A 60,051-nucleotide genomic window follows, 5' to 3' on the forward strand; every position below is an offset into this window, starting at 1 on the left:
AACTTCTGTTTTGAGGTAAAGTCCAGTAGGCCTACACACTGAAAAGAAGCAATTACAGCTTTTAGGCCTACGTGCAGAAAACTGATCCAATTTGTTGAAGTCCTCAGATTGAACTCATTCACACATAAACAATAAGACCTCAGATTAACAATCAGACACATGAACTTGTACAAACAATGCCTATACGGTAAACTAGAGTTGAAGAGAGAGAGAGATGCCACAAAACAATCAGACCTTTGATATTGTTATGACGCAAAGGTGGGGAAGAGTCTTCCTCGAACTACTTTCCAAGTCTGTTATTTACAACCAAGCGATTCATAGAAACATTTTTCTTGATATCTTAACTAAACCATCAGTACAGATACCGCGCTTTACTGTGCACACACAGCTCGTATACCGCGTCAAAACGTTATGACCTATCTCGCCCGGAGGGTGTGCGCCTTTTCCGTGAATTTCCAATCTATATCTATTTCATGGTTTATCAAACATTTGAACTTGCTGAGGGGCGAGAGGAAGTTGACGGGTCCAGTTCCATTTTAAAACCACTGTTTGATCACGAACAGTTGTGGAGTATGCACATCCATGCAACCAATTCACCTATATACAGCTTTTACGGTAACGCATGTAAGCCAACTGAATACAAACAAAATCCAGTGAACATGTCCTCTCTTTTTTTAGTTTTTATGGGTCGCCCTTATCTTTGCCTGTTTGTTGTGGTTAACTTAGTTGTTTGACTTTTCCTTTATTTTATTGGGTAATGAATTGATTTTTCATAGTATTTTTGTATTTTTCTCTGCTGTTTACAAATTTGTATTTACAAAATGGTTTTGGCTGTGTAACTCAATGTCAGTTGGAGAATGAGGATAAGTAGTAAACTGAGCTGTTTTTACGACTTTATTATATAAATGACAATGACAGAAAAGCAACCAAAATATGATAATTATATGTTTGCACAATGTAATTTTATTGCTCTTGCAAAAGATGTAATTACACATATTTATAAAAAATAAACTTGATAAGATATTTTATTGTGTATATGCACATAACATTGTTCATAATAATTATGGCCATTGACCAACAGAGTACTATAAATTGTATACAATATATAATATCAATATAATTTCAGAAAGGTTAATCCAAAAGTAAATTGGTGAAATCATCAGCAGACCTTTGGTTCTCAAAGAGCATAATTATACACAAGACAGATTCAGTTGGCGTGACTGTTGTCTTTCCTTCTTATAACCTGTTTAATTTGTATGGTCAAAGCCATGACCTGGTTATATTTTGGACACTGGACACTATTGGTAATTACTCCAAATAATTGTTGACTTAAAACCTGACCTGATATCGAGCAATAGAGAGCTATTCATAAACAATGAGAGAAACATATTGTGCAACAGGGATGTTTTGTCTTTAATTTGTATTTGCAACTACGATGACCAATCAAGTCCAAAGCTTGCTATTTTATGCATATATTACGATATTCTAAGATAGAATACTGGTCTTTGACAAATTCCGAATATGTCCAGTGCCTTTAAGATTTTCAAACTTTGAGTGAGAGTTACCAAAACAGCGCACCGAACGGATAAGACTGAATTACCTTGATTACTCACCGAAGCCTTTGAGTTATCAAAACAATAACCATGGCTTTGATCATTACCCCCAGGTTATCCAAAGTCATTACAAATCATTCCTTGAGAAAACAAATCTCAGCTTAACCCAGGGAATTAAGTTCAACCTCTACTATAATTTGATTGCCCCAATGGTGTTCAATCACACTACAAACAGCATTGCCGAACATTCAGGAAAACCTAGTTAACTGCAATTACAGAGGTCTGATTCAGAATAGTTGTAGACTTGATTCAAGTTCCTTTCTTGTGCGGGGAGAGGTCCCTAAGCATATCACACCAACAATCAAACAAGCCGCTCCAGGCTCCTGCCAAATTAAGACCCTCCATTCCTGGGCCATATATTATTGCAGGGTTTGTTAGTAACCAAGATAATAGATTCTATAATGACCAACCCTGGCTTGGCCCTTTATTGCTTGCTTTTAATAAAACACTGTTTATGAGATATCACCTAGCATCACAGAAGGCCACTTGGAGGTGAAGGCTACACTAAACTGATTTGGGATGTCCACCCAAACTGCCACCATGGGCATGTTGTTACCTACTCCTGGGGAGCAAGGATAGGCATGGGTACCATCCACTTGAGCCTGCCGTGTACATGTGGAGCAGAATGCAATACCTTCATAACTTTTCACAAGTGTTATGACCCGGATTCGAACCCACACTCTGCTGCTGACAACACCAGGGGCGGATTGAACCAAGCGGTCTTAAACCAGTCTATGCGCTATAGCCGGCTAACTTTAGATGCGCTTAGACAGTCTTTAATTATAGACCGATTGCAATAGCGCGGTCTATAATTATAGCCAGTCTTAAATTTTAAGCCTGCTCTGAGCTGGCTATAATCGGTCTTTGTTTTGGTTTTTAAAGATGGCGCTGCATTTGTTAGTTGTAGATAATTTGATACAAAGAGCTCTAGGATGAGATTGTATTTTAGAAATAGATTACACCCATGGGAGGCATTATGATGATGATCAAGGTGACTGTATCGTAAATGTATGTTCCCAAAAGTAAAAATGATACAACTCACAGATTTGATATCCGATGATTTAAACCAAAGCAATAAGAACAATGCCGTACCGCCAGTGCCTGCAGAGTGCTAAGTATTATGGGACATTTGTTTGTATTTCATTACTTTTCACCGACTTATCTGAGACTGGCTTATTGCAACAGGCTTAATGACTGACTAAGCTAAGACCGTCTAAGGCAGATAGCCTACTACAACTGACTGGTCTTAGACTGCTGACAAAGACGGTTTTATTGCAATCCGCACCAGAGCTTGGGTCCGGGGAACTAAACTACTCCGCCACGACACACCACAAATCACCAGCTATGCAGGTTTTCAGTGCCATAAAGTAAATAACTCTGTTGGAACCGATTCTAGTTTTACAACAAGGGAATCAAAGAGCTGCTAAGTAAAAAGTAATTACACAAGTTTGGATGCCCAACTAGTGGAATGTGGTGGCCGGGTGGTTTAGTGCATGTGATTTAAGCTCTGGCAGTTAAGTCATCAGGGTGTGGGTTCAAATCTCGGTCTTGACACTTGTGTCCTTGAGCAAGACACTTAACTATAATTGCCTATCTTCACCAAGGGGTAAATGGGTACCTGTGAAGGCAGAGATGGTTCTTGTGATTGACTTAGCTTGGTGCACTACATCTTTAGCACCACAAACTGTATAATCCCCAGGGAGCTGAGATGGTTTAAGGGATGAAATAAATGGCTAAGTGACCAGGACAGAAGTTGTTCAAGCGCCATGAGCATCTAAATTAGCGGATGTTGGCGCTTTAAATACCCACAATGATTTTAATGCAGTGGGTCATGAGTTATCATACAGCCACCTGCCTCAAGGCTCTGGCTTATCCCCCCCCCCCCACCCCCCGGCTTAAACTCATCAAATGGAAGTGTGAAATATTCATGTTTTCTTGGAAAGACCTCAGGGTCGTTCACCATGGGAACAAGGTTGAAAATCTTACATCCTCCTTCTCATGGCCGAGTATCACCTGCTCATTAGTGCATCTTGAGCTAGTGGACTATTTTCACACGCTTGTTTGCTATTGGTCTGGCAGAGGCAGCCACAGCCAGTCGGGCAGACGGTCTCCGTCTTGAACCATTGTAACATGTGAGTGGTATGGCCGCCATGGCCACACGATAGACAGAAACTGGAAGAACCTGTAGGATAAAAGCGAGATATATAAAAAAATTAAATACCCCAGACAGCTAGAATTGTTTTAACATAGGCATGGCACGCAAGCTTGTAGCTGGCTGCGCGCAATGCACTACATATACCAGTAATCAATGTACAACCATAAGTGCGAGAGTGTGTTTTACAGCAGTTCAGTGTCGTGTGCATAAGATCATGACAAGAACTTAAAAGTTACAACAAATGTAAGATAGTTTTTCCAAAATGTTTATGCTTTTTAACAAAGGGTAATTATGAATGGGAATAAAAGAGTGGTGACCTGGTCTTGAGCATTTGTTTAAAACATTGCAGGGTCGTAGCCATGCGATAAAGGACCTAGCTTCTGCCCCGTCCTTTATTGCATGGCTACGACCGAGCAAGGTTTTAAACGAAAGGTCAAGACAGAGTGACCACTCTTCAATTCCCAGAGTAAACCTTTGTTTTGTGACTTTACCTCATCCCAACTAACTGCTTAAATGGAGTGTGACATTCCTTTAACCCCTAAAGGTAGAGCCATTCTTTAGAAAACTAAATTGATATCAGAAATATTATTATTTTGAGTACTGCTTGGTCTAGTAAATAAATAGCAAAATACTAAACTGTCTACCTTTCACTGCCGTATGGCATAAAGCGCACTGGAAGCTGTAACTCCTACAGTGTTCACACTGCACCTTGTACGATCGCCTTTGACATTTCTGGCAGACCACTCCAAAATCAGAAAACGCTGGAAAAAAAAACAAAAAAACAAACAAACATCAAGATTAACCCATTAACTGATAATTTGGGTAGACAGGATTAGAATCAATACACTTCAGATCAACGTCCCTGTCGTCTACAAACTGGGCTATCAAGGGGTCTTTATATTTTGAGAAAGAGGTAACTTCTCAGTCATCATTTGAATCTAAGAAAAGACTTCAGGCCTGCAGCCTTTCTCAGGTGTTGTACACAAATTTGTGACACAAGGGTGTTTTTCTTTCAGTATTTTATTGCAACTTCGATGACCCATTGGGGCCAAATTTTCACAGAGTTGTTACTTAATGCATAGGTTGGGATACACCAAGTGAGAAAACTGGTCTTTGACAATTTAACAAAGGTGTCCAGTGAATTCTCTACTTACACAGATCATTGTTGGTGAATGAAGGGCAAGAAATGTAACTGACAACTTGTGCTCTTTCTTGGAGCAATCTCCATCGATACAAGATGTCTGCATAGCTCTTCTTGAAGGCATCAAACTGCACAGACAGCAAGGGCTCAAGCAATCTGTAAGATGCCAAAGCATTGTCAATGGTAGATTTGCATCAGGATACTTTATTTATTTTATTTTAAAACAGAGCAAAACTGTGCAAACCACACAAATGACTCATAGCAAGTGAGTAAAGCTTAAACTGGACAAACAAACCACTACTCACTGAGTGCTGAGTGTGTGTTGCTCCTTCTCAATCTGTTCTGGATCTCGGTTCTCACCAAAGCGATAATCATCCGGTGAATCGGAGAAACTCAACTGTTGATGAGAAGTACCTGCTCCATCGGACCATTTACTGGTGAAGATCGGATCGTTCGGGTCCGTCACGAGATACTAGCGGATCAAGTAAAAAAAAAAAACTTGAGAAATCAATTCAATAAGTGTACTTATAATTTAAATAATAATAAAAAGTTCTTATATAGCATATTTCACAATAACATTAGTGCCCTGCCTGGTCATTGTGTCAATAATAACAATAATATTATCAAAGTCTTATATAGCGCATGTATCTACCAACAATGTACTCAAGGCGCTTAGTATAAACAAACTTTCAAAAAGATAGGTGATTGCAGTGATGGATTCTGAGACCCAGTTATGTAGCACTTATAAGGGGTTACAAGGTGCTACGGCCCATTAAGCAGCCACAACCAGGAACACTGAGGGAAACCCTTTCTACTTTCAATAAGTGCACTGGGTTCTTTTACATGCGTTACACAACACATGGGACCATCGGCTTTACATCCCATCCAAAGGACGAAGCAATGGTAAAGTGCTTAAGGACACAAGTGTCACGACTGGGGATTCGAACCCACACTCTGCTGATCAGAAACACCAGAGTTTGAATTCGGTGCTATTAACCGCTCGGCCACAACACTTCCACAATAACATTCATTCAATCATTCTCACAGCATGGGCAACCGTAGCGCTCTTAAAGCTTTTTCATGAACAATATCAACCACTACCCTCGCAATTACCCATTTATACCCCTGGGTGAACATGGTGAAGAGAAGCAACTATAGTAAAGTATCTTGCTCAAGGACATGTCATTACAGCTACATGTAGTAGACATCTATTTGTTTATTAGTTGCCAAAAATAGTTAATGACCTGATGTTTCGATCGAAGGCTAAATGACATCAACACATACACAAACAGGTATACAACTGTAACACTTGTAACACGGTATAACATTCCTTGGTAGACAAATAGGGTTCTCTTCACGCACGAGCTAGATTATCTGCCCAATACAAACAAAAATTTCAGCTATACAAAGAAAAAGTTTGTATAAATAAAATGTTTATAATTTCACAAAAAAAGAAACCATACAGAATGATCCAGGGGTCGATTTACACAAAGAGTTTAGACTAGTCCTAACTTAGGGCTAGTCCTATGAGATAAAAACAAAAAGTATAGCTTATCCTACATTAGGTTAGGACGAAATAAGACTACATGTAGTCTTAACACTTTGTGAAATACCTAAATAACAAACATTCTAAATACCTTGTATCATTTCATCATGCTTTGGCCAAGCATCAACAAAATTTAATCAAGAAAGCCCCAGTGTTCAGAAAACCTGGGCAGAACCATGATAATCCTGGAAATGTTTTTCCCCAAAATCCCTACAATAAAAAAATCATTAGTTCACCTCCTTTGCCACAATTGCTGTCAACAAGTCAATATAATCTTTGACAATACCCAATTTGGAAAAAAATATTAACAATCAACGCATGACAGGCGAAAGTCATGGCTGGGGGAACTTATGAACTGCCTAATTGCTTCATTAACTTGTTCCCAAGGGCAACCATTAAATGTAATCACCAACTGTGTTAATAATGCTCGCTTGTAATTTGTCACACTTCAGTCGTTGTTATGCGACACATGGCCTGATTTGTTGCCAAGGTAACTAGGATAACACCTAGCGACAGTGACGTAAGAAATGCAACATTAAAGTATTTATTGGTTTTTATTTCATTTATCATTCTTGTTGTGAAGTCCAGGATTCTCAGAAAAGCGAACTTAGTCAGTGAACTTAGTAACTTAGTCACTGTTACTGCATTACTGTTCCAAGAGCCAAATGAAAAAAAAGACAAGGAAAGAAGTGTCATTATAATATGTGGGTGAAAAACTCTAGAGAATCGTTCAGGGCCCAATTTCATGGCTCGAGCTCTGCTTACCGCCAAATTCTGCTTTAAAGCCATTGGACACTTTCGGTAAACAGTACTGTCCAAAGGCCCACACGTTGTGTATCACAACTTATATATAAAACAACAAACCTGTGAAAGTTTAGGCTCAATCGGTCATTGGAGTCAAGAGAAAATAACGAGAAAAACCCACCCTTGTTTCCGCACGTTTCGCCATGTCACGACATGTGTTTAAAATAAATACAGAATTTTCGATATCGAGAATTGGAAATTGTTTTAGTGTTTTCTCAAAAAGTAAAGCATTTCATGGAATGATATTTGAAGAGAAGTCTTTCACCATTACCTTCTGTAAACCCTGTAAGTTGTTTGTAAAAGTGTCCAATGGCTTTACTGATCGCCATTCTCCATTCGCACAGCAAGCGCCAAATTTCTGCGCTAGCTGTGTATAAAACAAAGATCGCCTCGTAACGTGGAGTGCGCATGCGCACAAACAAAAATTCCCACGTTACCCCCGAAAACAAATTCCAAAGTGTCGCCTATGGGATTCGAACTGGGGTCCTAGTGGAAGGCGACGATTGATACCACTGCTTGAAATCTTTAAAGGAACACATTGCCTTGGATCGGACGAGTTGGTCAAAACAAAAGCGTTTGTAACCGTTTTTTATACAATGCATATGGTTGGAAAGATGTTTTAAAAGTAGAATACAATGATCCACACAAGTTTGCCTCGAAATTGCGTGGTTTTCCTTCTACTGTGCGAACTAACATGGTTGGCCATTTATGGGAGTCAAAATTTTGACCCCCATAAATGGCCGACGTGTTAGTCGACGAGGTAAAAGGAAAACCACGCAATTTCGAGGCATGTTTGTGTGGATCATTGTATTCTACTTTTACAACATCTTTCTACCCATATGCATTTTATAAAAAACGGTTACAAACGCTTTTCAAAGACCAACTCGACAGATCCAAGGCAACGTGTTCCTTTAAAATAGGGTCATACTTTGGCAATAGCCCGACCATACTTGAGTAATTGATATCCAGAATCCTAACTGTTATAAAGATGGTAATGGTAGTAAGCGTCCTGTGAAATTATTTCCCTCTAAAATGCCCTCATTTATTAGAAGTCAAGAAAAACATTTGAAATTTGAGAATCCATTTATGTATGAATCATTTCTCAGATTTCCGAGGGTTGGTGTCCGTTGGCGTATGCTGCTGCCAGAGATGATGTGGCTGGTACCCGCTGCCAACATTGCTAAACTTGTGATTCTACATTCTTGTGAAAATACTGTGACAATTTTGTTGCCGTTTTCTCAGCAAGTATGCACTGTATTCTGCTGAAACTTCCACAAATTACTTTTATTTTATCAGTCTTTATAACTGTGCCTAAAAATCAGATTTATGGTGACAAAAAACAATCCACTTTTAAAGATTTTCTAGTTTTTTTTACCAGTTTCCTCAACGCTAGATAAGTAGATCAAAGACCAATATTTCTTTAAATAATGATACTACTGTACAACATCTTTATTTAACAACCACCTCCCAACCAGGTAGTAGTTAAAAAGCAGTGACAGTTCTTTTTAGAACTGAGAAGTGTCCCGTTTCTGAAATTCTTCTCCGGGGTAGTAGAGTATAAAGCTAGACAGTTCTCTAAAGAACATAATCTACCTGACGAGTAGATACACACATGGTGTTACTGCAAACCAAATATATATTGACCATGCATTGCCTCAAATCCTAGATAAAATAACAGCTACTAAAGTTTTGATGGGCACAAACAAAAAATGGCTGAACTCAGAGGGAAGATTTTTGAGGTAAACTTACGCTTTTGAAAGATTTGATATTCTTATCCACTCCATTCATGAGCTGGTTTGATCTCCTTGAGATGGATCCAAACGTACAGCATAACATGGCTAGAGTCTGTATGTCATGTATACTACTGTAATGATCCAACCTAGAGAGACAAACAGAAAATACATCATATTGATTCATTAGTCTTGATCTACACACATCGGTGTCAATGGGTAAAACCAATAGGCCTTTATCAAGGCGTGGTCATCTTGATCTTACTCCATTCCAACTCAACATGGCTAGAGACTGTATGTCATGTATACTACTGTAATGATCCAACCTACAGAGACAATCAAAAATACATCACATTGATTCATTAGTCTTGATCTACACACATCCATGTCAATGGGTAAAACCAATAGACATTCATCACGGCGTGGTCATCTTGATCTTACTCCATTCCAACTCATTGTAACCAAACTGAGGCTGGGCGAAATAATAGTCTGGTGACATGCTCGATGCATGTTAGCACCCATTACATTACTGTTATGGAAACAGAGAACTGACCATGATGGTGACAGCGTGATAAAGGTCTATACGAAAATCTTAACTCTGATGCAAATTTAACATCTACGAAATTGTTGCAGTACCCACTGCTAAAACAGGATTCGAACTGCCTCTATGTAGCTACCGGGCAATCTCAGTTGGAAAGACACCGCTCTAGAATTGCAAAGGTTGTGGGTTTGAATCCCACCCAAGTAATATGCTTCTGACTTTTTTTCAAAGAGCTTGGCACAGTACTAAGTATACAGTTCTAAGACACATCGGTGTACTTGTATATGGGTAAAACCAATATGAATAGTCAGTGACATAGTTGTTGTAAGTCATCGTGTCAGTGTTAGGGTGAGGTTACAATGTGGGTGGAGGGCAAAGGTAAGGGAGGGCTTCCTGGTGAGTTAAGGTTAGGGTAAGGACAATGGTGTTTCTTTAAAGACACTGGACACTATTGGTTGTTGTCAAAGACCAGTCTTCTCCCTTGGTGTATCTCAACTATGAATAAAATAACAAACCTGTGCAAATTTGAGCTCAATTGGTCGAGATAAAAATGAAAGCAAAAGTACTCTTGTCACACAAAGTTGTGTGCTTTCAGATGCTTTATTTCGCGACCTCAAAATCTAATTCTGAGGTCTCAAATTAAATTTTTGGAAAACTACTTCTTTCTCTAAAACTATGTCACTTCAGAGGGAGCCATTACTCACAATGTTTTATACTATCAACAGCTATCCATGATAGTTACCAAGTAGGTTTTTATGCTAACAATTATTTTGAGTAAATACCAATAATGTCCTCTGCCTTTAATGTACCCCAAGAGTCATTTTTCTCCTTACAATGTCTGTAGTAACTGTCTTCCAAACGGATGTTGAGCCCATGGTATTTCATCATCAGGAACAGACGACGGTTTCAATTCATTGCTCGTGGATAACGCTACCAATGACCAAACCTATACATCGAATAAATACAAGAAAACATCGAGTAAGCTTCTTAAAAACCTACACTCAGAACATCTTAGTTTTATGCCTAGTTCTCCTACTCCTTGAAAAGAAAATTGCTAAAAGATTAAAACTGTTCCACACAAAGTTCTACTGTCAATATTCCTTCTAATATACTTCTCCTAAACTATGAAACTCCCTTCCCAACAATGTCAAAGACTGTACCATGCTAGAATAATTTAAATCTGAACTTTAAACCAATCTCTGTAGTATATTGATAATTGGATAGAGAATTTACAACTTCATTCTTGCCTACATGTATATATAAATGGTAGGCTACATGAAAAGGTAACTGTCTAATAGTCAAAGTTTCTCTTCATAATGTTTAGCACTCATCATTCACTGTAAAGCTGACATGAAATATTATTACTATTATTAATTATTTTACAAAAACAGCACAAAATTTTGCAATAAATAGATAAATGCAACAAAATAAGAAACATGATATAAGAGTAAGAAATCAAAACATACTTCAAACAAAACAATAATACAAAATGAATTTATACACAACATTAATAACGTACATCTTTAAAATGGCTAATACAACAATAAATACAGAGAATGAACAACAATCATATTTAATGCAGGTTTTAACAGTGAATTAAACTGAGCTTCACCATTTTTATCATCAGTTTGGGTCACAGTTGAAGTATTTTCTTTATATACAGCTATATTTTGTAGTTGGAACATCAAACACAAGCATTTTACAGGCAACATGTGTACAAATGTACCAGCTAAAATAAATTATGATCACATTAATCTAGCAGCACATTCAATGCATGTTTCACGTCCGTGTTTTTCAAAAAAGGAGGAAGAGGGGCTTTTTATTTTTTATTTTTTATTTCAAGATGGCCGCCATTCTTTGTTAAAATGTCAAATATTCATTGTTTTTTCTACTGCTGAAATACACAAAACATAAATGAAACAATTTAGTCGACAGTCAAGGAATTCAGACAAGACATTCAGATTGTTTTTGCTGAGATCATTTAAAATAACCCTATTTAAAATAAAATAAAAATAAAAAATAAAAAAATTTGCATAAAAACATAAAATAAAAAATTAAATAAAAAAGGAGGCGGCCTGTAAAAAGGAAGCGGGCGGGGTATTGGTACTGTATATTTAATAGGAATTAAACTACCAGTGAACTTGCGGTTTAATTTTTGTTCTACATGTGTTTTTGTTCGAAGTGTTCATAGCATTTTTCTGTGGAAGAGCAGCCTGTACTCTTTGTAACCACAAAACCACAATTGGTCCAAGCTGATTCACTTCTCCCAACAGAGATATTGACCCATTTCACCTGACCTCATCATCAGAAAAATCTTGAATGCGCCATACTGGTGGGCAATTTCACTGTGCGTTTTCATATTAAACTCTATGCATAGAGTATGCTGTGCGTTATGCTGTGTGAGTGCGCATTTTAGGCGATGCGGCGTTAAAAGACGTAAACCTAACTTGCCCACTAACATGGTGAGCGTGGCACCAGTTGCCGCGTGTGACGCGAGTGCAAGGGGTCAATACAGGGGATTGAATAATTTCATGGTAAAGCAAAATATTGAGCAGCAACCAGGAAATTATGGTTTGCATGACACATCACTTACAGGTAAACCTACAGGTATTAACAGAACTAGATTTTTTATTGGTGAGGGAGAGAAAATCTGGAATAAAGATTGCTATTGCTTGACTAGACGTAGGTACTTACCTGTACTAGATCAGATCGACCAACCTTAGCAGCAGCCTTGGCATTCAAGCTGCACATCAGAGGAATGTTGTTTGGGATAAACCTGAGAAAAACAATTTGAGATATTTCTAAGATTGATTTACATAAAATGCTTACATTGCCAGCAACTGTTTTCTGAGCCAAAAATCAAGTCTGTAATGTTCCTTTAAAATTGTTTGACGTCTAACAGTAACTGTTTTCTTTTTCTTTTTTAACTGGTACTCACTGATATGTCTCTGCTAGTTGCTGATGGACAGGGGTTAAACCCACAGCGCTGTAGAGAACCACCACACTGCTGGCAGAGTTGCTCGTATTTGAGGTTTTAGACGACAGGGCAGCATCAGAGCCTCTCTTGCGATGTTTACCTACACGGCGCAGTTTCTGTTATCAAAGAAAGAAACTAGTAAAAATTTGACAACATAGAATTGTTATGCAAGTTAATTGTTACTGTAAGCTTTAACAAGACCTCTTATCAGCTTTCTAATTTGGGGCCTAGCCAAACACCCAACCATCAGAACACTCTCATCTGCTCACAACCGGACTTTCTCGTTTATTGCTCCGCGTATATGGAAAAACCTCCCAGTCTGCATCAGAAATTGTAACTCTTTGCGATTGTTCAAAAAATCTCTCAAAACTCACTTGTATCAGATGTAATTTGTTGTATTTATAGTTCCATTGGTTTTGCTCTTTCCAGCGCTTTGATCTTGATGTAAAGGCGCTTTATAAATATATAGTTGTATGTACGTATGTACGTTTCTTGTATTGGTGCAATAGTAACCAGTTAGCACAGAATACACTAGTAAGAATGTATTGAAGAAGAACTCTCTAGTAAGCGCATAGTGGCATGTCGTGGCTAAGCGGATATAAGAACACCTGACCCAAGCTCTAGTGTTCATAGTCATTCTCTGGAAACCAACTCCTTGACACAGGAGACAAGGAAAATCAAAAATGTCTTGCACCAGGGTGCTGCAAAATGACACTGGTGTAGAATCAACAGACGAATTGGCCACGCTCATGCAAGACCAAATTACTTGAAAAGGCCAAACTGTGAGCCACAGAGTGTGTGAGCGAGAGTGTGGGTTCGAGTCCCAATTGTGACACTTATGTCCTTAAGCAATACACTTATTTTTGCTGTTCCTTTAGATGGAACGTAAAAGTGGAAGTCGTGTGTGTTGTGCACGTAAAAGAACCCAGTGCACGTATCGTAAAGAGAAGGGATTTGCCCTGGTGTTCCTGGTTTTATTGGCAGCATATTTTGCACCACCACCTTGTAAACCATTACATGGTGCTATGTGAAGGAATAAGGGCTCATAGCTCCACATCTTACTGCAGGACAAATATCTTGAGCGTTTTATTGATATTACTATTTATTTGGCATAAAAACACATACAAAATACAAACATAATCAAAACAAAGCAAAAGCCAGAGACATGCCTGAAAGTTTACCAAAAAACTGAAGACATTAAGAACATTAGACAACAACAGAGAGATGCTAAAAGGCAATGATGCTGAGTGAGTTAAAATGCACCCCCCCCCCCACCAGGCAAATAATTAACTTCCATCAAAAATTTGACAAAAAATAAATATTTATTAAAAAAATTAAATTGGCAAGAGACGCAACGGTTTAAAAGGTTCCCCTAAAAGTTTTAAAAGAATTACATCGGGTGTGACAAAGCACCCAGTATTATTATTACTAGTAAGCAGTGCTATGAAAGTGGACCAAGCGGCGTCAAGAGTGGCTGTGGCTAGATCAGAAAACTACCACAGCCGTAGCCAAAGTCAGTCGATTCAGAAAAGACCTTACCTTTTCTCTTTCTTTGTAGAAGCTGCTTAAAGACAAGACCTCTGTGGATTGGCTACTAGGGCCCTGGCCCATGGGTAATGGTCTAAACAAGTTGATTGTGCTGAGTATTGACAGGGCCCTGGAACATGTTCAAACAAATTCACAATTCAATATGGAGGAATATCACTTTAAATCTCACTGTGATATTTACATCACAAACTGACATACCTGACAAAAATCTCATAATTATTTTTCTTATTTTTTTTAAACCAAAATTCTTGATATGCTTTAACCATTACATTTTCAGCAAGTTTCAGTAATTAATACATTATAGTTTTGTATTTAAAGGATTTGGGTACTTTTTCAAAATGTCCATAGATTTCCATTAAACTTACAGGGTTTGAAGATAATGATAGTGGAAAGCTTCCCTTCATATATTTCTTACTGAGGTGCTGTAGTTTTTTAGAAATGAGTAAAACAATGCCATGAAAATACGTTTGTAAATGCTTAAAATAATTTTCGTCTCATGAGACGAAAATTATTTTCATGACATTGTTTTTATCATCTCCCAAAAACTACAGCACCTCAGCACGTAGGATTTTCAGTGAAGCTTTCTACTATCGTTATCTTTGAACTGTGTAAGTTTAGTGTAAATCTGTGGACATTGTGTTTTTTGTCCTACAAAGAGTACATAGACCCTTTATACTAATTTAATTTCACAAAGTGAACTATCTAGATATGCCAGTTTGGGTGCATGTACATGTACATGTACATTGACAGTTCTGTATGAATCACATAGGCAGCCAAAAATTAAACAAAATAGTAAGTTTTTTTCATGAAGTACATGTATGGAAATAACTGTGAGTTTTAATTGAGAAAGGTCAATTTGAAGTATGAGCGACGACCTCATACCAGACATCATTAGAACTTTTGTTACTCCTCACCTTGGTGTAGTGTGATGCCCACCGCTTTTTCTGATCGTGCCAGGTCGTAGAAAAACAACCAACTTATCTACAAAAAAAAACACAAGACTTAGCCAATAAATTTACACAAAAAAATAAGAATACACAAGATTTAGCCGATACATTTTGAAATACAAGAGCTCAAAATTGGTTAACAAACATGCACGCAAAGAAGTCACCGTTGAGAACAAATCAGCATTTTTTTTTTTAATGCAACTTTATCAGTGGTTGGTTACGAGAGGTAATGATATGGCGCACTGCCCGTGTTCTTCACTAGATTGCTCGCTCAAGACAAGATCAACAGTAAATATTACTCACCGACTCCAGAGAATCGAGCCCCCGATGTCCGAGGGAATGGAATGTTACTGTCCATGGGGCCGCCATATTTACTTAGAATGGATGGGGTCCTCCTCAGGCCGGGGGACATCTTCGTCTTTGATGAGTGTGCTGGGATGTCCGAACCCAACTAGTAGAAACAACAAAAACCATTGAGATTGTGACTGGTCATTTCAATAACAAGGTGAGATCAACGGTCGTGTTAATTTGTCATGTCTGTGCCGACAAGTGTCATATATACAGGAAAACAACTCCAGGTGCTTTTGTTTCATTCATGTTACAATAGACGGGTACCTTCATTCCATCAAGACTGGCTGACAGTTGTTGTAGACAGGCTTCAAGACACAGTTGGTTATTCTCTACCTGTCGTATACAGGTGTCTTCAAGAATCTGGGACAAAGAAGAAAACAACTTTTAGAACCCCCAAAAATAGTACCTTACCATGCAAAACTTTAGGGTCACACGCCTACTAGTTTGGAGTGGTTATGTGGGAGGGATGAAGGTGATGGGGTTGATGAGAGAACTATTGTTGCACATTCTTATTTGACAATCACTCAGGCCTTGAGTGAGTCAGATAACCTGCGTCAAAGCTCACCTTGTGTAGTTTATGTTTCAGGGTGCTGTCTAGAGTTGTGGCTGGTAGGAAGATCACCTTGGGCGGGGCTTTCTCGGGATATGAAGGGAAATTAATCTTCAGGATCATGATATGACGACGTGAAAGAGCTGAGACTGTACAAAACCTTGCCTCGACATCCATCTGTGAGAAAGAGAGGTACAGAAGATACAGAAGTCAGGTCAATACAAGAGAAAAAGACTATTGACCCAATTCACCCCACGTCAAATAGAATAATCTTGGATGCACCATATTGGTGGGCAATGTCTCTGTGCGTTATTCAGTGAAGTGCACATTTTTAGACGACGAGGCATTAACACCGTTTAAACATAATTGCCAACCAAGATTGTGAGCGTATGACAGTCGACGCATGTGACGTGCTTGTACACATGTATGGGGTCAATATGTAAGAATTCATGACTTTGGCAGTGGCTAGAGCTACGTGTAGGCCTATCAAAACTAGGCCTATCAAATGCCACTGTTTTAGCAGTGTTTTTGGCAGAATTCCTCAGGCTTGTGAGCTACTGTTATGAACATATTATTAATTATAATAATAGTACACAATTTTTAAAGCAACATTAATTTATGTCATATTCTGAGGTACTGGAAAAAATTAAAGTTTCAGCAAAAGCAAACCTTACAAGTAATAATAACAGGCTTTAATAGAGCACTGTTACACTGGGCAGCACAGTGCTGTACAAAAAACAGGACAATAAGTGAATAACTTAAGACACTAATAATGGGAATGAATGACATGCTGGTTCTTTGCAATCAACCATTGAACAGGATGTTTCAAGAAACTTAGATAATCAAAGTATATGTAGACAGGAATGTAATTAAAAGCACATTAAAGACACTGGACACTATTGGTAATTGTCAAAGACCAGTCTTCTCACTTGGCGTATCTCAACATATATATGCATAAAATAGCAAACCTGTGAAAATTTGAGCTCATTTGGTCATCGAAGTTGCGAGATAAAAATTAAAGAAAAAACACCATTGTCACACGAAGTGTGCATTCAGATGCTTGATTTCGAGACCTCAAGTTCTAAATCTGAGGTCTTGAAATAAAATTCGTGAAAAATGACTTCTTTCTAGAAAACTACATCACTTCAGAGGGAGTCGTTTCTCACAATGTTTTATCCACAGCTCTCCATTACTCGTTACCAAGTAAGGTTTTATGCTAATCATTATTTTGAGTAATTACCAATAGTGTCCACTGCCTTTAAAGAGAAAGGTAAGCAGCTATATTCAGATATGAACAACAGCTAGAACGACAAGCCAACAGCTTTCTGCACTAACCTTCTGCACCGTCACATTAGGCAAGCTAACTTTCATAGCAGACGCAAACTCTAGCTCAATGTTTGACAGCTTCGGCGTCACCACCAAACCGGCCGACCCCGGGGGTTCCAACCCACCCATATCACCCCCTGAACCGTTCTGATCATGGAGCTCGTTCATCCCCTGGCTGGAGGAGGGGGTTCCGGCAGATGACCCCCCATTGGGAATCTGCTCATTCTCCTTGGGAGAGCCGACAAACTCGAAGCTGCCAATGAGGGAGTCGGCTGAGTTCAATGGCTCGGGGACGTCTACTCCACAGAGCTGGGATTCAAATAAACAACAGTCAACGATGCCAAAAGTTATGGGTTCGTAACTAACCCAGAGTGTCTGTATGTGTATGCACCTCAGGCCAATTACTATACAAATGTAAAAAGCTTAAAGGGACACGCTGCCTTGGGGGGTGTTGGTCGGTGAAAAGCATTTGGAACCGTTTGTCTTTAAATGCATATTGCTAGAAAGACACTTAAAAGTAGAATATTATGATCCTCACAAGTATGTCTGAAATTGCGAGGTTTTCCTTTTACTTTGTGTACTAACACGCTCGACCAATTTGTGGAGTCCAAAATATTGGAGTGTCGTCTCATTTCGCGACATCTAGGAAAACTGTGCAATTTTGAGGCATATTTTCAAGATCATTATTTTATTACTTTTATAACATCTTTATAACCATACATGAAGGCATTTTATAACAAAAGTTTTCAAAAGCTTTTCATAGACCCACTCACAAGATCCAAGACAAGATGTCCCTAAAGTCACTGCAATTGTATCCATTGAAATCTAAGTATCCACTGACATCATTGGAATGGTGCCTAGTTTTTTCGGTGCCTTTCAGATAAAGACACTCTTAATGTAAAAGAGTGAACATTTCACTCTCTTGTCTGAGTGGTGTTAGTTTTGCTCTATTGACCGTGAAAGTCAATCTGTATCACTCTTTTTGAGTGAAATTGGAACGAACTTCACTCTTAATCGAGTTGAAAATATCCGTATTTTACTCTAAAAAGAAAGAGTGGTATGGCGGACAAAACGAGTAGTTTTTCACTCTTTTACTATGGGTGCGTTCTATTAGCTTCCCTGGGTCGACCCCAGTCTGCCACGGTATGTTCGAATAGCTGTGACGGCGGCTCACCCAGGTCAGCCCCCAGTGCCCTGCTTGTGGAGTGGATCACTTGGGGGTGACCCGAGGTGCATTACGTCACCACGAGAGGGTGAGTGATCGTTCGATTAGCTCTTGTCAGGGGCTCACCGGAGTGATCACCGTGGGATCCACACAGGGAAGCCAATCGAGCATGGGACCAGTCAATCCTGTCTACAATATCCCCAAAAAGGCTATTGCATTTCTATTACAAGGTGAGTTTACCTTCTGAAGTTGTGGGTCCACACGCCACATTCTCAGACTGTGATCTTTCGACCATGTGATCAGAAAATGATCCGTTGAAGCTGAAAAAATAAAACCAAAAGTAAATTACAAGGTTTGGGCAAAATTGAGATAATAATTATGTCTTTGCACTGACACAGCAATATCAAAACCAGATGTAAATTTTGCATCAGGTATAAAGAGTTTAACTTATTTGTACCGTTACACTGATTTATAAGGACTTTATACTCGGTACTTTCCTAAGCTACATTCATGTACGTATTTCTGGCTAGCTTAGTGGTCTAATGGTAAGACATCTGGGGCGGATTGCAATAAAACGGTCTTAGTCAGCAGTCTAAGACCAGTCAGTTATAGCAGGCCATCTGCCTTAGCAACGAAAAGTAATGCAATACGAACAAATGTCCCATAATACTTAGCACATCTGCAGCACTGGCGGTATGGCATTGTTCTTATTGCTCTAGTTAAAATCATGTGATATCAAATCTGTGAGTTGTATCATTTTTACTCTCGGAAACATATATTTACGATACACTGTATCATCATCATAATGCCTCTCATGGGTGTAATCTATTTAGAAAATACGGTCTCGTCGTAGAGCTCTTTGCATCAAATCATCTACAACTAACAAATGCAGCGCCATGTTAAAAAACCAAGAAAAGACCGATTATAACCAGCTCATAGCAGACTTAAGATTTAAGACTGGCTATAATTATAGACCACGCCATTGCAATCGGTCTATAATTAAAGACTGTCTAAGCGCGTTTCAAGTTAGCCGGCTATAGCACATAGACTGGTTTAAGACCGCTTGGTGCAATCCGCCCCTGCTCTAGCAATGCAAAGGTCCAGGGATTGAATCTAACCCGAGTGATTTTGCTATGGTTTTTTACAGAACTCAGGAAATAATATAATAATACCAATTAGGTAAGAGAGCCTTTAAATAAATCATACACCAACTTGAATCTGCATGACCGACAAACATACAGGCCTGTAATTTCATCTTTGAAAGAGCAAGGCCATTTCCATTTTGCCAAGGGCACTTCAAGAGTAAAACCTTAAAGCCAATGGGAAACTTTTGAAGGGGGCACCAAGGCGTAGACCAGGGTAAACAGAGGCCATGGCAATGTCCCACAAACATCATCGAAACTGAATGTCAGGCCTAATACTTCACGGAGGCAATGAAGGCGATTGCCTCCATGCCCCTGGTCATTTTCTCTTAGGGTGCCCTTTACTATAAGGAGAAAATACCTTGGTGCCCTTGCCCTTTCAAAAATGACGCATACTGGCCTGGATTGTACCTTCTTTTTGTTTTCTCCAGTGAAAATCCAGCACATCATCCGTGTGTCCAGTAAAGGAGTAAATAGGCGCACTGGGATTAGACTGGCTCCAAAGCAATAAGCTCTTCTCACCCCGTCGCAACTGTGGCACGGTGGTTGTTACGATTCCATCACCAAATGGCTACCAACAACATTGAAGAAGAAGAAATTGAAAGAAAGTGAAGATGGAAACAAACTTAAGAACAAACTTTACAAAAGAATACAAACAACAAAACTATCAAAGAAAATGTACAAACAACAAAGCTAATGAAGAGAATGGAAACAAACTTGCAACAAGAGAAAAAACTGAAACAAACTAAGATCAAGAACACAAACAACAAAACTATCTACATGTACTAATGAAGAAAATTTAAACTAACTGAATTAAGAAAAAACACAAACAAAAAATCTAGGATCAAAATACTGGAACAAACTAACATAATAAATTTAATATATGGAAATTTGCATCGGGCTAAGGAATATTAAAGATGCTATGTCAGATTTTTGGCCGATTTGAACCAAAAATTTTGATTTAAAATTCAATAGGTATTTTGATGGGGGTCGAGAGAGTTAAAAGCTTTCATTTGAGCCATTGCACGAAAAAGTTCGCCAATTATTAGTAGCAGTGAAATAAAGTGCTCAAAATTAGTTTTTGTCAATTTTTTTTCATGGTTCCTGACCATCAAAAGTAAAAATAAACTTTTTTTCGTTAGTGCGGGTGATACTCTTTGAAATACCATTCACTAAAAAAAAAAATCACTTTTTTAATGTTTGGGGCCAAAAATCTGACATAGCATCTTTAATTTTGGTTTACCTAAACATGTACATGTAAACCATCACCCATAACACATAAAGAACATACAACAAACCAACAAGAAAAATCTAATGAAGAAAATGGAAAGAAACTACAAATATGAACTATTTTCAAAAGTTCAGCGTTTCTGTGATGGATGGAGTCGGGGATTACTCACCGTGTATCTAGCTCTCCACAGTGGTGTAGTGGTTCGTAACTCCATCACCATGGTCCGCGGATCCCTAACATCCCAAAACTACAACAAAGAAAATAATCAGTCATCTCGTGAGAAGAACAAAATATTCCTTACACACAAAACAACAGAGGAAAAATTGTCTTTCAACATTTGAGCACGTCTTACTCACATTGCATATTACTATAACTCATACATATTCAATGTCAAGAGTGAAAATCTCCAGACTATGCTTATTTGCTATTTATCTTCAAGTAGACTTGAATCCTTGATTCTGATTGGTCGATCCATCGCAACAAGGGGTGTGATATACACCTATATTGCACAGCCCATATCACACCCTGCATCTTGCGTGTTATTACTGACGCCAAATTTGTTTCCAGATAAAAACATTATCAAACGCTTGCTTGAAGGCCTTTGACAAAGACTCTGCTAGGGTCGAAACATCAGGCCATTAACTACAATACAAATCTGAAACATCTTGGTTTTCTTACAACAAAGCTGTCTGCCTACCTTTGCTGTACAGTCTTGACTTGCTGTAACTAGGAAGAATTCACTGCCTGGGTCCCAGTCCAGACCATGGATCTTACTCAGACTAGCTGAGATGTACTGCGCTGCTTGGCTAGTTTTCTGTTTCACACACAAAGACAAGATTGAATGGTTTAAAGACACTGGACACTATAATAATTGTTAGCATAAAAACTTACTTGATACCAAGCAATAGAGAGCTGTTGATAGTGAAAAACATTGTGAGAAACGTCTCCCTCTGAAGTGACGTAGTTTTCGAGAAAGAAGTAATTTTCCACGAATTTGATTTTGAGACCTCAGAACTAGATTTTGAGGTCCCGAAATCAAGCATCTGAAAGCACACAGCTTTGTGTGCTAAGAGTGTTTTTTCTTCCAATACGATCTCGCAACTTCGACGACCAATTGAGTTAAAATTTTCAAAGGTTTGATATTTTATGCACATGTTGAGATATGTACATAGTACACCAAGTGAGAAGACTGGTCTTTGACAATTACCAAACGTGTCCAGTGTCTTTAAATGTATGAAAGTCAAGGAGCACATGGTGAGGTATCAATGTAGACAAGTACGCGCTAATCCTCCAATCAGATTAGCAGAATGGAGTAGTCATAAAAACCTATATTGCACGGCTAATATCACTACCATGCGTCTTGTGTGTTCTATGTCACGCGCCAAGTTTGCTTGAAGATAAATACGTTATCACACGCGCCCTCATGGAAATACGGAAAATATAGCACTTCTTCGTCCCATATCCAACTCAGCCTTCAGCCTCGTTGGATATGGGACGCAGAAGCGCTATATTTTTCCGTATTCCACTCGCGCTTGTGTGATAACTTATATTTAGTTTGCAGTAACATCTGAACATCATGTGTACATTATATATCAAAACTGTGATAGGCTGTTTAAAAAAAAATATGAGTGTAAAGAGTGCGAAGCATGGTCACATACATTTATCATTGGTTGTGAAAGCCCTACTCAGCAATCTTGGGTGTTCTATATGATTTAATGCGCATTTTCTTATGAATCTGATCTTAATTAGTAAGTAAAAAAAATTAGTTATGAAAAAATAGGGGATTTCAGGTTAAAAACAGACAACAGCTTCAAAATTCCCGACATTATAGCTTTACGCTGAATCAAAGGAGAGATCAATCATGTTAGTAGGAGTTACTGCAACAATGGAAATGGGCACTTTTCACCTGTAAGCACATACCGCGACAACAATACTCGACCGATTGTAACAAACGAGGTGTCAAAATCACTGTAATAAAATTTTCCTTTTCCTGGTATTTTCATTTTAACAATATGAAGAACAAGTTTAAAATTATAGGTGCTTTTACTACAGCCGCATTCCTTTTTTTGCTGTCTTTATCTTTGTTCTATAGAGAACTTATCCTGCTACTTATTCATTTCGGGTTCTTCAAAATCTTAAGTAAAGATACATGAATGGAAGAAAAACAATACCCTTTTGTCCCACAGTCTGATGTCTCCTTCATGCACAGTTGCCAGGTAGTTGCTGTTCTTTTTATTCCATTTCACCTGCGCAGCTCCGGCTGTTAATAACAAAATAAATATTCAAAAGAATTAGTATTTCATTATTGAGAAATAGTTTTCTTTATTTTCATGTTTGGTTCATATATTTTATTAAAGTATCTGTATTCCTGACAGTGAAACACTTTCATCCAAACATTGTCATTTAATGTTTCCAGCACGTGTGAATGTGGCATTCTAATATTTGACTACCTGCCAAGTGTCATTCACATACAAAAACCGCACATTAACGACATCAGGTTTGGCGTCTAATGTTTCAAGGGTGTGTGAGTGCGGCATTTGGTTTGACTGCCTGTCCATTCTATGATCCGTCTCTTGGTCAGAAGGAATATGCAAACACTTCAGATCAAACCCTACTACAACCTGTCAATAACACACTGTACCCTTTTAGCACAACACACATCAAGGCCTGACGGGAAATATAGAGAGTTGGTGGCAGCAGATAACGGCTAGACGTATTATAGGCAAGTAAACATTTCAAGAATGGATTTCACCCTTTTTTTATATTTTTTAATTCATTAATAGTTTGTTCTTAAAAAACAAATTTACTTTGGCGGCAAGGCGTTTGAATTACAGGAAAATATCCAGAAAATACACAAGTTAAATAGAAGACAAAATTACACCCCATAAAATATTGATTTAGGAGAGAAAATACTTACAGTAATAAAAACAAAACTGTTTGTAAATTTTACACTGACACGCATCAACATTCTTCATTCTTTCAAAAACTTGTCAACCACAAACAAATTGGGTTGAATGAAAAAAAGAAAAAAAAACACCAAAATAGATGTTTGGTTAGATGTTTGGTTTATCGATTACCTATTTTCTGAAGCAGAACTTCAATTCATAGGTCGTATCTAATTTTACGGCTGCATCTAGTACTTCATTTAACGCATGATAAAGCGGAACAATCTAGCCATCTATAGCTGTTAACACTAGTTCAGACACAGCCATATAATTCACTCACCGAATGTGGAGAAAGACACAGATGGTTTCTTGGGTTCTCTCGTATCCCAGAGGTAGATGTAAGTATCCACGGAACACGTCGCTAAGACGTTGGGTTCAAAGACGGACCAGTTCAAATCACTACAGGAGGAAGGGGAGATGAGAAAGGTATGTTAGGTGCTAGAATAATTAATAATAACAAATTCTTATATAATAGCGCATTTCACAATTAACCGTATTAATGCGCTTTACATTGGTGCCCTGGTCATTGAGCCAATAACATCCCTTTAATCTTTCTCAGCTCCCCGAGAAGTATACAGCCTGGAGCTGCTGTGGAGCTCCAAAGGCTTTTCCATTCACAGTATCAACCTCTATCCTCGCATGTACCCATTTATACCCCTGGGTGAAGAGAAGCAGTTACATGTATAGAAACTCACACAATCCTCAGTCCTAATTTGTCTTTCTCTCCTCAAGCGCCATGAGGGCCTTCCTGAGGCGGATACCGGCGCTCTATTAAGTGTTCTTTATTATTATTATTATTAGGGACACAAGTGTCCTGACCGGGATTTGAACCCACACTCAGATGACCTAACCACCAGAAATTGAATTTGATGCTCTTAACCACTCAGCCGTGCCACTCTAATTAAGGCTATGGTTATGCAGCCTTGCTACCATGGGCAATGCGCCAAATAGATACCTCCAGTCAATAACCACTGGTAGGGATGTACTGAGAACTAACACAAATTGGCTCCCAAGAACACAACTACTTTGCGTGCAGGCTTTTCAAAAAATGTTGTTTGTTTCAGAGGGTTTGTACTATTTTGTCAGAAACTAAACAAGAGAACATTGGGTGCATTTGATTAGCTTCCCTGGGTCGACCCCGGTCTGCCCCCGGAACATGTACATTCGAATAGCTTTGACGTCAGTCCAGGGGCTCACCCGAGTCAGACCAAAGTGCCCTGCTATGGAGTGGGTCACTTGGGGGCTGGCCCCAGGTGCATGACATCACCAAGAAAGGGTGAGTGATCGTTCGATTAGCTCTTGTCAGGGACTCACCTGAGTGAGTGGATACAATGAATCAAGCAAACCCAAGGATGGAATTTGGGAGATTCAGTGTCATTAATAGTTATCATGAAGTTTAGGCCTACATGTACTGTACAGGTTTTGTAAACAGGTTTGCCCTTACATGTAGCACAAAAAGGATTCCAGTTTCTGATACCTACAGAGGAGTACAGGCTTTGAAATGCTTTGATATGCCCCTTGGGCTGTGATAAAGCGCTATATAAAAATCTATCTTCATTGCAGGGATCCATTTAGAAGATATTCAAAACTTAAAGCTAGTCCTAAGTTAGGACGAGTAACTTTTCCTTACTCCAGAGATAAGACTAGTCTTAACTCTTTGTGGCTAGGTTAGATTTATAGAATTTGAGGCATTGCATGGTGAGGTATCAATGTATATTTGGTTTGCGGTAACACCATGTGTGTATCTACTTGCCAGGTAGAGTTTGTTCTTAGAGAGCTGTCTTGCTTTATTCTACTGCCGCGGAGTAGATAATTGGAGGTTCGGGAGACTTCTCAGTTCAGAAAAGAACTGTCCTGCTTTTTAACTATTAGGTTAGATTTGCTCTAAATGTTTTTCAGTAAGGAGCCTGCAAATCACATGATGAGTCTGTTGTTGTAATGCAGAGTTCCACATTAAACAGTGCAATGAAATTGGGCCCAGTTTGTTTAGGCCTACATGTATACGTACTTTCTTCATTCCGTTTTAATTAGCATTTGGTCAGTGGACCATAGAGCAAGGTATGCCCCAGTGGGGCATTCCTCCCCAGAACCAGTGTAAATTATCTTCAAGTGGTCCAGATGGGTAGCTCAGTTTTGAAAAGCATTTCTATTGAATATTTAATCTGGACTAATGAAAAAATCGTGGACTAGTGAAACAGCAAGCTATGTAAGTCCTTCTTGCTAATACTGCAACAAGTAAAGGCCCAAGGGTGTTTTTCTAACTTTATTTTCTTGCAACTTCGATGACCAATTCAGGTTTGTTATTTTATGCATATGTTAGGATACACCAATAAGTGAGATTACTGGTCCTTGACAAAAATACCAAATGTGTGGAGTGCCTTTAAGGACGAAGCATGAACTCAGTTAATGATTGACCGAATGAGATCACACAGCTTACATAATCTTGATAATCAACAGTAATTTATTCTCATTTTTAAACCAACATAGTGATAACATGACTAAAACAGGTTTCCCCATTAAATATTTATATTAATTTAAAAAAATATATATCAAGTGTTAGTAATATTGTACACCAAAAGAGAAACTGACCCAAATTTACTTTATTAATATAAATCAATTTCCACGAGTCACAATGCACAAAGTCCGTATTCAAGAAATGTGTTTGGAATATTTCCCCAGTGAGTTCCTTGTGCTTTAAAACTTGAATAAATCCTTAAGGGGCCATTTAGAATAAATAGTGACTTGAAAAAAAAACGTTTTGATAAAAAAAACACCCTAATTTTGTAATTTTATTGAATGGCTTCAAATTAAGATGCTATGTCAGATTAACATTAAAAAACAGATTTTTTTGAGTGAATGGTATTTCAAAGAGTTACATCATCCGCTCTACTTTTAATGGTCAGGAACCATGACAAAAATTGAAAAATGCTTCTTATGAAACACAAAAGAATTGGTCACGTGATATATTGTCGAGATCCTGACAAAAACTAATTTTGAGCACTTTATTTCCTTGCAACTAATAATTGGCGGTCTTTTTCGAGCAATGGCTCAAATGAAAGCTTGTAACTTTCTCGACCCCCATCAAAATACCTTGCGTCAAATCGGCCAAAAGAACTATGTCACAGATATTTTAATTTAACCAGATTTTTTAAATCAAAGGTCTCAAACATCAGTTACAATGTAGTTTTTAATGGCTTTCCTGACACAACTTTAGTAATTAATCTTTGTAGTTATACCATGTTTAAATTGACGATCCTGGCCAGCTGGATAATTGACTTTCTTTTTTTCCCTTTATAAAAACTGATTTTCGATTTTCAGTTATTACATTTGACTTTGAATTTTTTAATCAAATTTTTTAAATCCCTTTTATCAATAATTTAAAACCCCTATTCGCCATTTGCAACACACAGTTGGAGTAATGTTGGTGTGCATAAACTCACAACAACTTTTTTAACAACTGTTGGTAACATTTCTCTACAATATCAGGGATGGATTTCACAAATAGTTCAGACAATTAAGTCTCATCTCGAGTTAGGACTAGTTACTCATCCTAACTTAGGACTAGCCTTAGGTTTTTCATGTCTCATAAACAGTCATAGGACTAGTCCCAAGTTAGGTCAGAAAAATTTGCATTTTTATCGCTGCCAAATATGGCTTCCTATTCAAAAGAACAGACTCCTACATTGTCGTTTTATCCTTATTTATCACTTAAGACTTTAAGGAGATATCAAATGAAAGGATTGATCTCAGCTTGTTTGGGACCGAAACAAAACACAGATGTGGAAAGTCCATATAAATGCTCTTACAATGTGCATATAAATAGCTGATAGATCCGACATAAACCGATTAAGCTCAAAAACCTTTCGGTTGGTTTTACAGCCTTTTAAAGGGTATGTACTTTTTCTTAACAAAAAACACAATGTCCACAGATATACATTAAACTTACACAGTTTGAAGATTATGATAGTAGAAAGCTTCCCTTGAAATTTTACTTACTGAGGTGCTGTACATGTAGTTTTTTCAGAAATGAGTAAAAGTAATAATTTTCGTCTTAGTTTTAGCATGTAAAAACGTATTAACCAGTTATGCTATGGTTTTGGTATAATATCATAACTGGTTAAGGGGATTTTACATGCTAAAATAGTTTTGGTCTCATGAGACCAAAACTATTTTGGGACTTGTTTTACTCATTTCTCAAAAACTACACAACCTTAGTTCGTAATATTTGAAGGGAAGCTTTCCACTATCATTATCTTCAAACCCTGTAAGTTTAATGTAAATCTGTGGACATTTTGAAAAAGTACCCGAATCCTTTAAGTAGTGAACATCTCTTGACAAGAACTTTTTTTTGTCAAAGGAAATGTTTGGTAATTTTTAAGACTCAACTGTGAGAATTCATCAAAGTATTTTTTAGAAACAAATATTTAACACACTGTCCTTAAAGGGAAGGTATACATTTGGTACATAATTACTCAAAACAAATATTAAAATTAAAAACAGACTTGGTAACAAGCATTGGAGAGCTGTTGATAGTATAAAACATTGTGGGAAACGACTCCCTCTGCTCTGAAGTAACAAAGTTTTTGAGAAAGATGTAATTTCTCACTAAAATAATAAAAGAATTCTAGCTAGAAGTCTTTTATTCATATCTGATAGCACACAAATTCGTCCAACAAGGGTGTTTTTTCTTCCATCACTTTCTCACAACTTCGATGACCGATTGAGCCAAACTTTTCACAGGCTTGTTATTTTATGCTTATGATGGGATACATCAAGTGAGAACACTGGTCTTTGACAATTACCAAACATGTACAGTGCCTTGAAATTTGGTTAAAAAAAACCAAAATCAGCCGTTGTGTTTTTTGGGGGAGTTTTCGGTTTTGAGATTCAGGTTTCTCAAAGTTCTCATTTCAGAAGGAAATTATTCACCAAAAAATGATTCTTGGACTCACTTCAAAGTCAATAATATTTTAGATAAACGAGTTATGTTTATCTTTCTAACCAATCCTGTATTTAGACCTTAACTTTAAACATTGGAGACTGCATAGTAACAGCATTTATTTACTTATTTTTTAAACACGAGGAGAACTATAAACTGCTCTCCTTTAATAGGGAGTCAATTCTCACAATGTCTTATACTATCAACAGCTCACCATTGATCCCTACAAAGTAACTTTCCAATTGAAAAAAAAAATGTTGAGTAGTTACCATCTAGTGCTTTTTATTTATTCTTAATTTGATAGTTTGTTTCTTTTGCTTGAACTGATCATGACTGAACTGAGACTATGCTGTCTGCTCGAAAATGTGGGTGCAAATATACTCGGTCTATTCTGCATCCATTTGTTGTTCTGGGCATGTTGGTATGGCAACAGAGGATCGGCTTCATCACTGTGGATGAATGCCTCCACGGGGAGCAAAGAGTCCTCCATTTTGGTGAAGCGGCTGGGTGCAGACTTATGCGAGTGGCGGCTCTGAGCGCTGAGTTCGGATCGTGGACTGGAAGAGGGGCGGGACTTAACGGACCAGGTTGATGCTCCAGAGGAGGCAGAGCGACGCTGTAGCTCCGCCTCTGTCATCATCATCCATCGCGATCCAACGCTGACATTTCTCGTTGGAGAGTGGGAGCCCTTTGTAGGTTTGGAGGTCTCCTGTAACATAGCATCTACTTTTCTCCTCAGCTCATCGTAAGATGCTGATGCTGTGGTTTTGCTGGTGGCACTCGGAGCCGTCTTGGGTCTGGAGATTGCGGCAGTTTTCTTAGAGGGGTTTGTGTTTCCTTGCTTGGTAATGGTCACAGCGGATGAGGGTTTTGGGCGGGGTGTTTTCTGAGGTTCTGACCATTCTAACGGATCATTCCAACCGACCGTTCTACGCTCGGAGATCTCATCGATATCGCGTTCCACTTTTCTGAGGATGGAATCAAAGATCTCATCGGCTGTTCTGTTGTCCATCTGTCCATGACGGTGGTACTCCATCGAGCAGTCGGGTTGCCTCTTCTGCTGATGGAAGAAACGCAACAGCGACATACGCTTGCTGTACTTACGGCTCTCTAGTCGCTGTCCGTACATAAACAGCGGCATTCGCGCATCCTGGTAGGATGTGAATGTTGACAGGGATCCAGTGCTGGAATGCAGTAGGTCGAGGCCATCTTTCAACTCGCGCATTTTTTTATTGACGAGACGTTCAGAGTGTTGATGCGTCTGGGTGTAAAACCGTTCCTGGATGCGTAAGCGGTTCACCTCTTTGTTGTTGACCCGTTTGGCTTCAAGCTCCTTGCGGGTGTTATGCCCCAGTGCCAGGGGCATTGTCTGAGGACACTTAGATGTCGTCATTCCAACCTCCAAGAATTCATCTCCAATTATAAAAGAAACAATCACCGCCCAAGAAACAAAATCTTAGATCTTCATCTTAAACGCTGGATCAAACATGTAGATCGAAATACTTCCTACAAATAGATGACTGCATATAAAAACCTCATTTTGAGGAACACTGTAATTGATCCCCCGATGCTAATAAACAAGCTTAGAGGAGCACGCACTGTGAACAAAGCCAATCCATCTGTAATAATTAATGAAGCCACTTGAGGCTTTGTGCCAGATACATTGTAACTATAGCTGCTCTATCTTTCCTCTCTGTTCAATCTCGCCAACGTGCGACTATAGATTGCCCAGTTGCAATGGCAATCAAAGGTTGTCACTACCATTGAGTAAACACCCTTTTAGCAAATCCAATCCGGCCAAAGCTGATCGGACGTCGATTATTTCCCGAGAGAGGGTAGAAATTAATTCCAAGCAGAAATTCAAACAATACGACGATGGCAACAGCAAAGTACAAATCCAATTTCTGATTCTGCGATTTCTCCGAGATCATAGAAATAGGTCCGGACGAGTGGGATCTTTTGTGAGGAGGCTGGCACAAACTGTACCACCACAAAATGCCTGGCAACCGATTCCACTTGTCTATTATTTTCCAATCAATCAGAAACAGGTAGTTCAGGAACTCACTTGTAGTGTAAACAAAACAGGATGTTACTATCAGTCAATATTTGTAATGAGGCAGTTCACACATTGTTAAATTAGTCCGTGTTGTTGTAGAGAACACAGACTTTTTCCAGCACTGGTGTCAAAGCTGATACAGTAACCCAATAATCAAATTACCATGACTTGTGGGTGCAGGGTTTGACCTCCGACCTTGGAGGTTGTACACATGGTGAGGTGTCCCCCCTTGCCATTCAACTCCAGGAGTGTGACACTGCTAGTTAAAACAACATAAACAGTGTTTGGCAAGTTAGTACCTTAGTGTCACATTCTTCAGTGGTGTTGAACTGGTAACCTAGACTGTAGTGACTGGGTGAGGTCGCTATGGAAATAGAACACCTTCAGTACACAAGGTCTACTCCAAAGGGAACACAAAGTAGTAGTAGCCGAGTATTAAATGATCGGGTGCTGTTGTTTTTTTTGTTCTGGTGAAAGTTTTCCAGGGTTGTTTTCACAAATCAGTAAGGTCACCGCTGGTGTAATATTCATGTTGTCATGATCATGTACTCAGTTGTAGCTTTCATTATGATGAATAATGCATTATTGTTCTTGGCATCAGTGTCCATAATAGGTGTTTGTATACCCAAATGGAGGCTTGAAGGTAAATGTAGTCTGGCTCCCTGTGTTGTTCAATGTGAATCTACCCTCACGATTGCATGTCTAAAGGGGACATGACCAACAAGTTTGCAACTTTGAACAAAATCTCTTGGAGTTACCAAATCTCTCCACACAGATCTCCTACTACAAACATTTAAAACTATTGATTTGGGAAGGGTGGTATTGTTACAATTTCTGAAGTTTTGATCAAGGGCTGAAAACAAGCTCTCCAGTATTAAGTGTCAATAATTCACAGATTATTTACTGGGAGGATTTCTGTAATCCCTTTATCTTGTCAGCTTGATAATGTGGTTAGTAAGCAGAGGCTCTTAATCAGCTTAAGTGAAGATTTGCAAACAGTGAGATTATCTGTTGAGATAAGCCCTCTGTATTGGCTACTTAAGGCTCATCTACACACAGAACATTCCATTTGTTGGAGGGGGATGTACGCAATTCATACAAATAAAAACACAGTTTTCTTATTTTCAAATGAATTAATGTGAAAGATTTACAAGCATTGTATACATGTAGGTCTTAAAAGAAAATCTTTTTCACACCAGGGATTAAAATTCACACTAATTGAAAAAAATCCATTATTTTAGGATTATAAACATTGAGTTGCTCCCCGGCGATAGTAATGGACTTGCCCAAAACTTTTCAGTCCAGTTGATGAATAATTTGTAGAAACTGCATCTCAGGGCTAACTAACTGTGAACAGTTACATTCCAGCAAATCTTTAAATACTTCACAAATTTTTGAGGGATAAATTGACCCTCGGAAAAAAAGAAATGCTGAGGCTTGGACAAGCAAGAAAAACACAGGAAAACATGGAGAAAAGAGGATTTTAAGGCTGTTTATCAGAACCTTTGTTGTTTGTAACTCACCATGGTCAAAAGGTTTGGGCGGTTAGGGGTTCCAATACCTTAGGCAACACACCTAATTCCTCCCTGGGTAAAGTAATTTAAGGCCAAATAATATATAAAAAAACAGTTGATCGTCCGGATTTTTCAAAAAAGAAGGAGGATGAGGGCCTTACTATTTACTATTTTTTTTTTTTTTTTAAGACTAGTAGTACTAGTAGTATTTCAAATCAAACAGGCCACCAATTCTCAGTTTGAATCAACCGCAAACTTATTTATACCTATTAGTTGCATGAGGACCTGCCTGTGTTAACGCTAATTACACTAACAGGGTCGGATAACACTAAAAAGATTTGCTGGTAGGGATTCACTAATACTGTATTATGAAACAGACGGTTACAAGTGTTCGAGAGCATCACGTTAGATTCGGGAAAAGCTTCTAGGCAGGTCCTTTTGAAAGATGGATTTAAAAAATATAAAAATATTCCGAATATGGATCAAAACCGAAACTCTTGGAAGGGTTAGATAAAGTCATATTGGAGGGAGATTTGTGTTGGCCATTGAATTTTCAAGAGAATCATGAAAGAAAAAGAAACAATTTTGATGCAATATTTGTGTGCTTTCAGATGCATAATAAAAGGCTTAAGCTGAAGTATTTTATTGTTTGAGTGATGAATTACTTCTTTCTCAAAAAACTACATTACTTTAGAGGGAGCCATTTCTCACAATGTTTTATACTATCACTAGCTCGCCATCGAATGTTACCAAGTAAGGTTTTATGCTAACAAGTATTTTTAGTAATTACTGATAGTGTCCAGGAAATTAAATGATATATTTGACAAAACAATTAATTATGGCTCGACCAATTTGGATTATTTACTCATCTATGACACTGGGAGAGATTGTTTCCTTTTGAATGAAGTGGTGCTTAAAAGTTAAAGCACCAATATATTCAAAAAGACAGAAAATCTTTCAAACTTAAAAAAAAAGGTATAAATTTCAGAAACACATCAGCGTGGTTTTATGTGACCATTTATTATTCCATTCAAAAATTCACACATATATAATTAGGAGCTTGGGATCATACACGTAGATGTTGTGTTGAATAAACTTTGAAAAGGGTACAGTTTTCATAATTAATGTTCAGTACATGTATGTAGCGTTTGTACAGCTTCTTTGGTTAGAAATTTGACATCATTTTGTCTTATTTTATTGAATGATAATAAACCTCTGATAAAACTGAAAAAGGGATTACATTGACAATAATACGTTTCTTACAAGTAAGGCTATTTGATTTTTGCCAATGTAATGCTAATTAGGTAACATTTTTAAATCAAGAAAGATACAATTAAAGCGACTTTTTTTTTTTCACAGGACTCCGGAAAGTACTAAGTATACAGTGCTAACACACATCGGTGTATGGGTAAATACCAAAATTAATATTCTTTATCCCGATGCAAATTTAACATCTATTATATCGTGGCGGTACCCGCTGCCAAACCATAGGATTCAAACTGCCTCTAGCTGCCGGGCAACCTCGGTAGTCTAGTTGGTAAGACACTGCTCTAGAATTGCAAAGCTCGTGGGTTCGAATCCCACCCGAGTAACATGCCTGTGATATTTTTTCACAGGACTCGGGAAAGTACTGAGTGTACAGTGCTTACACACATCGGTGTATGGGTAAAAAACAAAATTAATATCCTTTATCCCTGATGCAATATTAACATCAATTATAAAGCCACTTGCGTAAGTTTTAGTTGAACACAGTGTCTACTTCATAAAAAAAGAGTAACAAACTGTTGAATTTGAAATATCTGCATTTAGCCAGTTGATAATGGGGTACCCACCACATCTCTGACCAATGGGAGGGCAGCATTCAAACGGACACTGTGGACATTTCCTGCAGGCAATCATTTGATTTTTCTAATCAATTCTAACTACAATTTTAATAGTAAGTACGTTTTTGATAAAAACTACTAACTTTCTTTTCAGGCTCACTACCAAAGTACATGTACGACCCTTGCTTTAAGAAAAATTATATCTTGCATAAAACAATATTCTTATAAAGAATAATAGAATGTTATATCTTGTTAAAGGAACTTGTTGCCTTGGATCGGTCGAGTTGGTCTTTAAAAAGCGTTTATAACCGTTTGTTATAAAATGCATATGATTAGAAAAATATTTTAAAAGTAGAATATATATAATGAGTATCACTGAGTATCACTCGAAATTGCGTAGTTTTCTATTTACTTCGTTGACTTACCTGGTCGGCCATTTCTGACTCCCATAAATGGCCGACGTGTTAGTTCGCAAATAAAAAGGAAAACCACGCAACTGCGAGGCAAACATGTGTGGATCATTGTATTCTACTTCTAACAATGCATTTTATAACAAACGTTTACTACAAATGCTTTTCAAAGACCAACTTGACCGATGGAAGGCAGCGTGTTCCTTCAAGTGAGATGATCTTTGTGAAGTGGTGCGAATAGCCTTAAATTAAACTAAAAGTCATGCAAAGGACTGATGCTTTGTTATTGAAAGGTAAGGAGAGCAATGTCAGTTTGGTTTTTGTGGTAAATGGCATTGTAACTTACATGTATTTCTATTGGAACATTTCAAGGGGCAACAATGCAATGACCAGGTGCCTCTCTGAAGTACACACTGAATTGGGCAAGTCTAAACATCACAACAACTCAATCGACATATAAAGGTCAGCAATGATGCAATGTTCTTGTCTTTAACATTATTTTTGGGGTTGAACAAAGAATTTACTGAAGAGGGATTTGAACCAACGACCTCCGGATTAACGTGCTGGCACTCTACCAACTAAGCTATCTAGCCCTATATTGGCGGTGTCGCTATTTTGTCAATATCTTTGTTCAGGGTGCCAGTCAGAAGCCATACACTGCTGTGTAGCCAGGGATCACACCCAAAATACGATACAACCTGGGAAGCGGCAGCCAGGGAATCACCTTAAGGGGATGCAACTTTTTAATTTAGTCTTTATTTATGACAACTAAAACCTAGAATAACTGTCACCAATTTTAGTTAAGCTCTTGAAGTTCTTAGTGTCCCACTAATTGCAGGCATGGTTTGGGGTCGGATTAACTTCCTGGCAGTCTGTATGTTCCTAGCCATCTGGATTGTACGGAACGATGTATTAGAAACATGCCTGGAACCTTTATGGCTCGCTGTACGGAAGGCAACTCTTGACATCAGCAACTCATCATCATGAACTTTTGGCAATACAACAGCGACTGCTTTGCTATTCTTGTTTTGCGTATCTTTGACCAGATCTGTTTTATGCTGCAAATGAGGTAACTTGCTATTCTGAGTTGGGTCCCTGATCGGCAAACGGGTAGCATTGGACTCCACTGGTGATAAGTCAGAAGATAACGTCAACATTGATTCTGTCGATGATGCCGACTGCCCATTTAAGAACATCTTTCTGTGCTTCGTGCATTTTACAGACACGGAGACATCCTTTGCAGTGCTACGTGTAGACGGTGAAGCCTCCTCGGCATCGACCTGCATAGCCCACTGCTTGCTCGACTGCCATTGTTTTAAACACCGTCTACATGTACAATATTGGGTGATGACACTAGCGCCTTGAAGGAAGAGTTGCTTAGATCCTTGGATGGTATCACCGTCTGAGGCTTGGATATTAAGTCGATACGACCACAACTGAAAATGTTTCATCTTGGCCTCGGTATGTCTCAGAGACAGAACCTTTGACTTCTCGATTGCACTGAGACGCTTCTGCAAGCGGTTCTCCTCCTGTCTGTTTTGTCTCTCCACCCTCCAGGAGACATTGGCGATGCTAAGAAACTTGTGCCGCTGTCTTAGATCTTGAAGGACAGCAGTTGTCATCGCTCACCAAGGAATTATTCCTCTTCTTCAAATCCAAGTTTTTGCTTTTCCACTTCCCAAAAAAAGTAGCACTGGAGCTAGAACCAATCAAGGCATTTAAAAGTAGCTTGGTGATCTCGATGAACTCCACGCAATGTTTTTGTTCCGTAATACAGCGCCCTCACCCTCACAAAATGAAGCCAAACTTCTGTCTTCGTTTGGAGTTCAACTTTTATGTCCAGGTTCACACAAGTATCACTTGAGCAGGCCAATGTTATAGCTCAGTTCATAAAAAAACAGCTTCTAATCACTGTGTCCAAATACTGTTCAAGAAGAACTCAATAAAAATGAAATAGATCTGTCAGCACTTTGCACAACAAGACAAGAAAAATCCGTAATGTTGGGGTGTTTCATATAAAACTCATCTGCAGAAGACAAGAGGACGCTGTTCGAAGCATCATAACTTATCTCTCAAAACCACCTTCCTTCCAAGAAGAGATCATAAAAACATTCCAGATGTGGTTTCTGGCATAAACTAGTCTCCAATTCAGGTGTTTACTTGCTGAGTCATTTACCTCTCTCAGAATTGATAAAACAACAGCTGCCTAACATTGGACAGCAACCAACCAGAGATGTAAAGGAATGTGCAGTTATTTTTGCAATGGATAGATAGACTGAATATCGATGTCATTGTTTCAACAGAAACATACTATTATCATTTTCAAAATGTTTAATCCCTTAAGTACACCTTTCTGGCAGGAAGAAATCAAGATAATCCTAGTAACTAACACTGGGCTCCATTGGGGAGGGAAGCTCCATGGGGGTTAGAGGGAGGGGCCTTGTGATTAGTAAACATATCAATTAAGATATCATGTTTGATTTTTGGATTAGCATCGAGTCCTATGATCAATAAATCAAGCAAATATTGCACTGCCTGCCGCAGAGATAGTGACTCATTACATTTATGCCCTTTTCACACTGCAACCAATTCCCAGCAAGTACAAACCTGGGCAATTCCTGGGGAACTTTAACCCACCACCATCTCATATCCCATTCACACTTGCCGCCATTATACTGCTTACATTGATTTTGCTTACACTCCAGGCAATCTTGCCAAATGGGGCTCAAGTTCAGGGGAAAACTTGTAAGACTTTAGGACTTGAAGCTCGTAACTTTTACTGGAGAATGGGTAATACTTCAACACTCAACTGCATTGAATCACTTTAAATTAGAAATACAGTGAGGTGTATAGTTCAAAAACACAAAACCGCCTGACTTCTACAGTCGTAAGTTAACTGGCCCAATGCTCAAAGAAATTCACTAGCCTTGGGCCTGCGGTCCAGTGTTAATTCCGAGCCCTTCTAAACCCTACTGCTAAGCAAGAGAACCTACATGAATTTATTGGGAAGAATGGCTATCCAAGGAACTGTTTAATTACTAGTAAATAATATTTTTTGTTAAAGCGTATACCACGGTAAAAAATTGTGAAACTTTATTGAGTTGTTATGTGCTACAATACGCCTCTCTTAATATTAATACATGAGTTGGCACAATTCTAACCCAAAACAAGGTCATTGGCGCAGCCACTGCAAGTGATGGTGGACGTGCGCCTATTGCCTTGCCTCATTTTGGGTACTAATTATTGCGTTATTCAAGATTTGTTGTCCTTGCCCTGACAAATTTGTGAGGGCGCTCAACAATTTTGTCCGGTCGCTACATTTTTGACTGGGCACATTAATTTGGTATTTTGGTAATTCTGGACGGGCAGGACGCCTGCCGCAGACTGCTTGTGGAGAACCCAGTGCAGTCTACTAAAGTCACTTATGGTAAGGCTATTGGGTTATGAGTGCAGTCAGCTAAACTTGCTTGGTAAGGAAGAGGGGCGATGAGTGTTTTCAGATAAAAAATTGTCTATGGTAGGTAAGGAGTTAAAGACACTGGACACTATTGGTAATTGTCAAAGACTAGTCTTCACAGTTGGTGTTTATGCATTATTATGCAACATATGCATTAGATAACAAACCTGTCAAAATTTCAGCTCAATTGGTCGTCAAACTTCGAGATATTAATGAAAGAAAAACACCCTTTTTGCACCATGGTCACACGAAGTTGTGTGCTTTCAGATGCTTGATTTCAAGACCTCAAATTCTAAATCTGAGGTCTCAAAATCAAATTCGTGGAAACTTACTTCTTTCTCGAAAACTACATCACTTCAGAGGGAGCTGTTTCTCACAATGTTTTATACTATCAACCTCTCCCCATCACTTGTAATCAAGAAAGGTTTTATGATATATAATTATTTTGAGTAATTACCAATAGCGTCCAGTGTCTTTAATGATCAGTTGGACATGACGTACCTGATAGCTCTTGTATGTGCCTTCAATGAGCTCTGTTGAATCCAGTCATTGTGGTGTTGTACGTAGATATCAGCAACTTGGTTAGACTAGGGAAAAGGAAACAAATACTGCATTTAATAGCCAGACACTTTTCAAATTTGTTCACCAGAACATGGAAAGTTTGGTTTAATTCCTCGGAAGTTTCACAGTATCACAGAAGGGACCTGCCTCAACACATGACACAGGTGGATAAAAACAGATCAGCTCTCCGCATGTAAACAAAAAAAAGATAACCCAAATTTGTTCCTGGTGTTAAAAAACGACTGCTATAAGTGTGTCTAAAAGAAATTTGCATCGGTCGACGCCATACAGATTGTACGAGTTGGTCTATTAAAAAAAAAATTAAACCGCTTGTTATGAAATGCATATATTGTTAGACACATGATTAAAAAGTAGAATAAAATGATCCACACAAATATACCTCAAAATTGTACGGTTTTCCTTTTACGTTGTGAACTAATACGGCACGCTTTTTTGTGGGGTAAAATTTGTTACTCCTGAAAATGGCCGACTGTTTTACGTTGTTGGCAGAGTAAAAGGAAAACCAAGCAATTTTCGAGGCATATTTGTCTGTTTGTGTGGATCATTATACTCTACTTTTAAAATACCTTTCTAACCATACATGCCATCAAACGGTTTCAAACGCTTTTCATGAACCAACTCGCCCGATCCGAGGCAACGTGTCCCTTTAATCATTTAAAGCTCTATTAAACTGGGCCTAGAGATCGCCTAAGCAGAATCACTCCTTTAATCTGAACTTGCTCTTCAGATTCTATTTGATTCCAACTCGAATACTCACTGCAGTCACAAACTCCTTGTTTCTTTCAGTGTGTGGGTTCCACTCCACCACACTCACATCCCATTTCATCATCCCTTTCCTCTTGACTCGAGGAAAACGGAGACTTGGGTTGTCCAGATTTATGATGTCTAGCCCGCGCCGCCTGAAGGAGGGACAAAACAAAATATGTTACAAACATTTCAAAATTTTAGTGTTTTTTTTTTAAAGAAACGATTCAGGCCTGATACTTCACAAAGGCAATGAAGGTGATTGCCTCCATGCTCCATAGTCATTGCCTTGGTCATGTTGGTGCCCTTTAAATGCTCTGGCAGTAATAGTTGGTAATTTCCCCATAGGATGCCCTTTACCAAGAAAAATGCCTTAGTGCAGTTGCCACTTACACGCGCCTATTCTGTCTGTCATTTTATTTTTAGTTTAAAGGCAGTGGACACTATTGCCAAGTACTAGAAATCATTTTTAGCATAAAACCTTACTTGTTAAAGCCATTGGACCCTTTCGGTACAGAAAAAAAAAAAAAAGTTCACAGATTTACAAATAATTTACAGGGTTTACAGAAGGTAATGGTGAAAGACTTCTCTTGAAATATTAGTCCATGAAATGCTTTACTTTTTGAGAAAACGGTAAAACAATATAAATTCTCGTTAACGAGAATTACGGATTTGTTATAAACACATGTCATGACATGGCGAAACGCGCGAAAACAGGAGTGGGTTTTCCCGTTATTTTCTCCCGACTCCGATGTCCGATTGAGCCTAAATTTCCACAGGATTGTTATTTTATATATAAGTTGTGATACACGAAGTGTGGGACTTGGACAATACTGTTTACCGAAAGTGTATAATGGCTTTAATGAGTAATGGAGAGAGGTTGATAGTATAAAACATTGTGAGAAACAGCTCCCTCTGAAGTCAAGTAGTTTTCAAGAAAGATGTCGTTTTCCAAGAATTTGATTTCGAGACCTCATATAATCAGATTTTGAGGTCACGATATCAAGCATTTGAAATCATACAACTTCGTGTGACATGGGTGTTTTTCTACCATTATTATCTCGCAACTTTGATGACCAATTGAGCTCAAATTTTCACAGGTTTGTTATTGAATGCATAAATGTTGAGGAGCTATGTTGAGATACACCAAGTGAGAAGACTGCTCTTTGACAATAACCAAATTAGTGTCTAGTGTCTTTAAATGTACACAAAGGAATTGGCACCCAGAATGGTGAAAATGGAGCCGGCATTGAATCGTTATGTTTGGGGGGTATTCTGCATTGTGTAATTGGTCTACATGTCAACTCCTGATGATAGTTATTCCAAAAAAATTATAGACAATGTCAGGATTAGGCACTGTCCAAAACCTTGTTCAAACTTTTTCAGTGAATTTTACGTCTCAGCTCTGCGTTCTCCGTGAATGTACAGCCTAACTAATTTGTGACGCTAAAATTAGCACAAACGTTCCCATTCACAGGAAGTATGAACCATGCTTTTTACAGGGATGTTCGATATTTATCATTGCATATTACTCACCCAGCCAGCAGAGCAAACCCTCCGGTGCTGTCCACTGCCATGGCGGTGGCCTAAAAAGAAATGGAACACAAATTTAGTTTCATTTGGCAGAGAGACTAGTAAGCCTAGCTCAATAAAACAGTAGAGGGCAGCAGCTGACGGTACAAAACACCGATGCAATGTACAAAGTGTCTGACATAAAAATCGTAAAGAAACTGAGTTATAGCACTCCAGTTCCTGAGTTACACTTAAGTACTGAACTGTACTCCACTGGGTCTAGTGTGCAGTAAAACTTTGCAAGTACCCGGAAGCAAAATATCCACTATGTTGTTTAGGCCATTGGCCTATGAATTTGGGTCCATGTCAGTGAGTTTTTCAACTGGGTGCCGAGTTTGTGTTTGTGCGTAGATGTGCCAAGTTTGTGGGTGGGTGCTGAGTTCGCAAGGTGCTGAGTTTGCAGGTGCAGAGTTTGCAAGATGCCGAAGTGACCGACGATCAAACCAAAACAATCGGTCCTACTAAAAGCCGACAACAAGGCGACAACAAGTCCAGAGTGCCGACAACACGTTGACAAAAAGTTTAAAATACCTTTTAAACAGCAAACAAACCAAAGATGTATTAGAGCTATCCTATGTGTGCTTTGTAAAGTTACGGACCTCCGACAAAATCTTACGCTAGCGGAAGTTTTGACCAAGGACGTGGGCTACATCATCGTGTGAAAGGAACCCTTGTTTATTGAACGATGCCCATACAGCGCATGCTATTGTGGGTGCTATCTTGTCCAACTAAAGGTGATCAGGATTATCAATTCGTCATATCACTCTCATGTCACATGAGGGTTGGTAGTTTTTTAACTTTGCAGTGGGAAAGCTCACAAAAACAGTCACACACGGTGATAACAATAAACAATACACCACGCTCGTAAATTTGGTACCAAGGGACCCTGGCTTGTTGTCGGGGTTCGTTGTCGACTTGTTGTTGGCTTTTAGTAGGACCCGTAACAATAAGTTACAATAAGCGCTGTGTACAGTTCAGCAGTAACACTAACAAACTTTCACAAATTATCATAGTTGCGATAACGTAACCCTCCTGCCGACACCGTAGCCGGAGGGTTACGAAGCTTCCGCAATGTGTGCAGGGCGAAATGGTTTTCACGTACAATTTTGACAACTAGTCAGCAGATTTGCTCAATTTTTACCACTTTTGAAAATCATGACACAAATTCTAGGAACACGAACTTGATCCTCAATGTCTAATGAATCCTACAATACCACTCAAAACACCATTGAGGAAATAATTTGAAGAAAAAGAACAAAAATTTACCATATCCCAAAGCGAAAGAGTACAAAATGTTTGAAAATTCAAATCTGAGGGGGGCGGAGCTTCGGCTGTTTGTGCACGTCACAGACTCAGCGCTGTGTGTGGTGCATTCTGTATCCCTGCAACTGTGCAGCCGTAGTCTTGTACACACGGTGAGATGCGGAAATCAGAGAATCGGAGCGCCCGCTAACGTTCGATTATTAGGCCAAATAACAAAAAATACCAGTTGATCGTCCGGATTTTTCAAAAAAGAGGAGGATGAGGGCCTTACTATTTACTATGTTTCTTCAAGATGGCCGCTAAGTATTTCAAATCAAACAGGCCACCAATTCTTCAGTTTGAATCAACCGCAAACTTATTTATACCTATTAGCTGCATGAGGACCTGTGTTAACACTAACACTAACAGGGTCGGATAACACTAAAAAGATTTGCTGGTAGGCATTCACTAATATTTTTTTATGAAACAGATGGTTACAAGTGTTCTAGAGCATCAAGTTAGATTACTAGGCCAGTCCTTTTGAAAAGGTGGATTAAAAAAATAAATAAAAACTTTTTTTTTTATTTTTATCTTTTACAAAAATCGAAAAATAGTAAATAGTAAAAAAAAGGATGCAGCCCCAAAAAGGGATGCGGGCGAGGACGATCAACTGGTATTTGTTTTTATTTGGCCTTACAAGCGTGTACAGTTTTTGCCGTGCATAGATCAGAACGCTGGTTGTGTGTGACCGCGCGACACCAATGGTCTTGGAACCAAGACTATGGCTGCTCAGTTACCGGGATACACAATGCACCACACGCAGCGCTGAGTTGTTGACCCCGGTGATGAGCGCACACACAGCCGAAGCTCCGCCCCCCTCAGATTCAAATTTTCAACCTGGGACATTTTTTACTCTTTCGCTCGGGGATCTGGTAAGTTTTTGTCTTTTTCCTTCAAATTATTTCCTCAATGGTGTTTTGAGTGATATTGTAGTAGGATTCATTATTAGACATTGAGGATCAAGTTTGTGTTCCTAGAATTTGTGTCATGATTTTCAAAAGTGGTAAAAATGGAGCAAATCTGCTGGCTAGCTGTCGAAATGTACGTTTTTAACCATTTCGCCCTGCACACATTGCGGAAGCTTCGTAACCCTCTGGCTACGCTGTCCGCAGGAGGGTTACGTTATTGCAACTAAAATTATCAATAACTCTTCTTCCCGAATCCCTGGACTATTTTTTGGAAAAGTTTCCGTATGGCGCCACCACTTTTTCATTCGAAATAAAATAATATAGTATCTAATTTACCTGATTGATATATCCCTTTTTGTAAAAATGAGTGAAAAGGTGGTGGCGCCATACGGAAAGTTATCCCTATTTTTTTAATTTATTACATATTCGCTCCATGTGGCCATGGTCTGTTGTCTCACTGTCACTGTGTCAGTGTCAGTGTTGTCAGTATCATGTCTGTGTCACTTAGTGACTGAGTCACTGCCCTGTTCTGTTGTTGTCAGTTCCCTAATTTCAGTCACTGACACTGACTTCAGACATGTCATTATTGTCAGACAGCAGTACATGTTGTGCACTGCGTGTCTGCATGCCATCTTCCCCTCGGTCAATGTCGGTCGATGCACTCATGACACTCCGGTCGTCTGAACTCAGTCTGTGCTGAGAGTGGTGGGATGAGCATTAATGATTAGATGTAGACTAAAAAACAACAAATCCTTTCCAATTAATATGGCGAACAAAATGCAACAACTGTTATGTAAATAAGTTCTTGACATACCTGCGTTTCCTGATAAAATTCCACCGACACATTCTCGTTATTGCCCCAGCGAGTCGCCATTTTTCTTGTATGAAAGCGCGCCCTCAAGCGAGAAAACGAGGCCATTTTAAACATGGCGGCCTCCATGAACTCACTTGTACGTCGAATTATGTGCAAGAAATTCTATAATATTTCGACATCCAGTGGCCCTACGTGTTATTCATATATGCAAGGGAGTAGTTATCATAGCTCACCAAGTCTGTGTAAATATTCTAACACTAGAAACAACGTAAGGAAGCTAGAAAAGATGCTTATTCAGAAAAAGTAAGTTCCTCTGCGGTCCGTCCGTTATGTGGTTTTGTTGTCGTTGCATTGCTATTAATGATGCTATCCACGCCCCCTCCTCACACAGTCCAGTGCACACCATCTGACCATCATGACGCGTTGGTCCACAATTTACACATAATAAAACCAAAAGGGTTCTGAGAAATATGTCTGAACTTCTTAACCTTTTCCTGTCTAACTGATAACTCTAAAATACTTGTGTTCAACAAAGTTGTTTCTCTCACACAACGTTATGTTCTCTTTTGTTTTTTCAGGAAAAAATTCTACTATGATCCAATGAATGTTTCACAGCTTGGAAAATTGGTAAGCTCGAAGTCAAACCTGGAGTAAATTTAGTCAAATTAATCAAATTTCTGAGAAAAAAGGAAGGCCTACTATTACTAACTTTAGTTGGAACAAGACACTAAAATGGTTCACAGTCATATTTCTGTCATTGATATTACTTTTAACGTTTTTGACCCATTTTGTATGCATTTATATTAAATATAAGTGCATAAAAATGGGTCAAAAACCTGAAAAGTAATATTGACAGAAATATGATTGTGAAACATTTTTAGTGTCATGTCCCACTTTTTTTTAAGTGAACCTTTCAGCTACTGCTGCTGGTCACTTAATTTGTGAATACAAGTAAAGTAAATAAATAAATAATTAAAATAAATGTTGAATTGAAATCCTTCCTAGGCAACTGGAGTAAGCGGAGGCAAGACCAAGGTGCAGCGGGAGGATAGCATCCGTCTTCGAACCTACAACAAGATTCTTTTTGATAATCTGAGGGACATGATGACTACAAACCTTGTCAGTGATGAACTGGAAGAACTTCAAGTCTCTTTAATAAGGGTAGCTATGTGTACTGTATGTGATGTTAATAATAATAATAATTTGGGGGTCTAATCGTCCTTACTCGCAGCTAGAGCTCAGTTGCGAAGGACGCGGCTACAACGTGTTCGAGAAGCAGGCATGCAAGGGGCGCATTCAGCTGCCAGCCACATCAACCCATTATGACCACGAAGCACAGCCAAGATTAAAAGTGTTTGATTTTTTCCTGAGGGAGGAAAACCGGATAGTCTGGAAAACCCTCGTGGCACAGCAGAGAACCAACGCACAACTCAACTCACATATGGCCCCGACCGGGAATCGGGGTCACCTTGGTGAGAGGCGAGCACTTTACGCACAAGCCAACCGTGCCACCCAAAGTATATCTGTGTATTGAGTGAGGCATACAGTAGGTAAAAGAATCGGGATCATGATTATCAAAATAAGAAGAGAAGATGATGAAGGAATTTCAGTTTTAGATGTGGGAGGAAAACCCCAGAGAATTATTCCAGGGAAAACCCACGCAGTAAAGTATTAGGGACTGAAAACCCAATCCACATTGTGCCCTCGGTGGGATTTGAACCGGGGTCCCAGAGGTGGAAGGCGAGGCAAGACACCACTACACTAGCCCTAGTCTGTGTTTGTTTTGAAATGTCTTCATCTGTAAAAATTTGTTTGGAGAAAAGCATTCTTAATTTAGTAAAAAAAATCAGGTGATGCAGCTCCAAGGAGTGTTGGCAGAATACTCAATCAGTTGTTGGTAGCTCATGGAGACCACGGACAAAACAAAAAAGGGAAAACAAAAGGTCTCTATTGGGTGCTCCACAAGGAAGTTGTGTACAAAGTCTATGGGAAACTGTTAAAGGAACACATTGCCGTAAAAATTGGTTGAAGTGTCTCCAAATGTTCGCAAAGCACAACATGCAATGGAGTATCACAGTTTAATTGGTTAAGAAACATTCCACTGGACTTTGGAATCGCAATAGTTTCTACATACATTCATTTCCCTTGCTTACAATAGGTACAAGTCTCTGGTGATATGAGCGCATGCCGAGTGTTCTGGATGGCAACCGGCTCAGTGGAAGAAGACGATAGAATTGAAGAAATTCTCAACCGATACAGAGGTCCACTCAGGTATGCATACTAACTAGTTCATTGAGAACCTTATTGGTAAATACATGCATAGAACTATAAGGTTGTTATACACTCAGAAAAAAATGGTTCTCTGAGTTCTCAAAGAGCCTCAAAGTTGAAGGAACACATTGCCTTGGATCAGTCGAGTTGGTCTTTGAAATGTTGAAAAGCGTTTGTAATCATTTGTTATAAAATGCATATGATTAGAAAGATATTTTAAAAGTATTTTTAAATGATCTACACAAGTATCACTCGAAATTGCGTGGTTTTACTTTTACCTTGTCGACTAACATGGTTGGCCATTTTTGTGACTCGCATAAATGGCTGACTAACCATTGCATTTTATAACTAACGATTACGAACGCTTTTCAAAGACAAACTCGACTGATCCAAGGCAACATGTTCCTTTAACCCACTACATGTATACCCAATAGCCATATAATGTAAGTTCCATGCAACCACTTCCTTATTTACCCCAATAACTGTTGTAGCTCTTCAATAAAACATGAAGGGTTTCTTTCTTCAGACCAAGGGTAGACAACAACTCTGTTTTTCTATCGTTTCGGTTTGTAAATACCTTTACTAAAATCAAAATCATCTTGAGGTTATGCTTTTCAAGAGTTGATTGTGAAGTCTCAAATCTAATTTCTGCTTTCTGCTTTGGACAGTCCTTTCAATTTTATTGGAACAAGAGAGTTGACTGTCGCTCAAAGGTAATTTCTTCCCTTTTTATCTTTTTATTACAGGAGAGCCTTAATCTCCCATCGAGTTTTAGGAAAAATTCCTCCGATCTTCTTCATGAAAGACAAAGTGAGTGCAAACATCTCACAGGTAGAGAGACTTCTCTCAATCGCGGATTTTGGACCCAAGGAGGAGCTGCCGGAAGCAAAACATCTTGAAGAGGAAGCTGAGGAGATACTCGAACCTGTTGGGAAGATGGAATTTATCAAGAAATTTGAGAGGACTTCTAAAGAAGATGACGGTGGGATAGCTCAGCCGAGCTTGTTCGGTATCGACCATGCCGCACTGAACCAAATGATTCGGACACAAAATAAGAAAATTGAGGGCGAGGACGCCCCATTGACAGGACTGGAAGAAGATGCTGTTGACATCGATAAGAAGTTTGCACAATTCCGAGCATTCATGAAGAAAAGAAAACTGAGCAAAGCCGAAAGGAAACAAGCAGCTTTCTACATGGGAGAGTTGGATTCGTACAAATCAAATCGGCTTAGGAATCTTAGAGATGATGTACAAGATGAAGAAACATCAGAAGTAAACATTGAAGATCTCGACTCTGATGATTATGAGGAATACAAGGACAAGTAAACAAATATATAGATCAATAGAGACAAAACTGACTTCACTTGTTTTTAATTGCAAAGAATTGTGTCATACAATTACAGTTAGTCACTTTCTATTTACAGCCTTTATGGTAATAATAGGTTTTATAAAGGCAGTGGACACTTTTACTCACCATAATTACTAGCATAAAAACTTACTTGGTAACAAGTAATGGGGAGGTTGATATTCTCAAACATTGTGAGAAACGGCTCCCTCTGAAGTGACGTAGTTTTTGAGAAAGAAGTAATCTTCCACGAATTTTATTTCGACCTCAGATTTGTTGTTCAAAGCATATGTGGAGATACACCATGTGAGAAGACTGGTCTTTGACAATTACCAATAGTGTCCAGTGTAGACTAATGGTTTACAGGCTTTCTGCTCAGAGGTTCATGACATTTACTAATAGGGTGGAGTACTAGGGCCCAATTTCAGCTAAATGTTGTGGGTTCAAATCCCACCCAAGTAATATTGTTGCAGAGATGGGACCCTACTTCATGGCTGAATTTACTCAAGCAATCAATTTGTAAACTAGATCCGTTTTGGTGGTTTTTTTTTTTAGGTTTCGAAATCTAGCATCTGAAAGCACACAACTTCGTGTGACAATGGTGTTTTTTCTTTCCTTATTATCTCAAAACTTTGATGACCAACTGAGCTCAAAATTACCAATTGTATCCACTGTCTTTAAAACAAGCACTGCGAGTAACGGTCTACTCAGCAGCAAAAAAAATAAATAGCATGACAACTACGCAGCCTAGTAGATACACCATGGTGTTATCGCAAACCTATGTACATTAAAACAAATTTCTTAAGAATTTCCCGTTTCAGTCTGTGTGTTTTTTTAAACTGCAACCAGCAACCATATGGAGAGAGTCAATTATCCACAAACTTTGTTTTCAGTTTATAATTTACATTTTTATACATGGTTTTGTTTATTCCGAGGGGGGGGGGGGGGGGCGCAGTGGTTTGGCTTGTTCCCAGCTGTAGCAACTGGTATCAGCTCCTTTCTGTATTCCAGGGGTATGTACTTCTCAATCAGTGCATAGTACATGTATTTATCCATGTGTTCTCCTTTGGGGAGGAGGGGGTCCACACTCAATGGTTTAGCTTAGGTGTAACCTTGTTCCCAGCTACAGCAATTGGTATCAGCTATTTTCTGTATTCCAGGGGTAGGTACTTCTCAACCAGTGCATAGTATTTATCCATGTGTTCTCCTTTGGGAAGGAGGGGGTCCACACTCAATGGTTTGGTTTTGGTGTAACCTTGTTCCCAGCTGTGGCCATTGGTATCAGCTCTTTTCTGTATTCCAGGGGCAGGTACTTCTCAATCAGTGCATACAGTGATTGCTGATCCTGGACAAGGCCTTGTCTAGAGGTTGAGAAAATACACAATACCAGGAATCAAGACAAATCATTGCAAACAAACAGATTGTGAAATGCAAAGAGCACCTTTGGTTTTGCGAACCAATTGATTGTTTCAATCCTACATACATTGTAAATGAATAAAGTAAACTAACCTGTAAACATTTCATTTTGAAAGGTTGTAGAGTTTTTGAGATATCACCAAAAAAATTAGAGCTTTATGTCCACGCAGGAAGAATCACTAGCTGGAATACACAATCCAATAGACCTTATGCATTGACGTCATCCAGCGGCCATCTTAGTGGAAAACACGGTGATGAAACAATCAAAACGCACAGATTTGTACGCGCGGTGCACAGTATTGGCCAATGAACAACCTCCTTTTGACCTCTGGGTGAGGGCGCCCTACTGAAATGACGTCATGTGTATAAGGTCTATAGTTTCCTATTTTTTTATATTTGTATTCTGGTTGTGAAGACAAGGTTTCTCAGTCTTGAAATTTGTTGTTTTTACATGTTGAGGGAAAGCCTCGGAGAACTATTCCCAGCGAAAACCCACACAAGAATGTTGGGATTGAAAATCCAAACTAGTTACCCAAACTGGGGTCCTAGAGGTGGAAGGTGAGCACAGATACAGGCATGGTTTTTGGTTCCTGGTTGTGGCTGCTTAATGCGCCGTAGCACCTTGTAAAATATCCTTATAAGTTGCTAAATAATGGGGTCTCAGAATACATCACTGCAATAACCTACCTTTCTGAAAGTTTGTACATACTCAGCGCCTTGAGTACCTTGTTTGGTGCTCTGTATAAGACTTTGATACTATTATTCTTATTATTAGAACCAGGGCTGACTAACGTGTACACAATGGTGTAGGCTCTAATAGACTTTGAAGGCTATTAATCAAAAAATTTCAGATTTTTCCCAAGGACAACAAACAAATCGAAATTCAGACTAAAGTAGAAAGAGTATCATGCCTGCAGATACCATTTCAACCACCCAACCCCCGAAAAACTGAAAATGTCTACCTTCTCATAAGCAATTCCACATCGCCTTGTTCGATGGTTTGTCTCCGTGCATGGTGGCTGTAAGCTGTCAGATCATTAGAAAGCCGCTTGAAGAATGCCTCAGCCCTATACAAAGTGTAAGTCAACAACTTTCTTTAATAAAACCAAATTGAATATTTTATTTTATTTCCCAGGAACTTTTCTGCAGAATCAGGGAGAGTTGAGCATTGAGCATTTTTTATTTTAGCTCCTTAGTAAAAATAGCAGATATTTCAAGGCAAGCAGGGCTCAAATTTGGCGAATTTGAGCTTGTGGGCCTACAAACCTTTTACAGGATCACAATTGAATAGTTTCTTTTATTTCCCAGGAACTTTTCTGCAGAATCAGGGAGAGTTGAGCATTGAGCATTTTTTATTTTAGCTCCTTAGTAAAAATAGCTGATATTTCAAGGCAAGCAGGGCTCAAATTTGGCGAATTTGAGCTTGTGACCAACAAACCTTTTACCGGATCAGAATTTATTTAACACGACCAGAATATAAGCGAGAAATAAATTTCCCAAAACTTTGTTTCATGTAAACGGTTTCCATTTTAAACAATCACTGAAAGAAGATTATATCTAATTTGTCTTTTGGGTAAGTATACTTTGATGCTTGTAACAGAATCCAAAGGTTTTACCGAACTCAAAGTCAACATTTGAACATAAATTAAAGCCAGTGGACACTATTGGTAATTGTGAAAGACCAGTCTTCTCACTTGGTGTATCTCAACATGTGCATAAAATAACAAACCTGTGAAAATTTGAGCTCAATTGGTCGTCGAATTTGCGAGATAATAATGAAAGAAAAAACACCCTTGTCACACGAAGCTGTGTGCTTTCTGATGCTTGATTTTGAGACCTCAAATTCTAAACTTGAGGTCTCGAAATCAAATTTGTGGAAAGTTACTTCTTTCTCGAAAACTATGTCACTTCAGAGGGAGCTGTTTCTCACAATGTTTTATACCATCACCCTCTCCACATTACTTGTAATCAAGAAAAGTTTTATGATAATTATTTTGAGTAATTACCAATAGTGTCCACTGCCTCTAAATATATTACACTGGAATTATTTCCATTCAATTGAAAAAATACAAGACCGCTGGACTTGTTTGGTCTCAAGTATACTGACCCAGGGCTATGCAATCACCGGTCTTGGGCCTGTAGTCAAGTGTGACATTCAAGCCATGAAAACAGACCAAGAAAGAAATCTTACCCTTTTTCTGCGGCTGCCAGCGCATCCTTGGACAGTCTAGCCTTAGAGAAGTGCGTTAGGATACTCTTGGTGAGACTGGAGGGTAGGCAGGGACCATCTTTCTTGGGGACTGGGGGCTTTCTTGTAGGGGCAGGTTTCTGGACACCTGAAGCGGATGCCTGTGGCCTGAAAACATAATACATTTATCATTGGTTATATTTATGAATTTCTCATTCTGAAACCATCTGTATGTACAAATATAAGTAGCGAAACATTTCTCTTTTAATCAGTCATGGACTAGCCATTAAGAGCATCGGATTGAAACTCTGAAATTTCTGATCAGCAGAGTGTGGGTTCAAGTCCCAGTCGTGGCACTCGTGTCCTTATGTCGCTGGTCCCCTTTGTTGTGTAACGCACATAACAGAACCCAGTGCACTTTTTTGAAAAGAGAATGGGGTCACCATGGTGTTCCTGGTTTGATTGGCAGCATGTTGCGCCACAGCACTTCGAAACCATTACATGGTGCTATTTAAAAGGAGTCCCACATACCTTGCAGGAAAATATTGTATTTTAAAGCTCCTCTAGCATCACTGAGTGACAAAAATTTGCGCTAAATAAGAAGCCTCTATTATTATTCATAATGATCTTCAGCATAAAGTCATCAAACGGATTTGCTGGGCTGCTGCGCACTTGTCACCAACCTGTTAGCTGCTTGCTGGCGTGCAGGTGCAGGCGTCTTCTTCAATAATGGCGTTGGGCGTCCAGCACCTTCAGGTAGCCTAGGAGTAACTAATGGTGAGAAATCACCCATTCTGCTGTGTGAGAAGAGGGAACAACCAGGTTGTATTATGGGTGAGTTTTGGCTGACAGCAAAGGTCAAACACTGTATCAGAGAGCAATGTTTTCAGCAAAGTCATGTAGAAGTGCTTAAGACAAAAATTATTTTTGTGAAATTGTTTTTCTTATCTCTCAAACACTACATCCTTTCAGCAAGTAATATTTTTAAGGTGAGCTTTCTAACATCATTATCAATAATATGTGTAAGTTTAAGGTAAATCTGTGCTTGTTTGTGTTTTGTGTCGTACCAAACTTCCCCAACCCTTTAAAGACTTTGGACACTAATGGTAATTGTCAAAGACTAGTTTTCTCACTTGGCGTTTCTCAATATAATAAGCATAAAATAACTAACCTGTGAAAATTTGAGCTAAATTGGTCATCAAAGTTGCGAGATAATATTGAAAGAAATAACACCCTTGTCCCACAAAGTTGTGTGCTTTCAGATGCTTGATTTTGTGACCACAAAATCTAGTTCTAAGATCTCAAAATCAAATTCGTGGAAAATTACTTCTTTCTAGCAAACTACGTTACTTAAGAGGGAGCAGTTTCTCACAATGTTTTGTCCTATCAACAGCTGTCCATTGCTTGTTACCGAGTAAGTTTTTGAGTAATTACCAATAGTGTTCAGTGCCTTTAAGAATGCATCTACACAGAACTAGTGAACTGATGGAGTTCTGTGCTCAGATGTGCCACCATAGACAACCCATGCAGTAGAATGGTTTCAAATGGTTGGTCAAAATGCCTGATAATGGTACCAAGAGTAGAAGGGTTAAATAAGGAAACAGGACAAACCTGCTCTGTGCCGTGGCAACTGTCTGCTGCTCCGCAACACTCTCCGCTGAAGATAACTCCATCGGTTGCTCGTCTGACGTTACCACATCACCATCACTGGCCGAGTCGCCCACTGTAGAATCTGGCATCCTTCTCATCAACCCAGGGCTGCCTACCCTCTGACTTGGAATGGATGCTGCCGACTCCTTACCCGTCCATGTGGAATCGGCTGCCTGCTTATTGGCTGAGGAGTGAATGGAATGATCCGAGAGGAGTGTTGCTTGTGCGGAGGGGGTGGGAGATGTGTTGATTACTGAACCAGACTGTGAATAAACCAAAAAGAAATGGAATACAGGCTACTATAAGTTAACCCTCCTACTGTCTGACCTTTTAAAATTATCAAAGACAATTTTGCCAGCCTTGCATACTAAAAATAATAACCAGTTTTTGTATAGCGCTTTTCAAACCCGGAGGGCGTAGTCATCCCTCAAACTGTCCATTCAATAATTATAATCAACTGCTGTTTTGAATGTCATCCAGCCATATTCATTTATTTTTTTCATTTAATTTATTCTGCTTGTGAAGCAAAGAATTCGCAGAAAAGCAAACTTAATCGTTGTACTAGGCAAGAACCCCATGGAAAGAAGACAAGGAAGGAAGTTTTAGTTTTAGGTGTCAGGAGGAAAGCCCCAGAGAATTATCTCAGGGTACATGTAAACCCAAACAGTCAGGTAAAGAGTGAAAACCTAATCCACGTAGTGCCCACGGCATGATTCAAACTGGTATCCTAGAGGTGAAAGGCAAGAAAAGTTACCACTTTGCCGACCTGACCATAATAATAATAATAACCGCATTTCTATAGCGCCTAACACCTCCAAAAGAAAGTCTCTAAGCGCTCACATAACGGATGGTCAACTTGTTGAAAAATGTTTCAATAGCAAGAGGGTTCAACCTTTAAAAGTACACAAATTTTGTATTTCAACAATCAAATAAGTAAATCAACAAAAAATTCCAACCTGTTCATTTTCTGACTCATTTTCCTCTGGCTTCTGATTCGAATCACCGGCCTCGTGTGACATATCACCAGCCTCCTCTGATACACCATCCGCATTGTTGTGAAAATCAACATCCTCCTCAGCTTCTTTATCAGCCTCAATCGACAAATCACCTGCCTCCTTGGCTACATCTCCATTGTCCTCTACCATATCACCAGCTTCATCTGACAAATCACCAGCGTCCTCGGCTATATCTCCAGTGTCCTTTGCCATATCACCAGCCTCATCTGACAAATCACCAGCCTCCTCGGCTATATCTCCAGTGTCCTTTGCCATATCACCAGCCTCATCTGACAAATCACCAGCCTCCTCGGCTATATCTCCAGTGTCCTTTGCCATATCACCAGCCTCATCTGACAAATCACCAGCCTCCTCGGCTATATCTCCAGTGTCCTTTGCCATATCACCAGCCTCATCTGACAAACCACTGGCATCCTGGGCTACTTCACTCACCTCCACTGAGACACCACCGCGATCCACTGATGCCTCCTCATCCATGACAGCCCCCTCCACATCATACTCCTCTTGCATCTCCTCCTCTTCTTCTTCATCTTCTTTTTCTTCTGCCTCCTCCTCCTCCTCCTCCTCCTCCGAGAAACCTGGCATATTCCTCTCGCTCACTCCCCCTCTACCATCTCCAACTAGTTCCGATCTTTCATCCGTCTCCCCTTCTTGTCTCTGGGAGAGCCTTTCATGGACCCCAGCAGCAAAGTCCTCGCTGCTGATTGGCTGTCTTTTCCTTAGCGTCGAGCGTTGTTTGGTAGCCAAGGTAGTCGTCTCCCCAATATAAGGTGATAATGTGGTACTGTAATAAAAGAGAAATTAAAATTAATGTAAACCAACAAGTCTATAAAAATTGTACTCAAAATATAACATTCCTTTTCACTTAAAATACCTCTTACCTGATGACCATTCCACGTCAATATCGCCAACTGGGCCAATTTACATGGAGCTTTCTAAGAAGAAAAAGTGGCTCAGCGAAACAAAGTTGTTTCATCTTAAAACATAAGACTGCTGGACTTGTCTTGACTTTACAGGCTCATCACTAAAATCATTGGCCTTGGACCTGCGATCCATTGTAAAGAAACATGTTGCCTTGGATCAGTCCAGTTGGTCTTTGAAAAGCAGTTGTTACCGTTTGTTTTAAAATGCATTAGAAAGATATTTTAAAAGTTGAATATAATGATCCACACAAGTATGACTTGAAATGGTGTGGTTTTCTTTTTACCTCGTCAACTAACACTGTCAGGCATTTTTGGCCGACCGTGTTAGTTTGCAAAGGAAAACCACGCAATTTCAAGGTAAGTTTGTGAACATCATTATATTCTACTTTTAAAATATCTTTCTAATCATATGCATTTCATAACAAACGGTTACAAACGCTTTTCAAAGACCAAATCGGCAGATCAAAGGCAACATGTTCGGTAACTTTAGCCAGATCTTTCCCTTGCATCCAAGTTGTACATCCCACTATGCCCAGTAACAAACCTGTTGGAACTTCTCTGAATGGCGTCCTCTACGTGAGGGAAAGCAACCGGCTGACGAGGCGTTGACCGTCTCGCATGGACTGCAGGAGTCTCAACAGGAGCTGAAAGATATCAAGCAGTTGATAAGAGTAATAAATTATAGTCTTTATAAATAATAGTGGTCTCTTATAGAGCGCTCAGGTTCGTCAGGCATGACGCTCATGGCGCTGTACAAGCAGTAGATAAAGCGCTTTATCTACAGGCATCTTAAAGTGCTTATCATTATACTTATTTCAACATAGGTTTATTAATTTTCTATTGGGTCACTGGCAGCGCATCGTTTTGTACACTAAGACATTGAAAAATCATTGTCATTTTTATTCTTTATGTAAATTTGGTGTATTCCTCAACGTTTTTCCCTATTTCCCTGACAGGACAGCATGACATAATGAGGTATAGAACGCAGACCATAAATATTAAATTCTTACATCTAAACTGAAAGCTGCATACAATAGGTCAGTTAAGAATGATAAAAACACAGGAACTACACCGTAGTGTCTCTTAAATACGTTTTATCGGCAATGTTTTTCGATAGAATTTCAGTAAGCGCTTTGTGTTTAGTTTAGATGCTGTCCGGGAATACAAGTATACATGTAAACCAATGAGGAAAAACTAATTCTGCATAAAAAGCTAAAGGCGATGATTTTTTCCCTTGTCTTCGTCGTATTAACAAAATTGTGCTGCCAGCGACCAGGCAATGGCAGCAGTGTGCAACATTTGTGCGCATGGATCGGTCTTTAGGATCGGTCTATATGATACTCAGGCCTGTCACTGCCGCGGTGCCCTTGAAATGATACAGTCAGAATTTATAATGTCCTCATGGGGTGCTCTTTACCAAGGAGAAAATACCTTGGTGCCCTTGCCCTTTCAAAAACAAAGCATACAAACCTGGGCCCAATTTCAAAGAGCTGCTTAGCACACAAATTTGCTTAGCATGACATTTCTTCCGGGATAAAACCAGGATTACCAACCAAATTGTCATTTGTTGCATATTGCTTGATACGTATTTAGATGTTGTTTGCTTATCCTAAAAATTATGTGGAAATTTGGTTGGTATTCCTGTTTTTATCGAGGAAGGAATTTCATGCTTAGCAAAATTTTGTGCTTAGCAGCTCTATGAAATTGGGCCCTGGGCTGTGCACGCCATACACCATACACAGGAAGAGGTTTTCAACAAAGTGACTTACCAACTTGTACGAGACCTCTTATAAGCGTCCTTGGGGTCATGTCAACCTCTGGGAAAGCCACATTATCCACTCTTGTAGACCGCCTCTTCGCTGATGACCGTTGGAGAGTACTTGAGGTAGACGATGTCGTCTGCACATTAGGAGGGTTTGGGCGCCCTCGCTTGGCGGGAGATTGCTGTTCCACCTCAGTGTTCTGCAACAAACCTTGAATCTGATATTCGAAAGAAATAACAAAATGCGTTTGGAGATTTTATTGTATTTCACAAGCCAAACTTGTGACACATATTCACAATGATACATAACATTGTAAAAGTACATGTAAGAAGGTTAACAAAATTGTATTTTGTAAATTGTTCCAATTTGGCATGTGGCTGCTTATATGACAATTTTGTAAACCATTCTACAATGTATAATACTCTTGAGAGGTGATTATTTGACTAAATTCAAACGATTTTTAAACCAGAAATCTTACCAAAGTACGGGGGGTGAGATCGCTGATTGAGCGAGGTCGTTTTGTCTCTTCCTTCTTGAGTTGATTAATCCTGCTGGTGGTGTTTGATCGTCTCTTCCGTGATCTCGCAGCCAGACCTGCACTTTTACTAGTGCTACTCACTTCTAAGAGTCCTTTGATTAGGGTACGAGGTGTGATGTCTTCTTCAGACGCCATCGTGATGCAAGATCAGTGGCTACACACATCCAACGGAGAGACAACCAAGAATGAGAAAGCTTTTTGGGGGCTAGGAAATCCTAGTGGTCAAATAAAAAAACAATTGTCAAAAGAAGTCTATTTTGCAATATAATTGATTTAAACAAATAAATAAACAAATAAATTTAAAAAAAAATTATTTTTGTTGAAGACGAAGTATTGTTGCAATGGTATTGAAATTATCACAATTGACAATTCATTCATAATCATAGTACAATAGTACTAGTAGTAGTCTAGTTGATAACCCTTCAGATTTGATATGAACAGTCTGATTTTTAACATCGCTGTTGCCGTAACTGAAAAGTGTTGACTGGTCTCAGTTCCCTTTTTATTGCTAATAAAACTACAAAAACAATAATTATATGCCTCTCTCAATCAAAAGAAAACGAATAAAAAAATCATTAATTAATTTAAGATAAGTTTTCTGACAAAAAATAGTGGGGGTAAGTTCCAGTTTGCGTTATTACTTAAAAAGCCATTATACACTTTTGGTACAGAAAAGAACAAAAGTTCGGAGATTTATTAATAACTTACAGGGTTTACAGAAGGCAATGGTGAAAGACTTCTCTTGAAATCTTATTCCATGAAATGCTTTACTTTTTGAGAAAACATTAAAACAATATCAATTCTCGATAGCGAGAATTACGGATTTATTTTAAACACATGTCATGACAGCGAAACGTGTGGAAACAAGAGTGGGTTTTCCCATTATTTTCTTCCGACTACGATGACTGATTGAGCCTAAATTTTCACAGGTTTGTTATTTTATACATAAGTTGTGATACATGAAGTGTGGGACTTGGACAATATTGCTTACCGAAAGTATATAATGACTTTAATAATGAACTTTACAGAGATGCCAAGTCCAGAGGTCAGCTATGCATGAGATTTTTCACAGCTCACCACCCCCCCCCCCCCAATTTTAGCTGAACCTGCTGGGAGAGCAAAAGCGTGCGCAATCTGCGAATTTGCGCTCTGTTTGTACGACAGCTCAAGTTGATGATTCTGATAAACTGCGTGCAATCTGAAGATTTTGCAAACATTGTAGATTGCGTCTTTTTTACACACGAGCGTGATTTGGCAATGCATTGTCGTTTATTTTTATTTATTTTTTAACGGTCTGGCCCCAATGCGTGAGAAAATGGTTGCTGTGCGTGTGAGCGTGAGACAGAGCCCAAATGCGTGAGTCTCACGCCTAATGCGTGAGACTTGGTAGGTCTGACTTTATACTTCACTTGTCTCCTTTTTTTTTACCTTTACAAACATATAATTTATAAAAAACAGGAAGTCTTACAAGTAGAACAGTTAACTTTAGTTAAGGAGTTAGTAGTTACGTTTCAAAGATGTGTGATGTGTTGTTACATTTACAACAGTAATGTTGACGTCCGACGAAAAAACAAGTGGACAAATGAATTTGAGTTTGACAGTCCGACTACTTCGAGTTCGAAATCGATCATATGATTAGGCCTATCTAGTATCCTATTATATTATTTATATTATAAACAAACTAAAACTTAAAAATAAAAGGCACCTAAAAGTAGTAGCCTAATACTAAATAGTGTATATAAAGTCTGTATTACTACACACCTGTGAATCACAGTGTGATTGTGACATTTATATAGCCCCCATTGGCCATTGCCATGCCCATTTTAGTTGTTACGTTATCGCAACTACATGTACCATTGCCATAGTATTGTCAAAAAATGTCAATACAATAATTTTGCTGTGCAAAATGACAAGACACACGGCGTTCGCAGACGGTCGAGATGGGCCTCATATCGACTTTACTACACTACAGTGGTCACATCACAGTCAAACTGAATGAGACTGAGAGCAGAGTTATCCGTTAATAGTTTCTAAACCGTCCATGGAGCTATAAAACCCAGCTCATGTTTTGTCTGCATGGCATGCAGCAGAACGACCAGCAGCAGCTAAACATAGGCCTACTGGCATTAGTTTCTTACCTGTATTCTCGGGTGAAATTGCAGGATATTAATGTAGAACTTTCGTAGCAAAATTAATTGAAATCTTGTGTATTTTGTAGTATTTATTTATGTTAGCGCCCTCTCTTGTTGAGATTGTTTGGGCTGCGCCTTTTTCCCGCGCCGAATGGGACGTTCAATGAATATTATTAATTTGCGCAAAACAATAAAGTTCTTGCGCAGTTTCCACCAATCAGTCATGAGTAGACAATCGAGGAGGGGCGAAGACACAATGATCAGTTAGCAATCTCTGATCCAAATGTTTATAGTAGATTTTTTTTATCCAAATCGTTAAATTACTTCAAAGGAAATCCTTTCTCAAAAGAGTTTAAACAGCAACAGTAAATTGTTATGGTCAGTATTTACCAAAACTTTCGGTAAATGGATGACCATTAAAAAAAATCAGAACTTCCAAATACGTTTTTATTTCTTGAGGATATAGGTTTTTTTTTTTCTTAGGAAATGGGTTGCTTGTTTCTTTGCAAATGAAATTCAAGGCCTACAGTGTATCACACAATGTTCCAGATGCTTGTCACAATGATGTTGAAAGCTGTGCATATTATAGTGTTGATGATATAATCAACACTATACGGACACAACCATTTTTAAATCTCTTTTTTGGTAGGAGTGGTCTTATTTGTTTGTTTAAAGAAAGATAAATAAAACAAATTTAAAAAAAAAAAAGGCCTAGATGCACCCCACTGGATCTAGTAAGGAACGTTTTTTCTTAACGGAGAACCCTTACAGCCCTAAAACTTTCATCCATTAAATTTTAATATCCAGGGGTTATATCCATGAAACTTTTGCCGCCTTTAATTGTTTATTTAAAAAAAGAAAATTATATTTGTTTGTTATTTTGTAAAAATGTTGTTCGTTTCATTTGTTATCAATACATACCTGATTATCTTTTGCTAGAAAAAGACATGCAAAATACTAAATTAGCAGCAAACAA

At 38.8% G+C, this 60,051-nt stretch overlaps 3 protein-coding genes across 5 annotated transcripts; 1 reads left to right on the top strand and 2 right to left on the bottom strand.

Annotated features, from left to right (window-relative positions):
* Positions 1 to 980: 980 nt before the first annotated feature.
* LOC139935219 (GATOR2 complex protein WDR59-like) lies at positions 981 to 43,893 on the bottom strand. Its single transcript, XM_071929712.1, has 24 exons — positions 43,834 to 43,893; positions 40,774 to 40,823; positions 39,251 to 39,392; positions 38,413 to 38,498; positions 23,993 to 24,111; positions 22,939 to 23,027; positions 21,465 to 21,581; positions 20,937 to 21,014; positions 19,948 to 20,107; positions 18,635 to 18,714; positions 17,239 to 17,538; positions 15,919 to 16,080; positions 15,618 to 15,713; positions 15,306 to 15,453; positions 14,970 to 15,036; positions 14,047 to 14,164; positions 12,469 to 12,623; positions 12,225 to 12,306; positions 10,364 to 10,476; positions 9,009 to 9,138; positions 5,215 to 5,381; positions 4,923 to 5,065; positions 4,413 to 4,529; positions 981 to 3,795 (listed from the first exon to the last, which is right to left on the bottom strand). The coding sequence occupies exons 1-24, from the start codon at positions 43,891 to 43,893 to the stop codon at positions 3,623 to 3,625; spliced, it is 2,952 nt and encodes a 983-aa protein (XP_071785813.1). The 3' UTR covers positions 981 to 3,622.
* Positions 43,894 to 43,955: 62 nt separating this feature from the next.
* On the top strand, positions 43,956 to 47,430 carry LOC139935188 (putative ribosome-binding factor A, mitochondrial). The gene is made up of 5 exons (XM_071929662.1): positions 43,956 to 44,136; positions 44,412 to 44,460; positions 44,839 to 44,994; positions 45,992 to 46,104; positions 46,851 to 47,430. The coding sequence occupies exons 1-5, from the start codon at positions 43,958 to 43,960 to the stop codon at positions 47,428 to 47,430; spliced, it is 1,077 nt and encodes a 358-aa protein (XP_071785763.1). The 5' UTR covers positions 43,956 to 43,957.
* Positions 47,431 to 48,671: 1,241 nt separating this feature from the next.
* Positions 48,672 to 59,172, bottom strand: LOC139935187 (uncharacterized). Of its 3 annotated transcripts, none has more exons than XM_071929660.1 (10): positions 59,082 to 59,172; positions 56,884 to 57,097; positions 56,412 to 56,622; positions 55,187 to 55,286; positions 53,660 to 54,503; positions 52,665 to 52,966; positions 51,737 to 51,850; positions 51,057 to 51,221; positions 49,828 to 49,932; positions 48,672 to 48,810 (listed from the first exon to the last, which is right to left on the bottom strand). In XM_071929660.1, exons 2-10 carry the CDS (start codon positions 57,076 to 57,078, stop codon positions 48,681 to 48,683), a joined length of 2,166 nt encoding a protein of 721 aa, XP_071785761.1. In that variant the 5' UTR covers positions 57,079 to 57,097; positions 59,082 to 59,172; the 3' UTR covers positions 48,672 to 48,680. The 3 variants fall into 3 exon arrangements, with proteins under 3 accessions (XP_071785761.1, XP_071785762.1, XP_071785760.1); XM_071929661.1 differs by having other exon boundaries at positions 51,737 to 51,847; positions 56,884 to 57,158; positions 59,082 to 59,161; XM_071929659.1 differs by having other exon boundaries at positions 56,884 to 57,158; positions 59,082 to 59,161.
* Between the last annotated feature and the right edge of the window lie 879 nt (positions 59,173 to 60,051).

The sequence above is a fragment of the Asterias amurensis genome, chromosome 3 (genome assembly GCF_032118995.1).
Source record: "Asterias amurensis chromosome 3, ASM3211899v1".
NCBI classification, from domain to species: domain Eukaryota; kingdom Metazoa; phylum Echinodermata; class Asteroidea; order Forcipulatida; family Asteriidae; genus Asterias; species Asterias amurensis.

What these genes read in the sequence shown, in the direction of transcription:
- LOC139935219 (XM_071929712.1), bottom strand. Translation starts at nt 43,893, where the DNA reads ATGGCGACTCGCTGGGGCAATAACGAGAATGTGTCGGTGGAATTTTAT. An exon ending in GGGTTTGCTCTGCTGGCTGG is followed by an intron (nt 39,393 to 40,773) that starts GTGAGTAATATG and finishes TCCCTCCTTCAG; the next exon opens with GCGGCGCGGGCTAGACATCA. An exon ending in TCAGACTGTGGGACAAAAGG is followed by an intron (nt 21,582 to 22,938) that starts GTATTGTTTTTC and finishes TGTGTGAAACAG; the next exon opens with AAAACTAGCCAAGCAGCGCA.
- LOC139935188 (XM_071929662.1), top strand. Translation starts at nt 43,958, where the DNA reads ATGAACTCACTTGTACGTCGAATTATGTGCAAGAAATTCTATAATATT. An exon ending in TTTCACAGCTTGGAAAATTG is followed by an intron (nt 44,461 to 44,838) that starts GTAAGCTCGAAG and finishes AATCCTTCCTAG; the next exon opens with GCAACTGGAGTAAGCGGAGG. An exon ending in CGATACAGAGGTCCACTCAG is followed by an intron (nt 46,105 to 46,850) that starts GTATGCATACTA and finishes TTTTTATTACAG; the next exon opens with GAGAGCCTTAATCTCCCATC.
- LOC139935187 (XM_071929660.1), bottom strand. Translation starts at nt 57,078, where the DNA reads ATGGCGTCTGAAGAAGACATCACACCTCGTACCCTAATCAAAGGACTC. An exon ending in ATCTCACCCCCCGTACTTTG is followed by an intron (nt 56,623 to 56,883) that starts GTAAGATTTCTG and finishes TTCGAATATCAG; the next exon opens with ATTCAAGGTTTGTTGCAGAA. An exon ending in ATTCAGAGAAGTTCCAACAG is followed by an intron (nt 54,504 to 55,186) that starts GTTTGTTACTGG and finishes CTTTTATTACAG; the next exon opens with TACCACATTATCACCTTATA.